The sequence below is a fragment of the Aedes albopictus genome, chromosome 3 (assembly GCF_035046485.1).
Source record: "Aedes albopictus strain Foshan chromosome 3, AalbF5, whole genome shotgun sequence".
NCBI lineage: Eukaryota > Metazoa > Arthropoda > Insecta > Diptera > Culicidae > Aedes > Aedes albopictus.
Genome location: NC_085138.1, coordinates 415,493,631 through 415,565,719, shown reverse-complemented (window position 1 = coordinate 415,565,719; position 72,089 = coordinate 415,493,631). Strand labels below are relative to the sequence as shown.

Here is a 72,089-nt window from a genome sequence, read left to right as displayed (position 1 = left end):
TTGCCATTAAGCTCTACCCGGGATGGGCCCCTAATCTGGTTCTAATCTTCTGATCTTCTGATTTTCTGTTATACTGATTTTCTGGTGTTCTGGTCTTTGGTTTTCTGGTCTTCTGATCTTCTAATCTTATGGTCTTCTAGTTTTCTGGTTTTTTGGTCTTCTGATGTCCCGGTCTTCTGGTGTTCTGGTCTTCTGATCTTCTGATCTCATGCTCTTCTGGTCTTTTTGTTTTCTGTAGTCATGTTGTCCTCTCATCTTGTTATCTTTTCGTCGTGTTTTCTAATCTTGTTGTTTTGTTGTCTTATTGGTCTTCTGGTCTTCTAGTTTTGAGGCTTTCTAGCTTTCTAGTCTTTTGATCTTCTGGTCTTCTGGTTTTCAGGTGTTCTGATCATCTGATCTTCTGGTTTTCTGATCTTGTGATCTTCAGATCTGCTGGTCTTCTAGACTTCTGATCTGCTCATCTTCTGAACTTTTGGTCTTCTGGTTTTCTGGTCTTGTGGTCTTTTGATCTTCTGGTCTTAAGGTCTTCTGGTTTTCTGATCTTCTGGTTTTCTAGTTTTCTGATCTTCTGGTCTTCTGACCTTTTGGTTTTCTGGTCTCCTGGTCTTTTGGTCTTCTGATCTTCTGGTCTTCTAATCATCTGGTTTTCTGGTGATCTGGTTTTCTGGTTATTGATCTTCTGATCTTATAGCCTTTTGCTTTTTGATCTTCTGATCTTCTGGTTTTCTGATCTTCTGGTCTTCTTATTATCTGACCTTCTGGTCTTCTGGTTTTTGATCTTCTGATCTTCTGGTTTTCTGGTCTCCTGGTCTTTTGGTCTTCTGATCTTCTGGTCTTCTAATCATCTGGTTTTCTGGTGATCTGGTTTTCTGGTTATTGATCTTCTGATCTTATAGCCTTTTGCTTTTTGATCTTCTGATCTTCTGGTTTTCTGATCTTCTGGTCTTCTTATTATCTGACCTTCTGGTCTTCTGGTTTTTGATCTTCTGATCTTCTGGTTTTCTGGCTTTCTGGTTTTCTGGTCTTTTAATCTTCTGGTCGTTCTATTGATTTTCTGGTGTTCTGGTCTCTGGTGTTCTGGTCTTCTGATCTTCTGGTCTTCTGGTTGTCTGGTCTTCTGGTTTTCTGGTCTTTTGGTCTTTTGATGTCCTGGTCTTCTGGTGTTCTGGTCTTCTGATCTTCTGATCGTATGCTCTTCTGGTCTTTTGGTCTTCTGTAGTCATGTTGTCCTCTTATCTTGTTATGTTTTTGTCGTGTTTTCTAATCTTGTTGTTTTGTTGTCTTATTGGTCTTCTGGTCTTCCGGTATTCTAGTCTTCTAGTTTTGAGGCTTTCTGGTCTTCTTATCATCTGATCTTCTGGTTTTCTGATCTTGTGATCTTTGGATCTACTGGTCTTCTAGTTTTCTGATCTGCTCATCTTCTGTTCTTCTGGTTTTCTGGTCTTGGGGTCTTTTGATCTTCTGGTCTTAAGGTCATCTGATTTTCTGATCTTCTGGTCTTCTAGATCCTGGTCTTCTGGTCTTCTGTTCTTCTGATCTTTTGGTTTTCTGGTTTCCTGGTCTTCTGGTCTTCTGATCTTCTGGTCTTCTAATCATCTGATTTTCTGGTTTCCTTGTTATTTGATCTTCTGATCTTCTAGTCTTCTGGTTTTCTGATCTTTAGGTTTTCTGGTCTTCTGATCTTCTGGTCTTCTGGTTGTCTAATCTTCTGGTTTTCTGATCTTCTGGTCTTCTTATCATCTGACCTTCTGGTCTTCTGGTTTTTGATCTTCTGGTTTTCTGGCTTTCTGGTTTTCTGGTCTTCTAATCTTCTGGTCTTCTGATTTTTTGTTCTTCTGATTTTCTGGTGTTCTGGTCTCTGGTTTTCTAGTCTTCTGATCTTCTGGTCTTCTAATCTTCAGGTCTTCTTGTTTTCTGGTCTTTTGGTCTTCTGATGTCCTGGTCTTCTGGTGTTCTGGTATTCTGATCTTCTGATATCATGCTCTTCTGGTCTTTTGGTCTTCTGTAGTCATGTTGTCCTCTTATCTTGTTATCTTTTTGTCGTGTTTTTTAATCTTGTTGTTTTGTTGTCTTATTGGTCTTCTGGTCTTCCATTATTCTGGTCTTCTAGTTTTGAGGCTTTCTGGTTTCTGGTCTTTTGATCTTCAGGTCTCCTCGTTTTCAGATGTTCTGATCATCTGATCTTCTGGTTTTCTGATGTTGCGATCTTCCCAAACAACACACATGGTAACAAAACAGTAACAGCAGCGTATGTTAGGGTTGCACAGAAGTCACTGTGCCTTACTGAGTAACCCTTACATACACTGCCGTCACTGTTTTGTAACCATGTGTTGCTTGGGTTCAGATCTGCTGGTCTTCTAGCCTTCTCATCTGCTCATCTTGTGATCTTCTGGTCTTTTGATCTTCTAATTTTCTGGTCTTCTGTTCTTCTGCCCTTTTGGTTTTCTGGTTTTCAGGTCTTCTGATCTTCTGGTCTTCTAATCATCTGGTTTTCTAGTGTTCTGGTTTTCTGGTTATTTGATCTTCTGATCTTCTAATCTTCTGGTTTTCTGATATTTTTATCTTCTGATCCTTTGGTCTTCTGGTCTTCTGATCTTCTAGTCTTTTGGTCGTCTAATCTTCTGGTTTTCTGATTTTCTGGTCTTCTTATCATCTGACCTTCTGGTCTTCTGGTTTTCTGGTTTTCTGGTCTTCTAATCTTCTAGTCTTCTGATTTTCTAGTCTTCCGATTTTCTGGTGTTCTGGTCTCTGTTTTTTTGGTCTTCTGATCTTCTGGTCTTCTAATCTTCTGGTTTTCTGTTCTTTGTGTCTTCTGATGTCCTGGACTTCCGGTGTTCTAGTCTTCTGATCTTTTGATCTCATGCTCTTCTGGTCTTTTGGTCTTCTGTAGTCATGTTGTTCTCTTATCTTGTTATCTTATTTTCGTGTTTTCTAATCTTGTTGTTTTTTGTCCTATTGGTCTTCTGGTCTTCCGGTATTCTGGTCTTCTAGTTTTGAGACTTTCTGGTTTTCTGGTCTTTTGATCTTCTGATCATCTGATCTTCTGGTTTTCTGATCTGCTGGTCTTCTAGCCTTCTGATCTGCTCATCTTCTGATCTTCTGATCTTCTAGCCTTCTGATCTTCTTATCTTCTGTTCTTCTGGTTTTCTGGTTTCCTGATCTTCTAATCGTCTAGTCTTCTAATCTTCTAATCTTATGGTCTTCTAGTCTACTGGTCTACTGATCTTGTGGTCTTCTAGTATTCTTATCTTCTGGTCTTCTCGTATTCTAATCTCCTGATCTTGTGGTCTTCTGGTTTTCAGGTCTTCTGATCTTCTGGTGTTCTGGTCTTCTGGATTTTTAGATTTCTGGTCTTCTAAGCTAGTGGTGTTCTGGTCTTCTGGTTTTCTGGTCTTCTGCTCTTTGGTCTTCTAATCTTGTTATCTTCTGGTCTTCTAGCCTTCTGATCTTCTGATCTTATGGTTTTCTGGTTTCCTGATCTATCAATGATCGTCTGGTCTTCTAATCTTCTAATCTTATGGTCTTCTAGTCTACTGGTCTTCAGATCTAGTGGTTTTCTAGTAATCTTATCTTCTGGTCTTCTGGTATTCTAATCTTCACAATTTTCTGGTTTTATGTAGTCCTCTTATCTTGTTATCTTTTTGTCGTATTTCTAGTCTTGTTGTTTCGTTGTCTAATTGTCTTCTGATATTCTGGTCATCTGGTCTTCTGGTCTGTAGACCTTCTGGTCTTCGTTGCCTTCTTGTGTTTCTGTCTCCTGATCTTTTTGCCTTCTTGTCGTCTAGTCTTCATGTTTTCCTTTTCTTGTCTTCTTATCTGATAGTTTTCTGGTTCTCTCATAAGTCTTCTTCTAGTCAGCTTTTAGTTATTTTTTGTGATATTCTTAGACAGTTTTGATTGTCTTGTGGTTATCTTCACATTAACTTCAAAATATGTTCATGGTAATTATCTTAATCATCAGACTATAACATTGGCAATCATCATATTATCACATTTATCATATCAGACAATCTATCTCAGATAGATCAGTGTCTATTCAAACTTACCTGATAGATGAACAACGGCAGCTCCGGGTAGTCATCCTTCACTTGTTTGACAATATCCAAGTACGCCATGCCCGGTTTGACCATCAACATGTCAGCGCCCTCTTCGACGTCTCGTTTCTATAAAACGGGAGATGAATGACCAGAAACAAAGCAACCCATTAGACCAACCATGCAACGACACATTATCGACACCAACGGCGGAAAAAGTGCAACAAAGAATGCATCGTATCGGATGCTGAATAAATGAAGCGCTCTCGAGAAGTTTTCCCCCATGCTTCCCCAGAGGAATGTGACAAAAACAAAGAGTTTCTTCATCTGGTCGAGCGGAGGAGACATTGGCATTTGACTCGTTCCGCCGACCGCGTTCGCGTCGGTGCATGTTTTTGATAGCTCTGTACTGTACATAATGCAAAAAAACATAATTCGAGTCACGTGGCTCTTTGCATCGAATGCACTTCCAGAATCAAAACAGAACTCCAAAAACATATCTTCTGAGACTGCGCATTGCTTGAATTACTACACTATTAGAATAGACTGTGAATGAAAGGTCGAAAAACCAGAGGTCGAAGCTCACAACTTTGATTTTTTCGAGAGGTCAAAATCCATAAGGTCGATAACATTTTGCACTGTTTCGACCTTATGTCATTCCTTGTAACCATCTTTGAACTTTTCGACCTTTCATATTTTCGACGTTTTAGTTTCCAACTTTTTGTAGTAGAGGGTCTTACAACAGATACCTGGACAAACAGCGTACTACCATTCCAGGCGTTCGATTTGAATAGGTCCTAAGTTTGAAGCGATTCCTATGTAGATTCGACCCATTCAAATCGATCGCCATATTTGACCAAATGTTTCTCGACTGTTTGTCTAAAACCGTTGCAGATTTCTACGTACCGCCGCTCGTTTGGCAATCCCCTTCGAACCGGGAGGCAACTGGTAGCACTTCCGATCGCCGAAAGCCGGTGCCGATTTGGCCGCATCCCGGAACGGTCCATAGAATCCGGAAGCGAACTTCACCGAGTACGACAGCACCGAAACGGTGTTCTCCATTTTGTTCTCTCGCAAGATTTTCTTAATCGCCCAAATACGATTGTCCATCATGTCCGATGGGGCCACAATGTGCGCTCCGGCCTTCGCGTAGGCTAGGGAGATTTCCGCAATCCGTTGGATGCTGGGTTCGTTGTCGATGACTCCGTCGTCGGTAAGGACTCCGCAATGGCCGTGGCTGGTGTACGGGCAGAGACAGACATCGCACGCGATCAACAGGTCTGGGAACCATTGCCGCAGTAGGGGAAGGGCTTTGACCACGGGGTTTTCAGCAGAATCAGCACCACTGCCAGTGGTGTCTTTGGGGAGCTTGTCAACGACTCCGAACAGTAGAATCGATGCCAGACCTTTTTCTACCAATGGCGTTACGTGTTTCTTCAGGGTATTGATGCCGTACCTGGCTACGCCAGGCATACTCGGAATCTCCTGAACCGCTTCATCGTCTTCTCTAGATAGAAAAATTGAAATTTAGTTTCATTTAAATTTTCCGTGCAGCTACGACGAAATGCACTGAAAGAAATCTGTCGCTGCCTCCTCCGTGAATACTCACACCAAAAACAACGGGTACATAAGATTGTGTGCAGCGATGTCTACATCCTGGCACTGGAGTTTCCTCAACGTTGGATGGAAGATACTGCTGTGTAGTTTCGTTAGAGACGACATCTCCAGAGGGAATGATTGTTAATTTCACAGAGTCACTTGCACTGACAGATTGGTCACCAATCACACTGCCTCGCTAATCAAAGCTGATATCAAAGAACAAAACACCGCTCACGGAGACGAACCGATATCGTTGCACGTACTTGTCGAGACGATGATTGTGTAATTTTCGTTACCGGCACGGAACGTTCATTTACGTGCGTACTTCTTGTTCGACTGGCTATCTCTTTTCGATGACCAGCAGGCGAATGATGGCGAGATGGAGAATGTGAAAGTTGTCAGTCGTTCTTCAATCGATGCGATTGTATTGCGTTCACTGGAAACGGGAGTTTATTTTGTTATGCAAATTTCTTCACAGTCAGATATTGCACCGAAGAGTATGTTATGTGCTATCACAGTAGGCACTGATATCAATTCACTAATCACAGACAAGAAAACATGCTTCTCGTGTATCGAAGTAAACAAGGGACTGAGTGATGATCTGCCTGTAGTAGGCCATGCGTTACAATGTGTGGTGGAGATACTTTTAGTCAACATACAATAATGTTCGGATGTAGTTGTATAAGGGTTTGTGGAAACGTTTCAATTATATGTTGTTTGGTTTGTTGTATGCAATTCATAGACAAAGCCGAGGGGTCCAAACGTGTGGATTTTTTGATACTCAATGTGAAAGTGTGATCACGCCATTTTCTGATTTGGAAATTATTCCTCTTCGACGATAATATCAAATATGTTTTTAGAAGATTTTTAAAGTCAAAGTTGCATTCACATGCAAACAACACCACCATGATCGTAGCCAGAGGGGTAGTGGAGGTCATGCCCTCTCCCCTGGTCACCTTAATTTTGTTTAAAATTTTACCCAAATCAAGATTATCAATAATTCAGAATTCTCAAAAAAAATCTCTCGAGAAATAAACTATTCTAAAATTTGGGATTTTATCCATCGTTATTAAACTTTTTTCCGATACCCACAAAAAAATTTGTCAAGTATTTCTCTACATACACCCTTTCAATCTTATCATAGAATTTTACGAAATAATAAGCAAAAAACTGATATATCTTCATGAATTCCTCAGGAAAATCTTCTGAAATTCTTCCAGAAACTCTTTAAGAACTTCACGAATTGCTCAAGGAATTTTTCCTTTGTGAATACCTCCATGGACGTCTTGCGGGGTTCCGAGAGTGAGTGATCCAGGGCTTATTCCAAGAAATACTTCAAAAATTCCCCACACTTTTTCTTTCAGAAATTTTTACAAATACATCACATACACATAAGGATGCACCAAAGAATTCCTCCAGGTATTTTACCATAGTTTCCTGCCGTGGCTTCATCATGGATAGAGATTCCCTCAAGAATTCCTCTAAGGATTTTACCACGAATTCCTCCGTGAATTTTTCCTGGAATAACTTGAAAGGTTCATCCAGTGATTGTTTCAGTGTTTTTTTTTGAGGATTGCTGCATGATTTTCTCCAAGGATTTTCAAAGAAGTTTTACAATAGATATTTCTTCAAGTGTTCCTTCAGAGATTTTTTTTCCGGGGATTTTTCCATATCGGCACCAACATTTCAAAAGGGCGTAACTGCATTTGGAAGTAATACCTTCTTTCAAAGCTGTAGGTCGTACTGCCTCCCTTACACTCAAACCACCGTGGTTGTCGGAAAGAGAGGAGTTTTTCCCATCTGGTACTTGTTGTGAAAAACATGGAAATCATAACACATGATCCACAGTTTTAAAAGAAGGTGATGATTCCAAAAGCAGTTACGCCCTTTTGAAATGTTGGTGTCGATATATTCTTTCAAGAAATCCGAAAGATTTTTCCGATAATTCCATCTGGGATTCTTCCAGGAGTTCCTTCAAAATTCGTCTATAAATTACTGCAAACATGGGTACTATTGGATTTTTTCAGGATTTTCTACAGAAATACGTCAAGGAATTCGTTTAGAAAGCTCTCCTGAGATTTCCTGTGAAATTTCTCATGGGAATGCTTCCGGGATTCCGGGGTTTCTTCAGGTATTTTTTCAAAACTTCCTCCAGGGATTCACTTGGTATTTTTTCTGGAATACTTCCCGGAACCACTCCAAGGATTCTTTAAAAACAATCTTCCAAGGTTTCTTCCAGGAACTCTTCGCGGGATTCTACACCGATTCCTTCAGTACATCCTCCTGAGATTTGTTCAGAAAATCCTCCTGGGATACTTTCAAGAATTCCTCCTGTGATTTTTGAAGGGATCTTCTAAACAATCCTCCAGGAATTCCTCTAGAGATTTGTCCAGAAGTTCCTCTAGATATTCCTCCAGGATTTGGTCTTGGTATTCCTCCAACAACAAGGGTCCCTCCTGGAATTACTCCGGGTTTTTTTTCCTGGTAATAACCCCAGGAATTCCTCCAGGGGTTCTCCTAGGAATTCCTCCAGCGATTCCTCCATAAATTCCTCCATGAATTCCACTAGAGATTGTTCCAGAATTTTCTCAAAAGATTCCTCCAGGAGTTCCTCTAGAGTTTCCTCCAGGAATTCCTACAGGAATGTCTCCAGGAACTTCTCTATGGATTCCTCCACGAAGTGCTCCACTCAACAAACATTTTTGCTTTACAAGAGTGGAAACAACCACTTTTTAGTAAACTTTAGCTTAAGAAACTATTATTTAGCAAGTTCTGTTACTTGGGCAGGGTCTCTAGCAGGAATTCCTACAGGAATTCTTCCAGGCATTCCTCCAAACATTATTCGAGGCATTCCTACAGAGATTCTTCCAGTAATCACTCAAGGGAACCCTCTAGGGATTTCTCTGGGGATTTCTCCAGGAATTCCTTCAGGTATTCCTCCTGAAATTCCTCCAAGGATTTCTGTTGGGATTCCTCTAAGGATTCCACCAGGAAAACGTCCAGAAATTTCTCCAAGGGTTCCTCCAGGTATTCCTTCATGCATTCCTCCGGAGTTTTCTTCGTGAATTCCTCCAGGAATTCCTCCAGAGCTTTCTCTAGCCTACCAGGAATTCGTCCAGGAATTCCTCCAGGGCTGCCTTCAGGGAATCCTGTAGAAATTCTTAATAAAATTTCTCCAGATATTTCTCCAGGTGTTTTTTTTGTTTTTATTTACGTGTATTTTAACTTAGAGCTAATTCTACACTTCGGTTCTCCAGGTGTTCCTCTAGCCATTCCACTAAGCATTTCTGCAGGAATTCCTTCAAAAAATCTACTAGGTATTTCTCCAAGCATTCCTTCACGAATTCCGCCTGAGATTCTTCCAGGAATTGTATCTGTATTTTCCCCAGAAATTTCTTCAGTAATTTTTCCAGAGATTCCTTCAGGAACTGCTTCAGGAATTCCTCCAAGAATTTATCCAGGAATTCCTGTAGGCATTCCTAAAGGTATTCCTCTGGGGATACCTCCAGGAATTGCTTCAGGGATTTCTAGAAGAATTTATCCAGGAATTCTTCCAGGAATTGCTCCAGCAATTTCATTAGGAAATCCTTCAGAAATTTTTGAAAAAAAATCTTCAGAAATTTCTTTAGGAATTGCTGTAGGTATTCCTTCACGGAAATTAAGGGAATCTTCCAGATATTTTTCCACAAATTCCTTCAAGGATTCCTTTAGGGACTCCTCCAGAAATCCTGGCAGGAATTTCTTCAGGAGTTCCTTCCAGGGATTCCCCCAGTAGTTCCTCCAGGTATTTGCCATGATAATTCTCAGGAATTTCACCAGGAATTCCCCCTAGAATTCTTCCAAGATTTCCTCCAGGGATTTTTCCAGGATTTTTGTTTCAGGAATTCCTTCAGAAATCTCTCCAGAAAATTTTCCAGGTCTACAGGAATCCCTCCAGAAATTCATCCAAAAATTTCTTCTCCATATATTCCTCCAGAGATTCCTCTAGCGATGTCTCCAAGGATACCTCTAGATATTTCTCCAGGAGTTCTTCCAGGAAATCCTCCAGGCATTGCTCCAATAATCCTTTTAGGCATTCTTTCAGGAATTTCACCGGAATTTCTGCAGTAATGTTTCAAATAAGGGTTGCTTCAGTTATTACTCCAGAGATTCCTCCAAAAATTTCCTACAGTAATTCCACAGGCAATTTCTCCAAGAATTTATCCAGGGATTTCTGCAGAAATTCCACTAAAGTTCCCTCCAGGAATTCTTTCAGAGATTGCCCCAAGAATTGATCCAGGTATTTCTCCACAGATATCTCTAGGAATTGCTTCAGGAAAAATCAGGAAACGCTCCAAATATTGCTTCAGAAATTCCTCCAGGGATTCCTCCACGGATTCCTTCAGGGGTTCCTCCTGGAATTCCTCCCGGAATTCCTCCAGGGTTCTCTCCAGGAATTCCTTCAGATATTCCTTCAAAAATTCGTTCAGGAATTCCTCCATGTCTTCCTCTAGGGATTTTTTCCAGGAATCCCTTCTGGGATTTTTCTTGGAATCTCTTCGGGGAATGCTCCGGGAATTCTTCCAGGGATTGTTCCAGGAATTCCTCTATTGATTCTTTCAGGAATACCTTTCGAGATCCCTTCAAAAATTTATTCAGGGATTTGTTCAAGAATTTAAAAAATCCCGAAAAAGAAATTTTCCAGGGATGCCTCCAAGAACACTTGAATGCTGTTTTTTTAATTATTTCAAGAATTTCTTGGGCAATTTCTCCTGCGATTTGTTTTGGGAATTCTTTAAGATAATTTAAGAAGAATGCATACAAGAGCCAGGAGAAGTCATCCAAGAATTCTTTCACAATTTTCTCCGAAAACCCCTTTAGAAGTTCATCCACGGATTTGGTCGAGAATTTATCCACGAGTGCCTTCAAGAATACTCCCTGCAGTTCCTGCAAAAGATTTCCTTCAGAAATTCGTCCTTCGATTCTTTCAGGAATATATCTTGAGATATTTTTGTCTTCTTCAAGTAATTATCCGTAGATTTCTTCAGGATCTCCTCCGGAGATTCCTTTAGATTCCTCTAGAAGTTTTTCCAGGGATGTCTTGAAGGTGTTCATTTAGAATGTCTATCAGGAATTCTTCCAAATAATTGCCTAGGGATCTTTTAAAATATGTTCCGACAATTCGTCTCGGAATTCCTTCAGGTGAGTTCAAGTTTTGTTTTCCAAGGATTTGAGAGTTCTCCGGAAATACTTCCAGGAAATTCTTCAAGAATTTTTCTAGGGACTCTTCAGGATTTCTTACTAGGATACCTTGAAGATTTCCTCCAAAGATAGTTTCAAGGCTCTTACGGGATTACCTCCAAGAATTATTTTAAGGATCGTTCCGGGAATACGTCAGTTGATATTCCTTTAGGATTATTCTCTGGGGAGAATATAAGCAGTATATGAGTATATAAAAATATCTTCAAGAAAATTCCGGCACACTAGTCGAATCCTGCAGCCGAACGCATGAACTTCTTTTATCCTGCATACTTCATCACCATTATCATAATCATCATCATCCTTCATCCTACACCCTTCTTTCTTCATCTTACATTCTTGATCCCTCATCCAGGCACACTTCATCCTACATCGTTCATCCTTCACATTTCATCCTGCAACTTTCATCATCCTTCATCTTCCATACTTCAATCTTCATCATCATCGCCATCATTCTACATCTTTTATCCTTCATCTTACATCCTATATCCTTCATACTTCATTCAACAGCTTTCATCCTTCATCCTTCTTTCTTCATCCCACATCTTTCTTCCTTCATCCTACATTTTTTATCCTTCATTCACATCATCGCCATCATTCTACACCCTTTATCCTTTATCTTACATCATATATCCTTCAAACTTAATCTAATATCTTTCTTTTATCTTTCATTCTACATTCTATATCCTTCTTTCTTCTTCCTGCATCCTACATTCTTTATCCTTGAACATCATTATCATTACTATCATTCTTCATCCTTAATCCTTTATCCTTCATCTTACATCCTATGTTCTACATACTTTATCCAATATCTTTCCTGTTTTTCATCCTACATCCTATATTCTTCTTTCTTCATCCTACATCCTTCATCTGTTGGAAGTTAGGTAGCGTTGAACGCTCGGATAGCGTCGAACCTTCAGGTACGTGAACGGCGGCAGTATTGTTTTGGTAGGTACAATTGTTGGAGAGATGGCAGAGGTATATTATTATGGAAGAAGATTGTTGAATTGTATATACCAGAATGGAATAAAGAGTGTGACGGTTGCAGATTGAGGTATCAGTCGGCAGCTGTCTAGTTTGATGGAAGATGTCTCGCGTTCTATTTTCATTGTAATTTAGAAACAGGCATCGACGGAGCTAGCCTCGCTATGGCCTGCGTGGCCATGGTGGACTAGCCTCCAACATCATCATCATCATCATCATCATCGTCATTCTACATCCTTTATCCTTCATCTTCCTTCCTACAACCTTCACTCTACATATCATCATAAACATCCTTCAACCAATTTTACTTGACTGTTACAGCTTACCCTCTCGGAGGAATCCGCTGTTAGCTTACACTCTCGGGGGAATTCGCTGTTGGCTTACCCTCTCGGGGGAATTCGCTGTTAGCTTACCCTCTGGGGGGAATTCGCTGTAAGCTTACCCTCTCGAGGGAATTCGCTTTACTGTTGCAGCTTACCCTCTCGGGGGAATTCGCTTCACTGTTGAAGCTTACCCTCTCGGGGGAATTCTCTTTACTGTTGCAGTATACCCCCTCGTGGGGATTCGTCTTACTGTTGCAGCTTATCCTCTCGGGGGAATTCGTTTTTCTGTTGCCAATTATTTCAATTCTGCCGCTCTTCTTCGGTAATTACAACAAATAAAGCCTTTAATCAAACTACATACACATATACACAAGTTCACAAAAAATATCAATGGAGGACCTTTTCTATGTGTTGCTTATACATAGAATGTACCAACTCCACTCCATCCTGTTACAACAAGCCATTCGGTATTACACCTACAAACCACCGGAAACTAACACAATGCTCCAATACAAACGGACACTTTATCCCGCTTCCAGTCGCCGCTACTTCTCCATCACGAGGCCACAAAACCACACCTACCGGCTGTGCCATTGTAGTGTCCGGAGGGACACTTCCGAGCACACCAGCCGAATCCTGCAGTCGAACGCACGCTCACCAGGAGGAGCGAGACCTTCTCGCGCACAAATTGCTTTACAAGACTGACGTTTCATTTCATGTTGATCATTTGTTTTGTTTTTGCGGTGGTGTATCACCGCAACTGATGCTATATGCCCTATTAATCGTTTTCTCTCTATCTCTCTCAACCCCTACAGGATGCTAGAAGGAATTCCTGTAGGAACTCTTGATGAAACTCCCGGAATGATTCCTGAAGGATCTCCTTAAGCGATCCTTACAGAATGTCAAGAGAAATCTCTTTTTGGATTTCTAGAGGAATTTCTAAAGGATCTCTTGGAGGAATCTCTGAGGAAACTCCTGGACTAGTTTCTAAAGAAAATCCTGTGGGAATTCCAGAAGGATCTTCAGGAGGAATTCCTGAATCTGTAGAAACTCTCAGACTAATCTCTGGATGTTTTTCTGATGTATCTCTAGGAGGCATCTCTGAATTCCCCTAAAAAAATTCGGAAAGAACTCCTGGTGTTTTCCCTGCAGGCATTCATTAGAAATATGAGAAATATTAATTCATTCTTTTCTGTCCAGAAGTTTCTTCAGAGATTCTTTCAGAAAAATTCAGTGATGTTTCCAGGAGATCAACCAGGGATTCTTCCAGAAAATTCATCAGGATTTACAGATGAGAAAATCGATAAAGAGAAGCTATTATGATAGTGATAGTGAGATTTGTTTTTATTTCCATTTTATGTAAACTTAATTTTGTTTGTGCACTGATCACCGGCGTAAAAAGTGAAAACCAGCGGCGTGACAAACAGCGACGTATGGCGCACACTGGGGCAGAACGCAGTTATGGACAGACAAAACCTCTAGTGCTTTGGATGTCCATCCTAGAGGTTTGGTGTCTTCAGAGAAGAGTCTTGTAAGAATTTTGACTAAAAGCTGGTGACTCAATAATTGATCTAGATAAGTTGCAACTGGGGTCTCCAGTTAGTCTAGTGGTTAAGGCTATGGATCGCCAATCCGGAGACGGCGGGTTCGATTCCCGTTCCGGTCGGGAAAATTTTCTCGACTCCCTGGGCATAGTGTATCATTGTACTTGCCTCACAATATACAAATTCATGCAATGGCAGGCAAAGTAAGCCCTTCAATTAATAACTGTGGAAGTGCTCAAAGAACACTAAGTTGAAGCGAGGCAGGCCAAGTCCCAGTGAGGACGTCGAGCCATAAAGAAGAAGAAGAAGAAGAAAGAAGTTGCAACTGATCTAGATCAGTTTGAGCTTTTTATAGAAGCGTCATAGAAGAAAACTTTCTTCCTCAAAGTTGTTCATTCTGATATTTTTGACATTTCTTCCGAAGACACTTATACTCTATAATACACAGGAAAGGCACAGTGGGCTACTTTACTGAAAAAGACGAAAAAAATCGATTTTGATCAATATTTTGAAGTATTGCTGTGTGCATTCAGAATGCAAATATCAAATGCGGTAGCACCAAAAGCGGTAAGATTTTATAACAAGTAACCCGATTTCAGTGGGAGCTTTCGAATCCTAGGTTGGCGGTGATATTGGCTATGGTTGCTACGTTGCCTTTGGTAACATGTGTTACCGCGTTTGAAGCGCATTTGGGCACCGTTTGCATCTTGAACGCACACAGCAATAAAAGAAATCAGAAAAAAATTCGAACGTTAGGTTAGCAAAAATATATAAGAAAAAGATTATTCCATAACAAAAACTTACATAATCACGGAAATTTTAGGTTTTTCTTATTTAAATAACAAAAAAAAGGTGATTTACAATTTATTTGATAACTCATGAAGCAGCAGGCGGAGGCAGCTAATTTTTTGGCCAAAACATGTCCATACCACTAGCATCGATACAGTGGGCAAATAAAAGTGGGGTAACTCGGGGCTTCTGCTATATACTAGTATGAAACCATCCCGAAAAGAAAAGAAAATTAGCAATAGAAGCCAATTTTTTGAAAACCTTACATGATGTAAAACAATTTTCCGATCGTTTTTTAATGCAGCATGCCTGGAGAATTTTTGTGATGATGCACATTTATAGTAAAATTGGTTTGGCGCTTTTCAGGTCAATATGTTCCTTATGAATGTATATCTAGATTTTTATTGGGAGGGACCTCATGTAATAATATTGTTGTATCTATATACTCATATAATAGCGGAAGGTGGTGAAACTAATTTTATGTGTTCGACTATCTTAGAACATATGCCTGATAAACGTTGCGAGAGAGCAATGGAACATATCGAGATTTTTTACTGCAGTTCATAGATTGAAATTATCGTAAAATATATTATATACTGATTATTCATTTGATTTGACCTATGTTTATGAATGCTCAATAACCAAATCTGATATGTGTTAAATCAGTAATACTGTTGAAGCGCACATACAATTATTTGGTATTTATTCTTTTGTCAAGACGTAGGGTCCAATCAATAATAATAACATATCTAGATACACATTCACATGGCATATACTGGCCAGAGCCGCACTAAATATGTATTTATTGTATTCATGTTTCATCACAGTAGGGTCTGTATTTATTGTATTCATGTTTCATCACATTTGGGCAGGGGACCTATTTTGAGCACTTGCTGCTATAGCTCAGTCAATTTCAATCCGATTGACTTTAATTTTTGCTTTACTATTACTTTAGAGCTTTTAGTAGAACTTGTTACTTCAAACTCTAGTTTAATTTAAAAACGCTTCACTAATACTTCACTTTTGCAAAAGAAAATAAAAAATGAATAACTCTTTAAAAGAAAAACTAGAAACGACGGGCAAATTCCTTTTAATTCTACTACTGTGCTTATCTTCGGACAAGACCCGAAGATAAGCACAGTAGTAGAATTAAAAGGAATTTGCCCGTCCTTTCTAGTTTTTCTTTAAAAGAGTTATTCATTTTTTATTTTCTTTTGCAAAAGTGAAGTATTAGTGAAGCGTTTTTAAATTAAACTAGAGTCTGATTTAATTTTTGATCATGAATAGATACTGTACGCATCTGATCGTGTCCCAAAACTCAACTCAATCGGTTAAAAATGAGTTATGGCAGCAAGTGCCCAAAATAGGTCCCCCTGCCCAAATGGTCCAAGACCCTAATTACCCAGACATGTTACATTAAAAAACAATCGAAAAATTGCTTTACATTATGTTTGGAGTTCAAAAAATTGATCCTAATGGTCAATTTCCATTTATTTTCGTGATGATTTCATACTTATATATAGCAAAAGCCCCGAGTTACCCCACTTTTCTTTCCTCACTGTATCGATGCTAGTGGTATTGACATGTTTTGGCCAAAAAATTAGCTGCCTTCGCCTGCTGCTTCATGAGTTATCAAATATATTGTTAATCACCTTTTATTGTTATTTCAACAAGAAACACCTCCAATTTCCGTGATTATGTAAGTTTTTGTTATGGAATAATCTTTTTCTTATATATTTTTGCTAACCTAACGTTCGAAATTTTTTTCTGATTTCTTTTACTTCAAAATTTTGATCAAAATCGATTTTTTCGACTTTTTCCAGTAAAGTAGCCCACTGTGCCTTTCGTGTGCATTATAGAGTATAAGTGTCTTCGGAAGAAATGTCAAAAATATCAAAATGAACAACTTTGCAGAAGAAAGTTTTCTTCTATGACGCTTCTATAAAAAGCTAAAACTGATCTAGATCAGTTACAACTTATCTAGATCAATTATTGAGTCACCAGCTTTTAGTCAAAACTCCTACAAGACACTTCTCTGAAGACACCAAATCTCTAGGATGCACATCCAGAGCACTAGAGGTTTTGCCTGTCCATAACTGCGTTCTGCCCCAGTGTGTGGCGCAATAACTGCATATCCATTTTTTTGTTGTAAACATATAGACTTTTGGTAAAACTGGAATGTGATACTATTCTCAACAAACATGCACCCGTCTTTTGTACATTTTCCATGTAATTACGATAATATGTTTATTTCCAACGAATTGTACAGCAAAAGCCTTAGAAGACTTCAAGTTTAACATTGAGGACTGTGGTCACCTTTTGGTAAAATACTTTTCTTATTCTCCCTACTGAAATTATACGGATAAATGGACGTAAATTCGTAGAAAAATTATTATCACACAAATTGTTAAAATAAAAATATTAAATGTATATTAAAACAAAATGATGAATAAGCTATTCTGAAACAATGGAAAGAACCTACGGTTTTCGATTGCAAGCTACACCAGGTGTAGAAATCTTCAAACTTACATTAGCACAAAGAAATATCTTACTGGAACTAGTAACCTTGCACCCAGACGAAATCGATCTAGTAGACTGAGGCCTAATCGAACTAAATTCTAATGCGTTCGCGTGACAACACGTCAACAACTGACTACTTTGATTGGCTTCACAGTTTTAGTTTTCTTTGTTCGCTAAATTTAATACGGATTGAATATTGGCTCCCGGCGCAATGATTTTGCAGATCACAGCATAAATCCTATAGAAAACACCTTTTTGTTTGTTTCGTTCTACGAAAAATGGCGGCTATTCTGCTTGATGATCCCCCATGGTTGTTGTGTGATTTGGCTTGTTCGGTTTAACACTATCCTAGCAACAACAAAATATGGCTGAGATTACGTAATATCTTGTGCTTCTGGGTCACATGCTGCTCCTCAATGGCACGCCGCATGCTGTTGATGAAGATTATGGTGATGGACCACCACCGTCGAGGTCGATGGTTCCGATCCGTCGTAGTTGAGCTCGTTCGACCCGAAGTGCTGGTGATGCTCCAAGCTGGACGAAGTCGATGGATTCACTGAATCTATACATGGGGGAAGGTGCGAAACGAAACGAAATTCGATGATGAAGAAAGGGTACATGGTAACGGAAGAACAAACGAACGCAAACACTACAAATCTACGAAGATCAGGAACAGAGAGTTTGGTAATTGGAGCAACTCTTTTTGGGACGCTGTGGAAAAGTGCGATGAGGAAAATAAAATTTTAGTAATGATGGAACAAAAAATGAAAACAGAAAATTAATGTAAAACTTAGAAACGATCGTCACATACAGAGGAAGGACAGGGTGCTGAGTGACTCATGGCACAGGATTCGGCTAGAATGTACAACAAAGATACGTGCGAATGTTATTAGTTAATCCACAAAGTCTAACGGTTAACGATCAAGGGACAATGGAAATTCGTACACCCACAACTACAAACAAATTTCCATTGTCCCCACTGATGATCTCTATGAGAACTATTGAAAAACTCCAAAAACAACACCCATCACCCCACAACTAACCTTCCTGTAGGCAGCGAGCCGTACAGATGACATTCGTCCGTCGAGCCTGAACGTTCTCCATGTTGACCTTCATCGAGAGGTGCCCGAAGAAGAAATACCCCAACGCCATCCCACCGACCACAGCCACAAACAGGTACCCATTGTAGAGCATCACCGTCAGCATCAGTGCATAGCCGAGCATGTTGTGGAACAGGAACACGGTGGCCTCGGCGAAGAAGGCACAGAACCGACGGGACAGCGGCCGCAGCACCCCGGGAGCCGCTTCCAGCGAGAGCAGTGTGGCGCTTTCACTCGGTGGGCAGGAAACGGAGCGTTTTCGCTCCCGGGCAGCACGAGCGCGTACTTTGGCACCGTGGACCTGGAAGAAATTGAAAATTCTTTAGGACAAAACTTTGAATTTTATTTTTTTTGGGGATAGGTATTTGAAAATTTTCAAATAAATGAAGTGTTCTTCATAGACAGTATTGTTTTGAATTTACAAGCAAAAACGACTGTAAATTCCAAGCTGCGATGTAATGCAGATATGAATGAATCCACCCTAACTTCGAGCTTGAGTTTTGAACTTCATTACTTACAAATACACATAAACTTCAATAAAAAATCACTGAAAGTTGGGGAATTGTGGAAAAATAAATAATTTTCAAATAAAACAAATTAAAATAAAATAATGAAATGAGGGTTAGGAACTACTGTAGCTTCCATTAATCTTCGAAAGCTACCAACTTGTAGCTCTCCTAGACTCGGCAGAACCTTGCGGGCGAACGATAGATTCATGGAATTCGGGCAACTTTCTCAGCGAAAACAGCACACTCGCAATCATACATGATTTTGCACTACATTAAAAAGTTTATTGGGCACCTTTTACAACTTGCCTTACAACACGCCGGCAACACGTCGGCTGTTCGAGCCCGTATGAAGTTGATCATTAATATTAACTTCGTTTTACGATCAGCCTAGATAGCCGTGTAGTATCTGTAGCGGTTGTCTCAATTGGCTAAGTTCCGGTGGTAAGAGTCCACTAAACAGGTGACCCCTAATTCATGGTGTGATGCTTCTATATGCTTACCGTGCCTAGGAATGAATGGTTAAGGGGGTTCAATAAAAACCTAACCATTAACGTAGCCTGTGGAGTACCAGGGCGCCCTCCACAGTATGTAGCCCTTACTGCGCTAACCGGAGCAATAGCGCAGTGGACCTTGTGTTTCTCCGAGAGAATCAGCTGCCCTTCTTTAGTTTCAAACTTGAGGCTAACTAATGGCGGGATTATGAAGATGTTATTCTGTGTATCCTTGCTTTTGTCGTTTTTTAATAGATACCGATCTGTAGGCGAATTCCGGCGCACTTTTTCTTCGAAGAGAAGAAATTTTTCTTGCTGGTAGGCAATGGAAGAAAATTTCTTCTCTTCGAAGAAAAAGTGCGCTGGAATTCGGCCACTGGTTTTATTGCTGCTGTTCTTTGCTGTGCTTTTATTGTGAAGAGTTTAATCTTGCCTAGTTTGGGTAGTGGCTATGGTAAGGATAGCTAAAATCAATCTTCAGCACAAAAGAACAGCAACGATCATTCTTTGCAGACTTATGCAAAATGGTAGAGCCCAAGTGGCCTTAGTCCAGGAACCTTACTGTCGTAAGGGTAATTTCTAGGAAACCTTGTGAACCCGGTGTTTGCTGCTTTCAGTAAAATGAAATGGCAAACTCGCGTGTCATACCTCGAACCTGTGTTCTTGTCAACAACGCAATCGTTGCTACACTCGTCTCTGAATCAACTACCAGAGATGTACATAATATACATATTATGTGCTGTCACAATTGATGTATCCGTTGGAAACCTCAACAGGAAATACGTCTATTGTTCGGTTTATTTACCGCATGATGAACCATCCCTTATGCCCTTACGGATGCTTTCAAACATGTCATCGCATACTGCACTTCAAAGGCCTTCCGCTAATTGTTGGCAGTGATGCTAATGCTCACCATATCATCTGGGGCAGCTCAGATATTAACTTGAGAGGTTCCAGTTTGATGGAGTACTTAAGTAGTACAGATCTTGGATTACTTAACATAGGCAACCGCCCAACCTTCATGGTATCCGGTAGAGAGGAAGTGTTAGATATAACGCTTTGCTCTAGTAGAATAGTCACGAGTTGACCAATTGGCATGTGTCGGACGAAAAATCTTTATCTGACCATCGCTACATTTTTATTGAACATGTGAATGTTACTTCGCAAACTTTGCGTTTCAGGAATCCCCGGTCAACTAACTGGGATCTGTTTACTGATTTGGTTGCGGCCAAATTCCTTGTATACTCTCCATCAATTGACACTCCAAGTGAGTTTGATGATGCCGCTGATACAAAAACGACTTTCATCATGGAAGCTTTGAAGAAGCTCGCCCTGCGAATAAATTCACACATTGTTTACTCTCGGAATCATGAGTGAGCCTTGTGTTGGCTTTACACTCGCGAATTGCTTCATGATGAAAGTAATTCCATCACTGACACGGGGTCATGGTATATCTTCAATGGTTTCCAATTGGATTCACCAAATGCTCAAAAACCGACATCTCTTCTCGACATTGCTTCAAGCAGCGATTAGGAAATTGAGTGTTTGTGGATGCCCCCAAGGAGGAGTCTTGTCACCGCAGTTGTGGAATCTCGTAGCAGATACGACATTGAGGCAACTTAATATTTAATAGCGGTTTTCTTACATATGGTTTTGCCGATGACTATCTAACATTGTTAGTTGGTATGTGCATCAGCCAGCACCCTTTTCGATCTGATGCAAAACGCTCTTCAGGTAGTTCAGGACTGGTGTCGCCAATATTGCCTTTCGGTAAATCCGAGTAAAACATCTATTGTTCTGTTCAGGGAAAAGCGAAACCGTAATGGTGTTCGACCTTTGCGTCTCTTTGATTCTGAAATCGATGTGACTGAACAGGTAAAGTACGTTGGAGTTATTCTTGATTCCAAGCTTTCCTGGACACCTCATGTTGAGTTCAGAACCAAGAAATCTTGTACCCAAGTAACCACGCTGTTGAAGCTGTGCGTATTGCATTAATAACGCACATATATGTATTGACATGCATTACTCTATATAAACCATTAAAGTTGAATTAAGGTGGGAAGTGGCGCCACTATTATTAAATTACGATTATACCAGTATAATCGTAAGTCAGCAATAGTGGCGCTACTTGCCACTTTAATTCAACTTTAATGGGTAATATAGGGCAGTGCATGCCAATATATGCGCTTTATATATGCAATACTTGCTTCAACAGCATGGTTTCTTGGGTATGGCCTTCAGGCAATGCCGGCGTACATTTGGTACAACTTGGGGTCTAAAATCCAAGTATATCAAATGCATTTACACAACTTTTGTTCGACCAATATTGGCTTATGAATGTCTTGTGTGGTGGCAGAAGGGCGAAGTGAGAACGATCCAATCAAAATTAGGTCATCTCCAAAGGATGTGCTTAACGGTGATGTCTGGAGCGTTCTCTTCAACTCCCACGGCAGCGCTCGAAGTTCTCTTTGACGTTGCCCCTCTACACATTCATCTCAAACAAGAAGCACTTCTTACACTTACCGTCTATGGGTACTCGGTTTACTAGAGGAAACTCCTGTGAACCGCAGTTCAACACACACCTCGTTGTTTTCACTTTTGGTAAATTGGGACAAAGTTGTCCTTGCTCCTTGTAAGTGATCTTACAATTGCTTGTAATTTTCCATATAGGACATTTTCCACGAAATTCCCTTCCCGGAAAGAGTGGACCTCTGGTTATCTGGAGAGAAGTATTTTAGACGGCATCGTATGTTACACTGATGGCTCCCTTCTCGAAGGTCGAGCAGGTGCTGGTGTTTATTCTCGTGAGCTAAGTCTGCATCAGTCTTATTCACTTCGTAGACACTACGATGTGCGGAGTGCAATCAGCACTTCAGCAACACGTAATGGGCAAAGTAATACAGGGTGATTGTTTTCGGACTTTACAAAATTTTAGAACAGCTAAGTCTTCAAAAGTTATGAAAAAATGCCCAAGGAACAAAGGGTCGGAAATCACTGCTAAGTGAGTTATTCACATTTTATTTTTTTTAAATTAGCTTATTTTTGAAACCCAATATCTCAGGAATTAATGGTCGTACATTAAGCATTAATGCTCGAAACGAAAGCTAATGAACTCATCTTTCTAAGCTTTACTGGTGGGGATTTGATAAAAACTATTTAAAAGATTTAATTTTAACAAAGTTTGCAAAAGGTGTTTTAAAAATCAGTCATTTTCAAGGTTTTTTTTGAATTTTTTTTAATGAATAAATAACTTCTGTTAAATAAGTTCTTCTATAAAACATGCACGAACTTGTTCTCTAAAAATGTTTCTTTGACAGTAAAACTATCTTTTGTAGATTACCCAAAAAATGACTTTAAAAATAACACTTCAAATTGCATAAACTTCATGCCAAAACAATGGTGATCACCCTATCAGTTCGCGCGTTCGTTAGTTGTTGCTCCACAGCATGAGGACGACGGCAGCTGCTGGTGCTGTCCTTGCGAACAGAAAACGACTTCGCTCTTTGACGCGTCGCATCTCCGCCTGCGGAAGCATTCGAGGCGGAGTTTGGTATTTCTAAATCGTATGAGCATACTAAGTGCGACGTGCATTAAACTTATTTCTCGACGGAGCAAAAGCACCGATGAAAGTTTATTTACAAGAGCATACATTTAAATCCCTCGCACTCGTAATGATTCCTAAGTTTTCTTTATTCTCCCCAATATCTCCTAAAAACACCAAATTTTCTTAAAAAATCCCCAATGTTCCTTAAAAATCCCCAATTTCTCCTCAAATGCCCAACATCATCTCAAATCCTCAACCTTTCCTAAAATGTCCAACTTCTCCTAATATGTTCAACTTGCTACTTAGATTTCCCTAGGCATCACTTTCCTAGAATCACCTAATGATTTCTTAGTTTTCTTTATCCTCCCTAATGTCTCCTAAACCCACAATGTTCCTTAAAAATCTACAAATTCTCTTAAAATGCCCAACTTTTACCTAAATCCCCAACTGCTTCTAAAATCCCCAATTTCTAAAAAAAAGCCCAACTTGCTGCTTAGATTTTCCAAAGGCATCATTCTCCTCGAAGACCCTAATGAATTCTATGTTTCCTTTATCCTCCCTAATATCTCTTAAAAATCCCCAATTTCTCCTAAAATGCTCAACTTCTTCTCAAATCCTCAAGCTTTCCTAAAATGCCCAACTTCTCCTAAAATATTAAACTTGCTGCTTAGATTTCACAAAGACATTATTTTCCTCGAAGACCCTAATGAGTCCTAAGTTTCCTTTATCCTCCCCAATATCTCCCAAAATGCCCCAATGTTCCATGAAAATCCCCAATTTCTCCTCAAATGCCCAAAATCATCTCAAATCCTCAACCTTTCCTAAAATGTCCAATTTCTCCAAAAATGTCCAACTTGCTGCTTGGATTTCCCGGAGGCATAATTTTCATCGAAGACCCTAATAAGTCCTAAGTTTTCTTTAATCTCCCCAATATCTCCTAGGAACCCCCAACGTTCCTTAAAATTCCCCAAATACTCTTAAAATGCCCAACTTTCTCTCAAAGCCCCAACTTCTCCTAAAATCTCCAACTTCTAAAAAATGTCCAACTTGCTGCTTAGATTTCCCAAAGGCATAGTTTTACTTGAAGACCCCCCTGATTCCTAAGTTTCCTTTATCCTCCCCAATATATCCTACAAATCCCCCACGTTCCCTTTAAAAGCTGAGAAACAGGCTCTGTCCCAGTGGAGGTGCTATGCCAGATAGAAGAAGAATGCACTTACATCGTCAAATAAAAAATATCTTCTAAATTGCCGCACGCATAGACCCCCATCTGAACAGCACCGCAGCAGAGCTACGAGTGCGAGGGATTTAAATGTATGCTCTTGTAAATAAACTTTCATCGGTGCTTTTGCTCCGTCGAAAAATAAGTTTAGTGCACGTCGCACTTAGTATGCTCACACGATTTAGAAATACCAAACTCTGCCTCGAATGCTTCCGCAGCCGGAGATGCGACGCGACAAAGAGCGAACTCGTTTTCTGTTCGCAAGGACAGCACCAGCAGCTGCCGTCGTCCCTCACAGTAAAACCGCTCAGCACTAAAATGTGTAAGCCCTACTCATAAGTGCATAATTTTCAGACCACACAAAAATGTGTTACTGTTACACATTCTCAAAAGCAGCTCGTACACTCGTCTAGATGCAAAATGTCGATCTTTTTTTTGTTCTCCAAGGTCACTAGTAAACCTAGCTAGATTGCTGTACAAAAGTTTTTGCGAATTTAACGATTTTGCGGACACAGGAGCTAATTTTGTGAATGTGCATGGTGTTACCGACAGGTAACATTTTGTGTTATTATGGGTGCGAGTGTGTAGGGAAGATTTTGTAAGCTAGGTCAACTCAACGGTTAATTTAAATCTTGCTGTGGGTGGCTGACATAACAAAAACGCACCGCTCGCGGGTGAGCGATCTTCGCGGGCGAAAAGCCATGAGAGTCACCTGCAGCACCAGGAAAAAGGAAAACGCAGGTTTCCATGGGTGACCGATCGCTAGTGGGCGACCGAGAATACGAGTGGGCGACGAGTAGCGGGCAGTTAGTTGGCAACACGCAAAGCGAGACAACCGTCCATCAAACCAAAGCATTCTTTTTGCGAAAGTTATTTTCTGTTCAGCCGCCATTGATCGGAACGTTGATCGCTCTGGGTCACCACGAGGAGAAAGCTGCTTCAACGAGTCTTCGTTTGTTTGGTGGGAATTATCACCAGGGATCTTTCTGGCCAGCCCCGGGAGCACCGGCGGCCACGTTTGCAAGCCAACAACATCTGGTTACAACACCTGAAGAGACCTCGTTATCCCAGAAGCGGTTTAGTGACCAGGATAGCCGCGGTCACCAACGCTCTTTGTAAAATCTCGTTGCGGACACGCCGCTCGGCTCTGCGCCGACCCTCGCCTCGACCGACGGCGCTTTTCTCTGCGGCAACCGTCGACCTTCGTCGTGGCCAACGCTGCAGCTCGCAGCACGTTGCGTCGGCCAAAGTTCATCTTCATCGCGGTCACCACCGCCGTTTTTCTCTGTGGCCACTTCGGCTGGTTACCACGGCCCCCGCTGCTCTGCACTGCTTCTTGTGGTGGGCCACTACAAACTTCGCCACCGCCAGGTCACCTTCCTCGGCGCTTTCCTCGGCGGTCAACCCCGACGCTGCACTTCGAGTCGGCCCAGCCGATGTTCGCCGCTGCCGCCGCCGCTTTTCCCTGCGGTCACAGCCCGTTGTCGTCGATTCTCGCCGTGGGTGACGTCGTCCCTCTTGGTGGCCAACGCCGCCCTTCGCTGCAACCAACGCCGCGGTTCCCGGCGGTCACCGTCACTCCACACAGCTCGTCACCGCGGTTGACGCCGCTCCTCGCTGCAACCAACGCTACCCTGTACCAGTCCAGACGGGTTAGCCACCCCCACATGTAAGTCGTTGAATAAATGTATTTTTGCACCGTATGTTTCCAGTTTTAGGACCTCGCATTCCGAAGGCTTCCCCACGCCAAACGCCCTGAGACCCGGGACCAAAAGAGGTCGTGTTTGCCCACTCCAATCGCCTGCCGCGGCTCAGACCAGCAGACGGGAGCTTGTGCCTGGTCCCCTCAGGAACAGAGCGGTCCCGGGGCCAAAAAATTAGAGTCTTATAATGGGTTACACATTTTTGGTGTTGTCTGGAAATTATGCACTTTAGTGCTGAGCGGCGTTAGCGTGCTCATGCTGTGGAGCAACAACCAGGGAGGGTGCAGGCACGTCAAACTCGAACAAACTACGCCTACCTAACATGCATCGAGCGGGCCTTCCCAAACAACACAATGCGATTTCGCGGGCCACCCCCATCGACAAAACAAACCGATTTCCAAGCAGGATTCGACTAGACTTCTGGTCGCGTTGCCAGTCACACTAACACACTCGCAAAAGATGAGCAGTAGGCCTACCTTGCCGCATGCGGATCCCCTGGCAACAACAAACGAACGCGCGAACTAATAGGGTGATGACCATTGTTTTGGCATGAAGTTTATGCAATTTGGAGTGTTATCTTTAAATTCATTTTTTGGGTACTCTACAAAAGATAAAGTTTTACTGTCAAAGAAACATTTTTAGAGAACAAGTTCGTGCATGTTTTGTAGAAGAATTTTTTTAACAGAAGTTATTTATTCATTTAAAAATTTTCAAAAAAACCTTGAAAATGACTGATTTTTAAGACACTTTTTGCAAACTTTGTTAAATTTGAACCTTTGTAATAGTTTTATCAAATCCACGCCAGTAAAGTTAAGAAAGATGAGTTCATTAGCTTTCGTTTCGAGCATTAATGCTTAATGTACGACCTTTCATTCCTTTTTCCTTCCTTTTCTCTCAGGTAGATGATGAAATAGGCTATTATTTTGGCGATGGCACAAATGTACCAACTGGAGGATAACGTGTCTCTGGAGCCGGCCTCCTGATACCTGATACCTGTGTAATATGATTATGGTGAACGGAACATCACATATGCTGGAATTTGGTAAGTATTCATCATACATAATTTTTGTCTGGCCTTCCCTTATTTAAATAACCAACAATCCGTTTCAGGCTGTCCGCTGTTTTCATGATTCAATGGATGGAAACTCGCGTCGCGTTCAAGCTACGGATCAATGCCGAGAAGAAAATAGTGAAGTGGATATAATCTATATATATATAAATGAGTTTGAAGTCCCTTTGGGGCAACAAAACTCAAGAACGGATAAACCGATGAGCATGACTCTTGCGTGGTTCGATTCGTATTTGTGGTGGCTGTGTTTATATGTACAGAAAGTTACGAAAATCAACTAGAAAAGTAGCAACATTGATAAAGTACTGATTTTCCATTAGCTAGGAAGGAAATCAACACGACCGAAATTAAATCAATCTAGAGTGCGGTGCTATTTTGAGCTCAACAATTGTCAAACCACCACAAGACGGCAAAACAAAGTTTGCCGGGACAGCTAGTTTGCTTATAAAAATGAACAAATTTATTAAAAAAATTCATAAATAAAAATTCAATGAGCCTTCGCCTGTATTTTTCATTCTTAAAAGTACCGAATCTGTAAAACATCCAAATGAAAACAATAAATTGCCGAAATCCTACGGTAATTCTTCAACTCACATTACCGGAGAAATTCGGTAATTTGTGACAGCCTTTCGAAAACATCATTTACCGGATGTTCGGTAGTCGTTTGGTTTCCCGAACGTTCAGCAGTTGAGAATTCGGTAAAAATTACCGTATACTGTAGAAAAATCTAAGTGTGCAGACAATGGAATTAATCAAGCAAATGATTAGAAACCAGTACCAAAAATAGTATTATAAATATTTCATTGACATTGTCAATGGTGATTACGTCAACTATGCGATTATGGGCAGAATAGCAATAAAATCTCATTGAATGTGCCCGTACTGTCTAGGCTATAGCTTTTTTCGCAAGTGTCTGATTACGTTACGGTCTTCGACAAAGTTTGCGGCATATCCCAGGCTATAGTTCTATAGGATTGATAATGTGTTTTAAGAAAAATTTGAACCCCTCAATAGAAAATTGCAAAAATCGATGTTTTCCCATATAAACTCCCATACAAACTTCAAACGAGTTTAGCACCGGCCTAATGTTAACGGATTTAGCTGAAAATTTGACCACAGCATCGTGGCGTCATATAGAACGAAATGAGAAGGGGGCCCATCGAACTTTTTGACATGTGGTTTTGCCATACAAGCTTGAGCCACCCTAATGCAGAACCAATCTTACTTAAATTTAGCATAGCTGTTCTGGACGGATACATTTTTATTTTTCTTTAAAAACTTTGGCCCACCCTATTGTAAATGCAATATTAGCAGATCAAGGGACTGTTACACGTGTAGAGTTGACTTGATGCTTTGATCTTCAGGGTAGTTTGGCTGACCCATAATACCACAAACTTGTTATCATGTGATTATTCGTTAGAGGGTCACACATACATTTTCCGAAGATCAATTGCATTATTTTTATGACGGGTAGTCCTATACAGTGGTGGAATTACTCTCATCATGAAGCAATTCGCGAGTGTAAAGCCAACACAAGGCTTACTCACGATTCCGAGAGTAAACAGTGTGTGAGTTTATTCGCACCCGCCTGCTTCGTGAGTAAGAAGCAAAACAAAAACGGAAACACTCATGAGTTTTTATTCGTGAAGAAATAGTGGAGGTGCGGGAAGTGCATTTTATTGTGGTTATAATAGCAAATTTAGTGATTATCCAATATAAGCTAATGCTTTATTGTTCCTGAAAAGCAGCACTGCCAGTCGTTAAAATGCGTTGTTCGTCAAAATGCAAAAAAAAGTGCTTGTGCAAAAAAAAAAGAGTTTGTGTCTGCTCAGCTGCAATCTTCATCATTTTCCATCTCTGGTCCTATATTGCTGATAATCCGACCAAACACTCAGTAATGACACTTTGATTTTCGAAAGGTTAATGACCGCAGTGCACATTATTTTATCATTTTGCTTGAGTGCCGAACAATAATGAATCATATTCGACGGGCTTCCGTCATTCAATTCAAGCAAATCACACAACAATGGACATTTTTGGAAAGGAAAACTCACACAACATTATGAATCTTACAGTCGGTCTCCCATAAGACGCAGCCACCCACTTTTCGCCCACTAGGAAAATTTCTTCGCTTTAACTAACTTTAAGCTAACTTAATTTGATCAGAAACAGTTTTATGAAAGTACGATCATACTAACCTTGAGTCCCTCGTACACGATCGACAGCACCGTAAGGGTCACGCAGAGGGCCACCATCGCACCGGTCGTGCTCACCGTGAGACCCTGGAAGAACACATCGCCCACGTCGGCACCCCACCAGAACGACATGTGCATGTGCATTTTTGAAGGGGGTTTTCACGGTCGGACCAGCTGTTGTGTACTTTCCACCAGCAAGTTGATTTGGTGATTGGTCACCTCGATGAGTACAAGGGTACCGCCGCGCTGCGCTGAGCCGTGATTTGATCAACTGGAACTGAAATATGGAAACAAGAGGCATGAGAGACAGAGTAAGCGCAGAGCGGCGATAAAAGGTGTAACAACAACAAATCGCGGCTAATTGTGCAAACAAGGCAGGCGAACAAGCTGTGCTCCGCGAGGAACATACGAGTCTGGATGGAGATCTGGAGTACAGTAGGCGGCGGCTGAAGTAATTGTGCGCTGGGTGGATGAATGATGATGATAAGTGAACTTCTTTTGTTGACCGGGAAGCGAAGCGATAGTCTTCGCCATGTATTTGTGTTTCCTATGCGTGCTCTATCATAGGGCCTTTTTGATAAGAAGTAACGCACTGGAATCTTATCATTAGAAGCGCAAGCAACAGACATATGGTCGGTGTGACATAGTTTGATAAAGAGATTGTAAGAGAATTGACAGTCCACTTCGAACGAGTAGGCGTCAAAAATCGATTGCACGAATTGAGAAGCGAAAACCGCTGAACCAAAACGACCTTCCCAAATGCGCTTTCTTCGTCGCAATTGAACAAGGCGAACAACTCGCTAAACTATTTCGATCAACGAACATGCGAAAAAGTACGAAAAACCCAATGACACAGATGTCGTACCACAAGAGAAGAGAGCGACGGCCGCCAGGTATAGCAAAGGTGTGCGAGGCAAGTGAGTTGTAAACAATTCAGGTTCCAGCAGCAGTAGCAGCGCCTGCACTGGGTAGCTAATCTACCATGCTTAAGCGCCGTCACGGCACTAGTTTATGTAATGTTTGTCTAAAGAGTTTACCAACAGAAGCGAAAACATTGCCCCAATCTGTATGGCCTCCTGTGTGCACGACCAGCTTCGATTTGGAAGCAAAATCAAGAATCGATTAAATAACAAAGCAGGCGAACGAAGGTGCTTACCTATCAAGCAATCCCAGTAGGTCGTTCTTTCGAGAGGTTTGCCCCTTATGGCGGTGCCTATAATCACCCAAATGCACTGCTCGTTTTGTTCTAGAGTCGTGACGGAGCTGCACAGATCGAGATAATCGCACAAAATACACTCACAGACGCTTTGGATAAGCGCAATTTGTTCGTCGTTGACAACTAAGTGACGGACAGAACGCCCTGTTCAACTCATTTGCAGCTCATCATTATTTTCAACTTGCAAGCTGACTGTATTTGACCAAGACACATAGAATCTACACGCGCCCGAAGACCGTCGACTGTCCGTCGTACCGCGACGTCGACAGGCAAGTTCTATACTGAATCCATTCACTCCGTGTAGACCTGATTCAGCATCGATCTCGCTCGTGCGAGTTGTGCATGGAAAAAGGGGGTTTCCACATTTAAAGCGTCTCGATTCGGAGGGCACCCGTGGGGTGGCGGGACGAAGAACAAGTTTACCTTGAGGGTTTGACACATAGGTTGTTTTGGGTGGTGGAATTCGCTGGTATATGTGTGTTTGGGCCCATATAGCCGAGGCGGTAAACGCACGGGTATTCAGCATGACCATGCTGAGGGTGACGGGTTCGATTCCCGGTCGGTCCAGGATCTTTTCGTAAAGGAAATTTCCTTGACTTCCTTGGGCATAGAGTATCTTCGTGCCTGCCACACGATATACGCATGCAAAATGGTCATTGGCAGAGGAAGCTCTCAGTTAATAACTGTGGAAGTGCTCATAGAACACTAAGCTGAGAAGCAGGCTTTGTCCCGATGAGGACGTTACGCCAAGAAGAGAGAAGAGAGAGAGATGTGTGTTGGTATCTCGTACAAAGTTGGTTGAGGGAAATGTTTCACCAATCACCTGGGAAAACTTGTATGAAAGATGACTGACAAATGAGTCAAATCCACAGTTAATTGCACAAATTTATATCCATTGTATTGTATTCTATACCTGACGGTTTACATTGAGATGTACTGAAATTGTTTGTATGATGTTTATCAAATCGTGTTTGCATTAAAAAGCACGTGCGCAAAGCCAACATTCTTACAGTTTGAATGTTCAAAAATGGCGACACTTGCATCTTGCACGCGTGCTAGATGCAAGTTCCAACTCAACTCGCTTCGTATCCATTTGGCGCTGCGATCGCTGTTCCCTGCGACCGGCTGTCAAACAGCAGCATTTGTTGTTATTTACATCTGGACGTATCTACAAGAGGCGCATCGCTTGAAACCGGTAGCAGTGAATCTAGTGCTGTATTTTTCTGTAAAACTCAATAAAAATGACCTCGTCGGCCACACCGATGGCCGCGGTGGACCTGCTGCAGCAGGCACTAAACTCGAACATCATTCCGAATCAGGAGTACCTGCTGCAGGGCTCGATTCTGGATTCGGCTGCGGAGCATTTGCTGCACCGGTAAGTTATCATGCAACAAACTTTGCTTGTTTAGGTTTCGCTTTTTCACTAGTGAATTGATTTCAGGCTGCGTGGATTGTGTGATAACGTTGATACTGGACCAGAAGCGTTTGCCGACTACGAGATGTGTCTTAGCTTGAAGGTTCCGAATGAGAAGGTAAGTATTGACTTAAAAGACTAAGCTTCGTAACAGTATACAAATAAGTAAAATATTTGCTAGTATAACAAATTGTAATTTTAAATATGTCATCCATTCACTTTTCAAAACAATATTCAAAACAATTTTGGACTGGCCCCGTATAGTCAATTTCTACTTTGGTGCGGGTTTTCTTCAAAATCAAGCTGAAAGTGTCTTGGCACGTATTTCTCACGGTCGGTTCAGACCAGGATACTTTCCTGTCTAAAACAAAGTTGTTAAGCATAGCTTTCTATAAAGTACTTCTGAGCTACCTAGCGACAGACAGAAAGCTAAAACTCTGTCATTTTTGCACAAACATTGTTTTGTATTCTCATATAAATTTCAAACTAGTCAAGCAGGACTTAGTGCTGAAAATGTCATTTGGACAAATCTAATTTCAACTACCTATAACTGCCGTGAATCGCAAGTCAGTCCCATATGTAAAAAGTAGGCATTGAGGCATTGAGAAAATGGCCTCTGAAGTTTTTAAATTCGATTTCTATGTGAAACTCTAAAAAATCGCCATAAATTGAAAACTTCTGCGATCATCATGAAACTTTCACATATTGTTTAAAACGTCAAAACGTAACAGTGAAAAATATAAAACTGGCCAAAATAATGTTAGGTTTTGTACTAGAGAGTGCACAAGTTCGTAATGGGACTGACTTGCGATTACATTTCATTATGGGACAATCTGACTTGGTGTTGTTTTTCAATTTTACTGAATATACTATATATTTTTTTGCACGCAGCTGAAAGATCATCCGAAGAAAGCTCGAAAACGGCCATTAACTCATTTTTGCCCAAAATGCAGATGGGACTGACTTGCGATTCACGGCAGTAGCTCATTTTAGAAGCTGAACATGAGAATATGGTATATGAAAAAAATGTGCGGCTAGACCAGTTCTACAAGATAGCCACGAAAAACCGCTCTTTTTCGAATATTTGAAGTAAATGTAACTACCTTCGAAAAATGCCAATTGATGTTCACCATGAATATCAATTGGCATTTTTCGAAGGAAGTCCGTGACATTTACCTTAAATATTCGAAAAAGAGTGGTTTTTTGTGACTTTCTTGCAGAACTGGTCTGACTGCACAAGTTTTTAATGTTCTTAGGTTCAGCTTCTAAAAGGAGCTGTAGGTATATGGTTGAAATGAGATTTGACATCTGCTTTTTTTTCAAGAAATTTTCTGCGGCTTCTTGCGACAGTTTCTTTATGAATTCTTTTATCTATTTATTTTGAAATCAAACTTGCTGAAAAATAAAAAAATAGGAATTATAATATCAAATATTTTGAAAATGGAATTTCCGAATCAATTAGCAATGGAATTCGCAAAAGGTTTTGCGAAGGAAAACATGAAGAAATTCCTAAGGAAATTCCCGTAAAAAAAGTTCCCAGTAACCAAAGAAGTCTCTTAAACATTTGCCGGGGAAATTTTCAAAGGAATTGCTGATGGAACTTCTAGACATTTTCCAAGCAAATTACATCGGAATTGTCGAAGGCGCTATGAAAGAAACTGCTACAAGAATTCCTCAAATCATTCCTGGAAAAAATATCGCAGAAATTAACTGTAGAATTCTCATGGACATTAAAGAAGGTATTCCCAAAATGATTGCCGAAAGTTACTTCTAAGAAATTTTCGAACAAATTCTTAAAACAGGTATTCTTCGATATAACGTACCCTCAATATAGCGAATTCGATATAACGTACATTTTGCTTCGATGCAACCACAGACAAACAGACGTAACAGTCTTCGAAAGGGCTTGGCACATGCATTTAAGGTGAAACATCAAAAAATCCCATTGCAGTTTTGCATACAAACTTTAGAGGCACAAATCTGACGAACGAAGCGTCGAATAAAGCCGCACTTGATTATCCTGGCTTTGCTCACTTGCAAAAAGAGGCAGCTTTTCCAAATCGACCGCATTTGTTTACGATTTTTTTAGATTTGTGCTCTTGAAAACGTGAGTAGGTGTCCCAGTCGGCCATTGCGGCAGCCATGTTGGTACTCTTTGAAGTTTCTCCTTAACGATTAATTCAAATTTCAAATTCAATTTCCACTAAGTCTGTTCTTTCCAGTAACATTGTTATTTGGCGACTGAATTGTTAAATTTTTCATTATTTACCTTCTTTTCTTCAAAGGCTGTTTATGTGGTATGTAGTTTTTAATAATCAAATTGATAACTCTATAGGAGATTTGCCCTTCTTTTGATAATAGGCTGTTCTTGCAAGTTTATTGTTAAAAATGTTGGCTAGTGACCAAACTGCTAACTTGTCTGAGATTTTTCATTCTGTCAATAAAGGCCTGTTCTTTAGAGTAACAATGTTGGTGAGTTTTTTGGTTGCCAGGCTGCTGACGTTAGAGATTTATCCATCTTTAAAACTAGGGCTGTTCATTCAAGTTGCACTGGAGTTATCTATTGGCGGTCTTATTGCTAACTCGGTGGGAGATATATTCTTCAGATTTTTTGAGGTCTATTCTATTATCTTATTGATCTAACATCTATTCAGCCCAATGATTGTTAGGCCCAACGTCCATTCAGTGTAATCTCCTTCGGCCTAATGACCCAGAATCATAATTCAGGTACTGAATCTGCTTATCAGTTTCCACACTTTCACCTTTATCTATTGAAAGCTTTGAAATTATGCCAAAATGATGCTATTTGTAAACAGTGTGACCGCGTAACCCTTAAGCATAGTAACACTCCTTAGTGATAACTTTACCAGATTTCTCTTTTATTTTTTTGTATGTTCTAACTAACTCAAACTGCTGTAATAGATATTAGAAAAAATCTCATTTTTGTATCACAGGTTTTTCCATCTTTCAAACAAACGCTGTTTTTAACAGATATGTTGTTATGTTCAATACAAAACTTTCCCTTCTTCTGGTCAAAACTGTTCTTGCATAAATTATATGCATTATACTTATTTTGGCATAACTGCTAAATTAATATAATTAGAGAATTTCCCTTCTTTCATACATAGGCTGTTCTTTCAAAGTAAACTGCTACAAAAATGAATTTTTGATATGAAGTATTCCATTTTTCATCTGTTGATTTGATTTTTTTTATCTGTATTAACAAGATTTTTAGCCCTAGGCTAGTTCATCTCGAGACCCACGCTTTACTTCCCTTCCGAAGGAAGAACTCATATTTAGCGAGTTTGTCGGGAGTGGGATTCGATCTCAGGTCCTCGGCGTGATAGTCTAGAATTTTAACCGTCACCCCAGGTCCGCTCTACGATTTGAATTTTGAACCTCATCATGATGTTGTCTCTCGATAAGTTGAATTGTTTGCTCTTATTAAGGTGAAACATCAAAAAATCCCATTGCAATTTTGCATACAAACTTTAGAGTCACAAATCTGACGAACGAAGCACTGAACAAAGCCACACTTGGTTATCCTGGCTTTGTTCACTTGCAAAAAGAGGCAGCTTTTCCAAATCGAGTGCATTTGTTTACGATTTTTTAAGATTTGTGCTCTTGAAAACGTGAGTAGGGGTTCAAGTCGGCCATTGTGGCAGCCATATTGATATTCTTTGAAGTTTCTCCCTAACGACTTTCCGCGAAACGGTACATTCCGCTCCGCCAAATAGTTTTCGGCGAAACGGTGCTTTCCGCGAAATGGTTCATTCCGCCAAATGTCATTCCGTGAAATGTTACACCGCGAAAAGGAATTCCGCGAAATGGTTTTCGGCGAAATGTTATACAAACGTCTGTGATACAACGTACAACATTGAAAAATCTATTTAATAAGGCCGATGCAAATATTATTTTTCTTTTATGTCCGAGACCTCCCATCGGGTACGAGGGGTGGCGGACAAAAATAAATAAGGAACAAACAAAAAAAAAAAAAACTATTCGACTATTGAAAAGTAGTTGCTTGTAAACATTTTTTCAATTTAAAATGGAATCGTGGGACGCCATGTTTTTTTTTCGCCTCTTAAATATTTTGGGATTTTTGAAGGGGGGGGGGGGGGGGTGTGACATAAAACAAATTATACATTTGCATCGGTCTAACTCCCAGATAAACTACGAAATCACTCAAATCAATGTTTTGGCGCAGCATCAACCTTTTTACCCAGAATTAGCGCACATTGGGAAAAAATGTGTACGTTATATCGAAGCAAAATGTGTGTCGTATCGTTGCATCAATAACGAAATTAGTTTTTCGTCAAAACTCAAGTTTTACGTTATTAGTTTTTTTTTGAATTTCTCCGAAATCATTATTGGGGTTAATTTCACATCGAATCCATCAACACTAGCATAAAAAATATAAAAATTTTCACTGCTTCGGTTAACACTTCGGTATAACGTACAAAGAGAATTTGTTTTTTGTACGTTTTATCGAAGAGTACCTGTACGTACAATAGATAAAGAATATTTACCGAAGAATTCCCAAGAATTGCTAAAACGATTGACAAAAACTAACCACTACCACACCCCAATACTGGACCAATTTCAGTAGAGATACTGGGCTGGTTTCATGAGAAATCTTGGACGGATTTCAGGAGGAATCCCAGATGGATTCCAAGAGAAATCCTAGACAGATTTTTGAAGGAATCCTGGACGGATTTCAGGAGAAATCTTCGAAATGGATTTCAAGCGATATCATGGTTGAATTTCAGTAGAATTCCTGGGATGATTCAAGAAGAAACCTTGGACGGATTTCAGGGTTTCAGGAAATTCTAGAGAGAATCTAGAGAAATTCTGCATTTATTTCAAGACAAATCCTGGATGGACATCAGGAGAAATCCTGAATGAATTTCGGTAGAAATCTTGGGTGGATTCAATTAGTAATCGTGGGTGGATTCAAGGAGAAATCCTGGACGAACTTCATGAGAAATCCTGGATGGATTCCAAGAGATATCCTACGCGGATTTCAGAAAAAATCTTGGACGGATTACAATAGGAATTCTGGGCAGATTCTTGGATAAATAGCAAGGTGGTGTTAAAAGGTACAAAACTGATTACAGCCGTTCGAAGTTAAGAATACTGTTCACACTGTATCCCATACAAACTTTAAATGCGATGCGCAAAATGTAGACATAACCGATTGTGCCCAAATTTTGCACAGTTATTTGGGTCCTGAAATGGGACCCGAAAAACTTTGATCTAATGGGTATCAAATTTTACATTTTTCCATATAATGGATGACCCACTCTACTTATAAGAGTTCAAACTTTGAAAGCTTTCCAAATATCAACTATGGCCAGATAAGAAACTTTTCTTTCCTTAATGGGATACTGCGTTGTTTTGTTTTTGTATAGGATTTTGACATTTCTTGGCCTTGTTGTTTACAAAATTCCATTAAGTGTGAAAGAGAAGAAGAGAATTGCATGCAGTGCCCTATTGGTACATTTACTCAATGTGTTCTACACATGTACAAAGCTAACATCGATGTGAATTAAGGTGGCCCACACTTATATGAAAAACATAAATTTCGATAAATGCCAAGTCTTACCTCCTAAATCAGTTATTTTGGACTCCCAGAAACTACGTTCAAAATTTGAGCAAAATCGGTTGAGCCTAAGGGGGAGCTCAAAACGCTTGAAGTTTGTATGGGAAAACTTGGCCAAATGTAGCATAGCATAGCATAGCATGAATACTTGCACAAATCTTGGATGGAGTTGCAAAGTTGAATTTCCATTGACATTGCTGATGTCGCTACTATCTACAATGTCATAGATTCACTCAGCTCCACACACCTGGCCAAGTCCTTGCAAGCATTTATGAATCCCTTCATCAACTTAGAAAGAGCCCAGAACTGAAGCATCTTCCAATAGATGAAAGGATGTTGAAAATAGCGAATTTTCAACTTATATGCAGTTATAAAGTAAATATACTGAAGTAGAATTATTTATAAATAAATGAATAATACTAGAAAGATCTCACCAATTGTTGTGGAGTTTTTGTGGTTCAATGCTGATCATCTAATTGTCTTGCTTAATGTTCTTCTCTGTAAAGAACAACACAATACTCAGCAAAGAACAACACAATACTGAACACTAAACACCCGCGCATCTATTGTTTTGATTTTCACTCGAGACAATAGCGAACGCGATCGATTATGCTGCCATACCCACCCCTACAGGAGTGATGCATGCACAGCCAAGAACAACACAATACTGAACAATGAAAACCCGCGCATCTATTGTTTTGATTTTCACTCGATACAATAGCGAACGCGATCGATTATGCTGCCATACTCACCCCTACAGGAGTGATGCATGCACAGCAAAGAACAACACAATACTCATGGGAAAACTTGGCCAAATGTATGCAGACATTTTAAGTTTTCGAATTTTACCACTAGGTGGCGCTGAAAGCGTTCAATAATCAAACCCTTTTTGTATTATTGTAGATGACTATATGGCAAACAACTTTGTCGAAGACCGCAAAGTGATCTAACGTCTGTGAAAAAAGTTATACCCTAGGTAAAGTGAGGATAAACTTTATTGTTGTTTTTCCAATACATGTAAAGGAATAATATCAATAATGAAATCTCAATACTTTGCCTCACTTTGCCTAGGGTATAACTTTTTTCCACAGCCGCCGGATCACTTCGCGGTCTTCGACAAAGTTGTTTGGCATATAGTCACCTACAATAATACAAAAGGGTTTATTTATTGAATGTTTACAGCGCCACCTAGCGGCAAAATTCGAAAACTTAAAATTTCTGCATACATTTGGCCAAGTTTTCCCATACAAACTTCAAGCGCTTTGAGCGCCCCCATAGGCTCAACCGATTTTGCTCAAATTTTGAACGTAGCTTCTGGAAGTCCAAACAACTGATTTAGGAGGTAAGACGTGACATTTTTCGAAATTTTTGTTTTTCATATAAGTTTGGGCCAGCCTAGAATATTGCCAATTATAGTTATTCATGTAACGAGTTGCAAAAAGTTGATTTTTTTTCAGCACGAGTCGTACATTTATCCAACGAGGCTTGCCGAGTTGAATAAATACGAAGAGTGCTGAAAAAATCCAGAATTGCATAATAGTTATCCATACAAAATATACCCATATTACATGGTATTAGGGCCTAAAACTCCCTTGTACAACCGCCATTTTGAGTTTTGAGCCGCCATCTTGGATTTCAAATCACCATCTTAAATTTTGGGTCGACTTCGTGAAATTTCCGATCTCCAGTGGGCGCAGTATCATAACGTCCGAGGCCATAAAGTCCCAGGACTTTATGGCGCATTTTTCCGGGGCATAACGTCCGAACTTGCAGATACGCCACGAAGTCCAAGGAAAGAAGGCACATAGGATATTATGACGCATCCAAACTTTTGGACGCTATTTCGCAAAAAAACGCGACTTAATGTCCGGGACTGTATGGCCTCGGACGTTGTGACCCGGCCCCTCTCCAGTGTTGATTTCCGCACAAAATTCGCCAACCATGCTAAAGGTTACAAAAATAGCCGCAGTTTGATGTGTGATGATGTGAAAGGGCTTGGTTAAGTTTTATATACGACCAGCTCTACCCGAGCAGGAACGAATAACTGACACATAACTCCAGCATACCAATGGCAGGTATCATAACAAGACAAGGTATTGGTCGGTTATCCCGGTATTGGAAATAACCAATTTTGGTATTTGTAGTAATAGAGACAGAGAAGAGAATGATTGAAGCGAAAAATATGCGCCTTCTGATTGGCCGACTCAGTGGAAAGCTAGAATGAACAATAAAAGCGATCATACAAAAAGAGCTGCGCATCGTGGATACAAGTCAGTTGATAGACGATAGTGGATACGAACGGACGCACCAAAAGGCAACAGCAATGGCATTTGCAGTACACAGCAGTCCACCACAGAGAGGTTTTAAAGAGTTTCCTCTCTGCGGTCGGTGTTGTGGCTGTAAGGATAGCCGCAACGGTCACGACAGTATTGTGTAGGTATTGAGTCGTCAACAAAAATACCTTAACGAGTTATTGGTTTGGTATTGAGGACTGCTTGAGGTATTATGCAATTATGGAAAAATCTCCATTTGTATGGGAAAATCGTCGGTTATTGTTGAGGTATTACAATACCTGATGTCGTTATTCACGTAGTATTCGTAGAATACACATTAGTTATTATTTTAGGTATTTTACCTCTTATGCAGGGCTTCTTAATACCTCATTCAGGTTGTAGGTATTAGGTTTTGCATACCTGAGTTTGGTATTCTTCAGCTATTTTCTCCTGCTCGGGTACCGGTGCTGGTCCGAATCACTGAAATGGCCATAACTCCGGAATGCCTTGACCAATCCGAATCCATTTTTAATAGCAAACAATGCGGTAAAATTATGGTTTGATTCAAGCTATAATCCGAAAAATCGGCCAGCGGGAATTGCCTACAAAGTGAGTGTACTTTTTGTACACAGACATACATACACACTAGGGTGGCCCACACTTATATGAAAAACAAAAATTTCTAAAAATGCCAAGTCTTACCTCCTAAATCAGTTGTTTTGGACTCCCAGAAGCTATGTTCAAAATTTGAGCGAAATCGGTTGAGCCTAAGGGGGCGCTCAAAACGCTTGAAGTTTGTATGGGGAAACTTGGCCAAATGTATGCAGAAATTTTAAGTTTTCGAATTTTGCCGCTAGGTGGCGCTGAAAGTGTTCAATAATCAAACCCTTCGGTATTATTGTAGGTGACTATATGCCAAACAACTTTGTCGAAGACCGCGAAGTGATTCGACGGCTGTAAAAAAAGTTATACCCTAGGCAAAGTGAGGCAAAGTACTGAGATTTCAGTATTGATATTATTCCTTTACATGTATTGGAAAAATAACAAAAAAGTTTATCCTTACTTTACCTAGGGTATAACTTTTTTCACAGACGTTGGATCACTTTGCGGTCTTCGACAAAGTTGTTTGGCATATAATCACCTACAATAATACCAAAGAGTTTAGTTATTGAACGCTTACAGCGCCACCTAGCGGCAAAATTCGAAAACTTAAAATTTCTGCATACATTTGGCCAAGTTTTCCCATACAAACTTCAAGCGTTTTGAGCGCCCCCTTAGGCTCAACTGATTTCGCTCAAATTTTGAACATAGCTTCTGGGAGTCCAAAACAACTGATTCAGGAGGTAAGACTTGGCATTTTTAGAAATTTTTGTTTTTCATATAAGTGTGGGCCACCTTAATACACACACATACATACACACAGACATCATCTCAATTCGTCGAACTGAGTTGATTGGTATATGTGACTTGATCCTCCGAGCCTTCTATTGAAAATTCGTTTTTTGAGTGAACATATAGCCTTTCAGTTCACTTAGGTGAACAGATAAACGATAACATCTACTGGGATTCGGTATGTCGATTTCTTGATATGCTTACTCAGCTAAGTGAGAATCACAATGTTGGAAATGCTTTGGCATGCATGCACGCAACAGAAACACGTGTTCAATGAACAAAATGAGATTTGAATTCCAACGAGAAATTCACATGGTCGTGTGGGAATTGAACCTACAACTCCCAATTCGTCAGGCGGGCGCTTATTTCTTCTGAGCTATGAAGCCACTTGACCATCTCCGTTCCCTGGAGACATAGAACTCAGGGAAGTAAGTTGATTGACAACTGGGAACAATTACTTTCTATTCTATTTTAGAACCAGTAGAAAGACGTAACTGCCATATAAAGATTTTTTTTTGCAAAATTGGTTTTATTGCCGTTTTATCATGCTTAAAGCAAGTCAGTATGTGATTCAAAGATAAAGGATGTTATATTCAACATGCTAGATGGAAAAAAAAAACATTTCGAAAAAATCATTATTCTGTTCTCACCATTATGAAACACTTCTAGCCTACTCTAGCCTCTACTCTCGTTTGTTTTTGTTGTTGTTTTGTTTGGTGTGCGGAAACCGGCTAAAAATTGAACACTTCCTGGGCGATTATTTTGTTTAACCCTTCAGGAAGCGCGATGTTGTAAAAATTACAACATTACCAAAAAACCTCGCTCGTCATACAGCGCGAGCGCGGTGCAGTTTCGGTTGCTTGATGGCGCGCGTCCTGAAAGGTTAAATATGAGGATAATTCAACCTATGACTCAAGAAATATCGATAATTATCGAAAACACTGATCATTAGCATCAAAATGAAGACAAAAAATACTGATGTTTGTGCTACTGTTGATATTTATAACCCTTTCGGGACGGAGCGCAAAAAAGAGAAATCTCCATACAAATTGCTCTCCAGAACTCTTAGATTTCGCAACAAAACAACAATTATTTATCCTCATTTGAAAGAACTACTCCTTATCTTTCGATTTCTAGCTTTGAATAGGTAGATAAATTGGAAATAAAAAATATGCGACAAATAAAACTTTTTAATATTTTACGGTTTTTGTCCACTTTTTGTTTACCTTGTTGTGGTAAACCCACAGGCAACATAAACAAATGTTTGTTTACACACAAACAAGTAATGGCTGAATTATTGAAAAAGTTGACAAAGTCTAAATATATGAAAAAAAAACGAAACTGTTACCGCTCAACAGCACAATTGTGCTGGTTCGTCACCAAAGGGATAAACATATTAAACACGCGCTGGTGGGCATGTTTGAGTGGGCGAAAAGGGGGGGGGGGGATCTTACACCACTGATAGAACTGAACTCGATTCCATGGTGCGCATGGTTTTGCTTCTTTTCACACAATCGAGTTCAGTTCTTCGCCTTCAGGGGACGAAGATGGCTTCGTAGCTTGGAAGAAAGGAGCGTCCGTCTAGCGAACTGGAAGTTCTGGGTTCGATTCCTACCGGAGCATGTGGATTTCTTTTTGCAATTCAAATTTCAATTTGTTCATCAAACACGTACTACTGTTGTGTACACGAATATCGAAGCATTTCTAACACTGGGATTTGGTAATTTTACAGATTTCCGGTAAAAACATGACCGAACCCACAACAGTTGAGATTTTGATAAAAAAATACTGATCATTTTAGGACCTTGAAGTTTTTCAAAAAATTGTACGACTATTGTTTCTAATTCATTCTCGCTTCCAGTTATGAAAAAAAGATTCGATAAAGTTCAGAGAATACTGGAAAGAAATGAACCATCCCAAATCAAATATCGTATGAAATAATTATTAGAGTGGGCCACTGTTTATATGGAAAAATGAAAAATTCAATGGTATTCCATCCCAATCCCATCAGATCAAAGCTTTTTTGATCCCATTTCAAAACCCAAATAAGTGTGCAAAATTTGGGCACGATCAGTTATGTCTACGTTTTGCGCATCGCGTTTGAAGTTTGTATGGGATTTTACATGGGAAAACACACTTTTTGCATTTCTCTGATGACAAGCTCAAATTTTTGTATAACCATGTAACCGATAAAGTGAAAACATAGCCTAGGGTGTCCTGAAAAACTTTGTCGAAGACCGCGAAGGGATCTGATGTTTATGAAAAAAGTTATAGCGGCATTGCTTGCCGAAACAGCATGATTTTGTTGTTACATATTGTTATTCCTTTACATGTTAATACATAAACACATGCATGCGGTTCGTTGGTAATAACTATTTTCACAAGCATCGGATCGCTTTCCGGTCTTTAACAAAGTTTTTCAGAACATCCTAGACAAACTTTTTCAACCTATGAAAAAAATGCAAAAAAGTATGTTTTCCCATACAAATTCCAATTGGGCAGCCTATTTATTGCACCCATAATCAAATAGAAACGCACCATAGAAAATCAAAAAGCGCACCATAAACAATGAGCATATGTTCCATAAAAATGTGCAATGTTACCCATAAATAATTGAAAACGTTCCATACATTATAAAAAATGTACCGGTAAAACATAAAATTTTCACATTAAAAGTGAAATTTTGCACCAATAAATAATACTGAAATGCTCCATAATAAAATACAAATGTTCCCTAGAATGTTCCTTAGAAAAATGCAAATGCTCCATAAAAAATTAAAAATGTACCCATAGAAAATGGAACATTGCTCCATAGAAAAATTAAATTGCTCCATAAAAAAATGAAATTGCACTATAGAAAATAGATGAATTCTCCATAAGTGTTATCAAACTGCACCATGAAAAATATGAATTGCTCCATGAAAAATTGAAAATCCTCCATTGATAGCATAGTCTCATAATTTAATTCGACATGGCTGAATTGCTTTACTTTGCACTGCTTTAGTGGTGCAAATGTTTAAAGTTAAGGAGAATTTTCATTTTTTTTATGGAGAAAAATCTATTTTATGTGGTGCAGTTTGATAATACTTATGGATCTTTTGTCTATTTTCTATGGTGCAACCTCAATTTTTCATGGTGCATTTTATTTTTTCTATGGAGCATTCTATGGGTACAATTTTCATTTTTATGGAGCATTTGAATTTTTCTATGGAGCATTTGTATTTTATTATGGAGCATTTCAGTATTATTTATTGGTGCAAAATTTCACTTTGAATGAGAAAATTTTAAGTTTTACCGGTACATTTTTTATAATGTATAGAACGTTTTCAATTATTTATGGGTAACATTGCACATTTTCATGGAAAATATGTTCATTTTTTATGGAGCGCTTTTTGATTTGCTATGGAGCGTTTGCAATTAGTTATGGTTGCAATAACCTTTTGCCATTCCAATTGCAATGCGCAAAGTGTAGACGCAACCGATCGTGCTCAAATTTTGCACAGATACTCAGGACCCGAAACGGAACCAAAAAAGCGTTGATCTGAGAAAACGGTTTCGATGACCCACGCTAATAATTATACATACGTGAAACCCATGGCATCTTTTAATTCCCTTACAGACTCCCGTTATGACCGTACGGGTACGCAAAGCTCAGGACACAGACGCTCCCTACCAGTTGCGATACATTGGCCAACCAGAGTTGGGCGACCGCAACCGTCCAACGTTGGTCCGTAGCAGTTTGGACATTGCCTGCACTCCACATGTGGTAGAATTCCTTACCGAGATGGGTTTCCGTGTCGACTTTGAGTACATCACTAAAGGTATGTTCAGAATCTTCACGATCATAGCTGCATAAATGACATAAATGGTTTCAGGTTACATGTTCCGCAAGGGTCGGATGAAGGTTACCGTGTCGAAGATCTTCAAGGTGAACAGTTCGGAACCGATCTCGCAGAGCTACCTGGTCGAACTGTCCGTGCTGGCCCCGACCGGTCAGGACGTCATCGCCGACGATATGCGAATCTTTGCCGAACAACTCAAACCGCTGGTCCAGTTGGAGAAGATCGACTACAAACGATTTGCACAGATGCCGTGAATCATTTCTTTTTTCATTAATTTTGTAACGTCTAGGATGCCGTTTAAGAAGACATTAAAGAGTAATTAGCCGAAACACGAGCAATAGTGTGTTGGATTTCTGGGTTTTCCGAGAAAAATATCACAGCCAACAAGCGCAGACTAATCGGAAACTGTACCATCTCCACTAATCGTTCTTAGTCAGGTCATAGCGCAATTCTCAGAGATGAAAGGAAATTTCCCCACTGCCTGCGACAGCCGCATGCGTTGAACTTGAGTGACTTGATGATGAGCGCGGGTGACGTCCGAAAGAAAAATTTACGAGGAATGTGACTCATGGCGACGCGACGCGATGGACGCAAAGAGATGCCGTAATGTCTCCCCGCTTGCGCGACGTTGATATGCTTGAAAACCCTTGTGGTAGCTGGTAGGTAGGTAGGTAAGTATTGCAGAAAACAAAACACTTTTGATGCGATTGATGCGCTTTGTAGTGCGCAAAAATGCTGTTATTGTTGTCGGTCGCATGCTTTTAACGGGCTGTTTCACGGCCTGTTAAATGTGGGGTGAAAATTGTGCATTTACATTCTTTTTGATTGGTTTTATTATTTTGTGAATATTTTCACGCTAGCAATACGGTTGCTTTGCATTGGAATGAGTTGCAGTAGAACAAATATTATTTTTGCAGTAGTAAATGTCAGCTACTCGGAATTAGGCCCCGCCGTTTAATTGGCCTGGGAGTTGTTTGTTTTTTCATGATAACAAACCCTAGTCCTTTAAGCTTTTGCCACCTTTCGGGTGCTAGGTTCGCCGTAGAGTACAGCGAGCTTGTGCTCCATTCTTCTCGCAACACACCGTTCTTCTGCACACCGTCAAAAATGGTTCTAAGCACCCGACGCTCGAACACATGTCTCGTTCCCGTAGGAAACCAAGGAGAACCAACGATTTTATCAGCGTCTTGTACATAGTGCATTTCGTGCAAGGGTGAATCTTTTTTGATCGCAGGTTCATGTGGAGCCCATAGCAAGCCTAACTTCTACTGATGATGCGCCTTCGTATTTCACTGCTAACGTTATAGTCTGCCGTTGTAAAGATCTGAGTTATCCGAAGTCCTCCACCGCCTCGATAATGTCTTCATCTATCGTAACATCGCTGCCTAGGCTTGGTCTTTCGTTGCATATATCAGAAGCGCGTCAAGGGATCTTCAGGTACGTTTGAGGAGTCTTTTAAAGGCGTTCCAAGAGGTACTAGAGACATTTTAAATTGATAGCAGAGATTTCAAGGGCATTTCAATGAAATAATGGAGGTTTCATGGGCGTTTCAAGGGATTTCATGTTTTATTTTTCTGGAGGGCTCTCAGAAGTTTCAAGGTGTTCAGAGTAACTATTGGGATTTTATAAGCATTTGCCCTGAAATGCTCTGAGATCCCCTAAAACGCCGTTGAGACGTGAAACGTTCCTGAGATCTCTGAAGCGCCCCTGAGACCCTTGGGCCCACCTAACACGCCCCGGACGGCCCTCGAGCCCCCTGAAACTCCCTGAGATCTCCTGAAACCCACTAAGATTCCCTGAAACCCTCTAAAATGCCAATGAGACCTTTGAACTTTTGACCTTTGAACACCCCTGAGACCATCTGAACTGCCGTAGTTATGTAAAGTGACGTAAGCGCCACAATAATACTGTGGCATGTCTGGAGGATGCAAGATCTAGTGGTAAAATAGCATATATGGAAGAAAACATAGCGAACGAAATCCTCTTGGGCCTCTTGAAACACCCCTGACACCTCCAGGTACTCCTGAAATTCCCCTGAAATGCCCCTGAGCTAGGATGGCATTGCGCACAGAAAATGCGCACAGTGCGGCTCATTTTTATATTAAAACCGCTCACTCTTGCTCATTGAGGAGCATGCCACCCCTGCTTTGGAGACCCCCAAAACTCCCCTCAGACCCACTGGAATGTCCTTGAAATCCCCTGAAGCTTATAAGAGACGCCCTGAAAGCTCATGAGACCCCCCTATGGATTATTTCCTATATTTTATGGATCGTTCTTCAATTTTCTATGAACATTTTTATATTTTATTAATCGTTTTCTTATTTAGGATCGTTTTCTATTTATATTGTTGATTTAATTGTACTGAAGATTGTTTCAGCCAATTCATGGAGCTGTTTAAGAAATTCTGGATTGTTTTTATTGCTACATTTTACGAAAAGAAGAGACCATTCGACAATATTTCAAGGATCCAAATGACTGCTTTATGGTTTTCTGGTATGCTTCTATGGAATATCGTAAAGTTATCAATGGATTATTTGGCAACTTTTCATGGATCGTTAAATGGCTCCCCTGAGATTCCTTGGATCCCCTTCAGGCCTGCTTAAACGTTCCTGAGATCTTCCTAAAACCCCCTTGGATTTCCTAAAACGCCCCTAACAACTTCAAGCAGGCTTCACAGAAATTCCCTTGCGAGGGAATGAGGGGCCGATTTCAGCGCTTTTCTGATGAGTGGTAACAAAACTCAGAAATCACAACGCAAGTTCATCCAACGCTTATAATTGCTTGTTGTGCTTCTCACACTCTAAAAGTACTCGCGAGGTCCACTCCCATACAAATAAAAACTCATGAAGCTCAAAACACACTCCTCTACCCGAAATTATCATCGATTGTTCTTTTTTCGTTCCCTTCTTCTTCGCTCGGTTTTTATCACCTTACGAAGCTCGTTAGCTCCCTCGTGACGAGGCAGATGCAACATACCACTCCGCCGGGGCCCGTGGCGCGGTGGCTACACGTTTGCTTCATAAGTAAGTGGTCATGGGTTTAAACCCAGCCCCGGCACTTTCGTCAGTTGCTCTTTCCCCCTGAGAGCAGCTGACACTGACCCTCTTCTGAGCATATGGCTCAAATGAACCCGGATACTTGGACATCGGCGAACGGCAACCCATAATGGACCCCCAATCGGACTGGAAACAGGAACAACCAACAGCCACACATCAACATCCTCGAGCTCATCATTCTACCATGATATGGTAGAAAGTAAAAGCAGCGCAACGGCCACCAGTTCGATGTAGTACACGCAAAACAAGAAAAGCTACCAAAAATTGAGATATGCCTTTTCTACCAATTTATGTATTAAAAACGTACAGAAAATGTGATAAATCATAATCCATTCGTTGTATTAAGATGCGCTACACGGTTCCATAGCTTCCATACCACTACACATAAACACCTCCATTCAAACCCGAGAAGTTGAACCGGGTTGCGTCTAAAAATAACTTTCGCTTCGCTGCTGAGCTTCGCGTCCTTTTGTCTACATGGAATTTTCCACTTGCAAACAGCAACCTGCTGGATGCGGGCTTTTCAGTGCACAATGGGTCTAGAGTCGTATTTACGAAGACAAAAATGTTTCTACCAAGTTCTGTCATTTCTTTTTTTTTTTTTTTTTTTTTTTCTTTGCTGTCTTTTCTGGCTAAGACCATGGGTGGTCCATCTTGCCGTTCTTTTTTTCATTATTGTGAAATGATTACGGTCAATCAAGTGTGGCTTATCCAAAAATCTGCTGATTAATTATTCTCTATACAATATCAGAATGTTTTACAAAGTCGTAGCAAATTTACAAAAATAAAACATTCGATTGATTTGTCTTTATTAAAAAGAATTTGTTACGATGTTACCGTACGGTAACTTTGTATATTGTGTGGGGTTGTAGGGAAAGTTTTTGTGAAGCTAGTTTAACGTCCTATTTAAATGCACTGTGATTGAGTGTGTCGATATAAAGCAAAAGCTGTGTGTTAAGTGGGTTACCAACTCGCCCACCCGTGTGAAGTAAGCACCGATGAGGGCGGAAATGAGAAGCGAAATGGGATGATGAGAGAAAGAGCAGCAAAAGTGGTGCGAGTTGGTGGGAGTAAAATATTCGGGACCAGTAAGGAAGATGACATTCGATACGAAGGACGTATAGACCTTCACGCGGAGTCTGGACATGTGCCGCAACTCAAGATTAATCTACAAACAATAGTGAGACTTCCAAAAGTTTTGTTACAAAAGTTCAAGTTCGATGACGTTGAGCGCGAGTGATTATCTGAATTGCGGAACCTCACGACCCCCCCCCCCTCCGTGGGCGATATCAAGGAAGATCCGTTGGCAGTGCAGACGGCGCGGATGTTTCGTCAGACCTGCGTGCTGGTCCGTATTCAACTTGCACTTGTTCCACCACGACCGCCATCTTGATTACCGCAACGAAAACCACCCTAACATAACAATAATAGGGAATAGGGTCAACAATTGAAAATAAACTTTCTAAAACACAATATGTGTCTAAAAACTTAAAGCTGAAGCTTAAACAGTTTTGTCTTCGCAAATACTGCTCTGGACCCATTGTGCAGTGTGGCGGCTGTATCACTTCCATCACCAAGCTACGTTTGTGTTGATGATGATGGCTTTCAGCCTCTTGTCTATCCATGTGCAGTTATAGCCGTGCTGGTTAGAGCGCAGGATACCGTGTATCATCATGATAGTGTCTCGGTTCGATTCCCGCCGCCGCCCGTATTTCTTTTTAAACATGTATTGGTATTTGATGCCGCCTCTGCTGCCATGATCAGTCTAAAAATAGAACAAATAATGAGAAACCAGTGCGACAGAGCACACGCACACATGCGAAATTTTCCTTTTCCAGATTCTAGGAAGCCAATACAATTTTTGGTATACTGCCACCAACCAATTTTTGTATTTGCAAGGCCCTAATACAGTGGTGCTCATCCTGCGGCCCGCGGGCCGCATGCGGCCCTCCAAGCCTTAAGATGCGGCCCGCGGAGTACTTTAAGACGAATCGAAATTTTTGAACGATTATTTGAAATAACTCGTAAAATTTATTAAGAAATCAAACAAAAAAAAGCTGATCAATTTTCATAGTGTTGAACACAAATTAAATGATAAATAAACAAAAAAAAAAAAACAATCCGTTCTGGTAAGATTTGAAATCGCAACTCAAAAATATTTCGGCATTTCAGCTAAGTCACGAAGCCAGCTTATAGTTATTTATAAGTGGTACGAATCAAATAAAAGTTTGTTAAAAATGTAATCTAGAATGGCACAAATTTCTCAAATGGAGGAGAACGTGCCTCTAGAGCCGACCTACTGATACCTGACCTGTGCCCTTTTGGAGAAACTTTTGGATACATTTTTGGAGAAAGTCCAGGAAACATTATTGGAGAAAAATTTATGCAACTCTTAGCGAAATATATGGAGAAACTCAAATTATCCTGGAGAAAATAAACCTGAAGAAACTCAATGAGAAAGTTGTGGCGATACTGCATGGAAATTATATGAGCATTTCCTAGAAAAATGAGCCGGTGCCACTCTAACAGAAATTTCTTAAACAACTTTAGAATAAATTCCTCGAAGAACAAAAAAATAATGTTTGCATCAAGGCACAAAAGATGCCTAGAACGCCTGAGGAAAATTTGAATAATAAATTTGAAGCAACTTATGCAGCAGCTTTAGAAGTATTTCACCAACTTTAGAAGATACTTATGGAAAGGATTTACTAAAATCTTCAAGAAACTCCTGGAAAATTTTCGGAAAATTCCGGAAGCTATTCTAGGAGAAATTCTTGGAAACGATTAATGAGGAATTCCTGAAGTAACTCCAGGGCAGTTGCAAAGGCAAATCTAAGAGGAGTTCTTGAAGGTGTTCCAAGAGAATTCTAGAAAACTAAACAAACTTCAAGAAATTTCTCGAAATCCTCCTGGAGCAACTCCACAAGAAATTTCAGGAGAAAATCCAGCAAACCTTGTTGGAGCGATTCAAAAGAAATTCATGTAAAAGCTGCTTGACAAGTTCCTGAAGTGGCTTCAAGAAGGCAATTCTAGGGGCAACTGCAAAATTGTTTGTTCGAATATCAATTTGAAGCTCAATTGTTTTTCTCAACCAAATTTATGAATCTAAATTGAACAGTTCAGATTTTTAATAAATATGCTTTAGAATTGTTCTTTTTGTTGTTTTTGTGCATCGATGGTTTATGCGGCCCGCAGGTCGATCCCGAATTGCAAATTTGGCCCGCGGTATCCTCCAGCCTGAGCACCACTGCCCTAATACAATATTTGTATATGTTTCATACCCAATTGTATTAGAATCTGCCAATCTCAGGTTGCGTGTACAATTAGAAATAGAATACATTTAGGTTCTGTACAAAGTGTATGTACACCCCAAGCAGCACCTGCAACATCATCCAAAATGTGGTTTTCTATGCTTTGGTCTAAAAGAGTTGCAATAAAAGCGCATGCAACTTCCATCTTGTCAGTTGAGTTGCATTTAAACTCCGAATATCGTTAAGTTGCATCTTTGTTTCATAGGAATTACAAATAACATCGTATTTAACATCAATTTATGGAGGCGGAGCTTACATATTCCTATCAAATGGCAATACAGTCAGCTTGCATTAAATGTGCTATGTAACACACATGAAACATCTTACTCTGGTTTGTTTGTTCAGATTAGGTTCCAAATGTGTTGCGGAAAACTTGCGCGTCTTTTCATTTTGACAGCTTTCTAACTTGTGGCAAAGACGGTACAATGAAGTAACGCGTAACTTCAGTAGCTTTTATGGTGCATTGAGCAGCAAATCTTTCACAGAGCTTCTGGTGTAGTGTGTAAGGTGAGTGGTTATTACTCCTGGTGTCCATGGTTCGAGTCTGAATATTTTTTTTCATTTTTTATCATTCCCCCTAGCTCAAGTTGCACAACGATTTAAAATTTGCGCTTTTTGCGTTTCAAAGAAGAAGCAATTGTGTTCTGCTGTCCTTAATTTGAACAGTGAATAAATTGCACTGATGTTGCTGGTACTGGCTTTGAAACAAGTCGTGTTGCTTGGGACAGCTTCCAATACACGCAAAACAAGAAAAGCTACCAAAAATTGCGATATGCCTTTTCTACCAATTTATGTATTAAAAACGTACAGAAAATGTGATAAATCATAATCCATTCGTTGTATTAAGATGCGCTACACGGTTCCATAGCTTCCATACCACTACACACAAACACCTCCATTCAAACCCGAGAAGTTGAACCGGGTTGCGTCTAAAAATAACTTTCGCTTCGCTGCTGAGCTTCGCGTCCTATTGTCTACATGGAATTTTCCACTTGCAAACAGCAACCTGCTGGATGCGGGCTTTTCAGTGCACAATGAGTCTAGAGTCGTATTTACGAAGACAAAAATGTTTCTGCCAAGTTCTGTCATTTCTTTTTTTTTCATTATTGTGAAATGATTACGGTCAATCAAGTGTGGCTTATCCAAAAATCTGCTGATTAATTATTCTCTATACAATATCAGAATGTTTTACAAAGTCATAGCAAATTTACAAAAATAAAACATTCGATTGATTTGATTGATTTGTCTTTATTAAAAAGACTTTCAGCCCTTGGATAAAACATTCGAATCATTAGAACTTTTCGAAAAGTTTTCAATAAATTGCAACTTTTTTGCCTTTGGTCACATTTTAGTCGAGTCCAACGATACATGAAGACCAATACATTAGTCACAAACTTTCAAAATTTAATTTAATTCGGTTCGCTTAGTCCTAAGTGTAGGAAGTAATATAAGTACAGTAATTTGATAAACGGAAGTCAAAAACTAAATATAGATAGAAGGGCTCTAATTTCGTGTAAAGTTGAATAATCAATCAAGCCCAAATTTGCTCCAATTAAATCAAACTCGTTGAGGAACAAGTAATCAAAATTTGAATAGTTTTGGTGGACTTTATAAAAGGATACAACTTGCATAAAATGTTTTAGGCAATTTTTAAAAGTTAGCATGCTTTTGTATATACCACTAGGCGGTGCTAGAGGTCAAGCAAATTTTAAATTTAATATATCTCAGAATTCTGGTCACTTCAAAGTTGGTGTCTTTGACAATGTTGTTTTGTAGGTCAAGGGCTTACAGTTAATGGTCCACTTGTTTCGAAATTTTGCCACAAGGAAGCGCAAGTTACACATTTGCAAAATTATGGAAATGAATGTTTTTTTTTTTTCGTAAAGCAATCAAAAAGCTGTAATTTAGTTTTCTTTGAACATATTTAAGTCAAGTCAAAGGTTTTTCAAAGAGCTATATATTAGTCATAAATGTGCAAAATTTCATTTCATTCGGTTCACCTAATCCAGAGATATAGCAGTTTAACGAAGAACACTCAAATTTGAAACATTTTACTAAAGTCGCTCCAACTTCATGTAAAACTATCCAATCGAGCTCAAATTTGTACCATTTATAGCTAATTAGTTGTGCAACTAGCAGATAAAATTTGAGAATATTCCCTACACATTATAGAAAGTTACAGGTTGCTGAATATTTTCGAGATAATAAGTAAAAGATACATGCTTCTACTAATTTGCAACTAGCGCCGTCTACTGGCAGAATCCTGAACCAATCAGCTAATCAACTGAAACGCCTTAATAAACCAAACAACATTGCCGAAGAGACCAACTTTCTAAGTAATCAGAGTTCTGAGATATATGGAATATAATAATTAATTTATCGTCAGCGCTACCTAGTGGTGGAATTTTAAATCAAACGGCCCATCACCAGTAAAACCTTGGCTGGCCTAACAACTTTGCCAAGTATACCGAATATTTAAGTAATCATGGTGCTAAGATGTACGGTATGGAAATTTCGTTAGTGCTACGTCTTGCTGTCTGTGATATCTGTCATACCAGAGACAAACAGATGTAACACTGATGAAATGTTTATACCAAATATCTCATCATCCTGATTACTTAGAGAGTTGGTGTCTTCGGCAATATTATTTGGCTGGTCAAGAACTAACAAATAATGAGCCGTTTGATTCAAAATTCCACCACAAGGCAGCGCTAGTGAGCAAACAAATATTATATTCCATATATCTCAGGACTCAGACCACTTAGAAAGTTGATGTCTTCGGCGATGTTGTTAGGTTGGTTACGGCCGCTCAGTTGATTAGCTGATTGGTTCAAGGTTCTGTCAGTAGGCGGCTCTAGTTACGAATTAATTGAAGCATGCAACTTTAATTTATTATTTCAAATATATTCAGCAAGCTGTAACTTTTTCAATAATGCACCAAATATTCTAATTTTTTTCCTGCCAGTTGCACAACTAGTAAGCTATAAACGGTATAAATTTGGGCTCGATTGGATAACTTTACTTAAAATTGGAGCAACTCTAATAAAGTAGTTCATATTTGAGTGTTCTTCGTTTAATTGCTATATCTCTGGATCAAGGGGACCGAATGAAATGCGACATTGCACAATTATGACTAATACATAGCTCTTTGAAAAACCTTTGACTTGACTTAGACACGTTCAAAGAAAACAAACTTACAGCTTGTTGATTACTTCACAAAAAAATATCAATCATTTGAATGATTTTGCAAATGTGTAACTAGCGCCACCTAGTGGACCATTAACTGTAAGCCCTTGATTCACTTAACAACGTTGTCGAAGACACCAACTTTCTAAGTGGTGAGAGTCCTGAGATACATCAAATTTAAAATTTGCCGTTTATTGGTGGAATATCTAATTAAACGATCCATCACCATCCATCATGGTATCGCAAATAAAATTATTAGAAAGCAGATTTTTGAATCAGTTTAACCAGACGAACCACCCTAACATAACAATAATAGGGAATAGGGTCAACAATTGAAAATAAACTTTCTAAAACACAATATGTGTCTAAAAACTTAAAGCTGAAGCTAAAACAGTTTTGTCTTCGCAAATACGGCTCTGGACTGGACCCATTGTGCAGTGTGTCGGCTGTATCACTTCCATCACCAAGCCACGTTTGTGTTGATCATGATGGCTTTCAGCCTCTTGTCTATTCATGTGCAGTTATAGCCGTGCTGGTTAGAGCGCAGGATACCGTGTATCACCATGATAGTGTCTCGGTTCGATTCCCGCCGCCGCCCGTATTTCTTTTTAAACATGTATTGGTATTTGATGCCGCCACTGCTACCATGATCAGTCTAAAAATAGAACAAATAATGAGAAACCAGTGCGACAGAGCACACGCACACATGCGAAATTTTTCTTTTCCAGATTCTAGGAAGCCAATACAATTTTTGGTATACTGCCACCTACCAATTTTTGTATTTGCAAGGCCCTAATACAATATTTGTATATGTTTCATACCCAAATGTATTAGAATCTGCCAATCTCAGGTTGCGTGTAGGAATCGCTCACGCAGTGCCCTAGTGGACAATAGAGCTGTAAATTAGGTTATGTGATGTTTTTATTCTTCAAAAAAATAACATAGCATGTTGAAAAACTCTTTTGATTTTGAGTAGTATTGTCAAGCACGCCTCCCGGTACCCTTCTGAAGCCCCCTTGGACTTCCTGAAATGCCAATGAAACTCGTTGGAACTCCCTGCGACCGCCTGGAATATCCTTCAGACCCCAAAAAGACTTTGAGATGCACTGAGACCCATTGAGGCCCCCTGATACTTCCTGGATCCCCGTGAGACCTCCTGAGACGCTCCTGAGACCCCCTTGAAGCGCCCATAGAGCTCCAGGAATCCCATGAAGCCCCCTGAAATTCGCTTGAAATGACCCGAAGAAGCAGGCCCGTGTTGGGCGGGCGTTTGGCAACAAGCTTGACAGAGGTCCTTGTATGTAGATTGTAACTGATTGGTGATTTCGCGGAGCACGTGGCAGAGGTTTCTGATCCACGTGGAATGAAGACGACTTTGATTCTGAGAGTTTACAATAAAAACAAAATCTCAGATAGGTTTTGAAATTTCTTTTACTTTCTTCAATCAGTATACTAAGCACACTTCCAGCAGGCACCATTAAAAAGAAATATGAGAGCTTATGTGATAAAGAAAGTATTTGAACTCTTTTTCTTCCATCATCCAGTGCCTAACACCTTACTGCCACCCCCAAACACGATATTTTTATTGTTGGTCCATCGGCAAAGCTGTGGTACCGCGAAATCCTTCTTCGACAGGCCCTTCGCAGTTGCACTCAGTATTCTTGGAAGTAACAATTCCATTGCTGATTGGTTTTGTTTGATTTTTAATACGGTTTATAGCAACAATAGCCAAAACTCACAATATTCTGGCTGACTACTTTTATCAAAATCATTGATGAATGGTTTTGTAGCGTTCTTGAAGCTATCCATAAAACCAAAATTCATGCGTAAACAAAACCTTTCACCAGGGATAAGAACACTCACTTGTGAAGAGTTACACTCACTTGCTATTTTCTCGCAATCAAGAAATGATGTATCGACGACTTTTGCCTTTTAGTTTTGTCTAAAAGCTTTGCCGAATAGAGCACATGCATACCAAAGTCGTGACGAGTTGTAAAAGCGACTCTCCACGAGGTGAGTGTAATTAACATTCACTTCGTGTCGTCGCAGCTCCCTCATGACTTCGGTATGCGTGTGCGATAAATGTAAACGTCAACAAAGGTCCTCAATATGGCTTGATGCTGAGTTACTGAGTTACTGTGTTGTTTATATGAACGGAAGCTTCTATGCAAGCCCTACACCAATGAATCTGGCAAACTTAATCCACATGTATATGCTGAGCGAGCAGCTCTATGACACCAAGTCATAGCTCTTTTCTCTGCTCCTATGTAACCACTAACTGAATAACATCTTGAGAAGGCGCTTCTTCAGCCTTTTCACAGTTGTTAAATAATAGTTATACGGCATCCAAAAATTAATCGATTAAATATGATTATGTTATGGATACCGTGACGCAATACATGTGGAATTGGAATTATCGCTTTTAAAATTGAATAAATAACGTATTTACCGCTACTTGAAATCGAATTCCCGATCTCTGTATCCACTGGTCCCGATAATGTCCTTCCTGTCACACTGCTATATATAAAAAGCATAGAGAATAGCCCATTTTCATCTTGCTACAAAAGCTTGTGAAACGTCAAAACCGATAACGTTTACATTGAACAAGTTGTGTGGTTTCACCAACAGATTCTTCGTTAAGGTACATCGGGGCAAGCTGAAACATGAAGTTTTGAAATAGTTTTCAATACAATTTGGAAATTTTTCTTTCACTGAAAGATTGTTTGAATCAAAAACTATGTGTTATGGCATTGAAGCTGTTTACCATCATTGGATAACATCATGTTAACCCGCTGTTTCAACTTGCCCCGGTGTACCTTACAGCTTCTAGCTGAGAGAGTGTTCTATATAAAAGCAGCTGTTTTTTTGGCTGGGACTCTTATTCGATATGCACATTTTCCGGTAAATCTTCCGGAGTTGGATTAAAGTGCAATAAAAGCAACCCACATAATTTCACCCAAGAATTCACCGCACATAGATGGATAGCTGTAAAGTATTTGTGTACTAGCTATATATCCTGCTTAAAGTTTGTTTTGACAATAACCCAGGTAACCAATAAGCATTTAAAAAAGCTGCATTTCAGCTATAAAACTGCATTGTATCTGCGTGCTGCTGTATCATAGCAGTTCGACTGCTGAATTGCATTATATTAGCAATTTAAATGCTGCATAAAATATGACAGCTGTTATGTAGCATTTCAAATGCACGATATTTTTTGGTTAACAAGCATCTTAACAACTGCTACTTTGTTGCCATAAAACTGCTAAGAGAGATGAGCTATGCTAAAACTGCTACACATTTCAACTTTTCAATTCTTAAGCCACGACTATAGGAGCCATTACAGATGTCGTCCTATCATTTATTGGTAGCAACGAAGAAAATCAATGAGAGAACAAATGTTTTCCAAATAAATCCCATGGAATAAGAAACCAATTATGCCATCTTGTATTATGTAGATGGTTTAACTATCAGCACTTGTCCGAGCCGTTGTCCGGGCACAGCAAAATAACTACCGGTGTAGTACTCAAGCCTTTAATAGATCAAAAAACCAACGCACATTATCTGTTCATTTATAGCTCATCCAGTAGCGCGGTTCAGCATCATCATCAACCAGAGGATTTGTGGGATCGAATCCCAATTTCAACGGGATCAGCAAAAAACAACTGCACAAATAAACAACAGCGTCAAAAGATGCACAGGAAAATGTGAGTAAAAATAGAAAGGGAATAATATGAAGCGACTGAAATGCGCAGGGGAAAATATTTTTGTTTATGTTCGATTTTTTGGGGATAGGAAAGTGTCACGTCCTCGAGGGACGGATTCCTAACAGAGACCTAGGAGCCAGCAAGCTTGAGCTCGAGACCTTTAACGGTCGGGTCGGCTTCGTACGTTTGGCTAATCAAGAAATCAATCAAGGCATACACAAAGAACTATCATTAACTGTCTTTTATTCATGCTAAACTTACAATGGTTGGGTGTAGTGGTGTAGTTGGCCGGCCGGCAGTAGCTGCGGTAGGGGATGCGAGGAGTCTGTAGAACCGGGAGACAGGGTTCGACGGGCCTCATGGACACCAGTCGGAGGTCGACTTCCGGGTGTATCTGGTCGGTCGTCCGGGGATTCGCTTAAACTCTGGAAACTCGATGGGCACTGGACACCCCTTTGCCGTTGACTTGGCGGTAAACTAGGGTTGGGTCGCCCAGAATGTGGAAGGTTCACGTCCCTATTCGAGGTTAGCTTCGGGGACGAGTCCTACCGTCCCTAGGACCACTAGGAGCTGGTTTACGTGTCTCCTGGTGTCCAGTCGACTTTAGGTAAGCGCTATTGGGTCCTGATCCTTTCTGCTTATGCAAATACGGTATTTTCCACACTATAGCACTGAATGGATGTGCACTGATAATTTGTGCAGTAACTTTTTCAAAAGTATCACAGGGTTTAGCTCAACGTCTTAACGTGTTGACGAACGATGTGGAAAAGAGCTATCTACAATACCGAACCCAGTAGCTAAACCTTTTCCCTATCATACCTCCTTTTCCTTTCTCTATTCGTGGTCCTTTCTCCATCTCGCGACAAGACTCGTAAATTTTCCCCAGGCAGCATTTGAAGAGTGTATTGTGTAGTGTACCTAACTGTTTACAAATTATGTTCTTAACTTTAGATTTGAATTGACAGTTTTAATTTTATTATAAATTTATTTGGTGTGCATGCTTCTATTTATCTTTCTAGCTCAGATTTTATTAACGTTTATTGAAAATACAAATAACAGCAAAACAATACTAACAATAAAAATTAGGAACAAGCTATAATCTTCGTATCATTTATCTTTATGCATTTTTATACGGCAAACAATAAGGGATTTTATTCCACAATGGTAACAAAAGATAAGTATTTAATCAGCCTTATATTGGGCCAAAACCTGCATTTAATTAGCACTTATGGCGCATATACGGCATATTAGCATTTAATGACCTGCAGTAAAGGCGCATATAGTGCTAAATAAATGCTATTTTAACTGCTTATTGGTTACCTGGGAATGTTTACATCCGAAAAGCCTTTTATATTGATTGATGCACCACGCGAAAAGAAAAAGAAGTTTTGTCATCCATGTGGTGTGCCGTTTACATCCATCGACCAATCAGCGACGAGGATCTCATTGACGGCACACCGCTTGGATGTCAAAACTTCTTTTTCTTTTCGCTTGATGCATCAATCAATACCAACAGGTTCTTTATTGCAGCTTCTAGCCGCAATGATATAGCATAACGGCCTTTAAAGTGCTGCTGGTTTGTGGATTTGTCAGTATTACAAATTGTACTGTATAGGAGCAGCTGTTTTGTTAGTGGGGACTCCTATTCGATTTGTTCAACTGTTCACATCTTCTGGGAAATCTCTCGAACTTGGAATAGAATGCAGTTAAAGCAATTCCAGTGAAAAGTGATTGATTTATGAATACCGAGTTTGGGGTGATACACAAATTATGTCACGCAAATATCGACCTTTTTCAACCCATGTTTTATGTCACACTTTTAGTATGGGACCTCAATATATTTTGTAAGGGTCGTCACGCTCTGCAAAACCCCCCCTCCCCCTAAAAGCGTGACGTAATTTGTGTACGGCCCCTTAGTAGCTGTAGGGTGCTTGTTTTGCAGCCGTATATTAGCTTATAGTTTATGTTTGACTACTTCAATTCGATGGTTACACAACAGAAAACAAATTACTGAAGCTTGATGCGCTGAAAATGTTAGTTAGGAAGTCCTAAAGGATTTTTTTTTATTCTTCAACCACTTAACTAAATTTACAGATCTTTTGTCCACTAAGGCACTGCGTGAGCGATTCCAATTGGCACTAACACTTTGTACAGCGCCTAAATGCTTTCTATTCTAGTTAGAATTAGAAGTAGACTATATCGAACTGGGTTTCCGTTGCGCTGCTTTCACTTATCTACCCTGTACATGGGTAGAATGATGAGCACGAGGATGTTGATGTGTGGCTCTTGTTCCTTCTCCAGTCCGATTAGGGGCCCATTATGAGTTGCCGTTTAGCCGATATCCAAGTTTCCGGGTCCGTTAGAGCATATGCTCAGAAGAGGGTCAGTTGTCAGCCACTCTCGGGGTGAAGAGCAACTGACGAAAAATTGCAAGTGCCGGGGCTGGGATCGAACCCATGACCATCCACTTATGAAGTGAACGTGTGGCCACTACGCTACGGGCCCCGGCATACCAATAGGAATTCTACCAAAAAATTGTAAAGGGAGTTCTTCAGAATTTCCGCTGGGAAAGCCATAAGGGTTTCCTCCAACGAATGTTTTTGGACTTTTCCGAGGGTTTCTACAGGAATTTCACCTGGAATCTCCTTTGGAATATTTGTGTAGGGATTTCATCAGAAATTTGTATGGGAATTTCTCCATGAAGTTGCCTAAAAGTTTTCCAGGGAATCCTTGAGGAATCCCTCCAGCAGTTTCTTGAGGAGTTTACTCAGGGATACTATCAGGAATTGTTACAATAAATCCTCCAGGGACTCTTCCAAGCAACACACATGTCACAGAAGTGTTTCTTTTAACCAATTCTCCAGGGTGACCTGGCCATAGGGGCCTTTCCCATGATAGCCCCTAACTTCTGGTCACGGCCACAGAAGTCGTGTGGGGTGGGCTACATCCGCCTTTTTATCACCGGGTCGGCTATTCTCGAAAGGCTAATCTAGGGCTCAATGAAAAACTACTCACTAAATTGACTAAATTGTGTGTGTTGTGTGCAGTTTACGGTGGGCCGGCTCTTTGTCTTGCAATTCGGCAGTATCGGTTGGCGCGTAACATTAGATCATGGTAAGGTTTCGAACTCGTGTTATGAATCTGGCAGTAATTATCCTCTCATTAATAGGTTCCCACTTCATGAGCGTAGCATGGGTGTGAGCGCTAAGCGCTGGTTTCCTGGTGACGAGTAGCAGCGAACGGACTTCGCTCAGTCCTAAAATCTCAAGCTCAATCTTATACGGCTAGTTGTGCCAGTTAACTCTGCTGCTAGAGTTAATATATTTGAAGTTCCAATTCTCGTCCGTTGCTTCACGCTTCAGTTCGTAATCTTTCATTTTTGGTTTTTGTAACTTTTTTAGGGTTTATAGAAAAATAGGTTGCTGGCCTCAAGTCCCCTATCAACCGTAATAGGGCTTGCATGTTAGGTATAGCTTCCAATGGAGGATTATTTTACCCTTTACCGCTTGATATCAGAACAGACGCTGTTTGAGCCGCACGGCGAACAGACGCTCGGGAGGTACCTCCTCAATCTAGCTGAAGTCAGAAGGACAACAGTGCCCGACTGCACTACAAGCTAAGCACAAAACTCTTAGCTGGCGGTGTTTGTCATCGCTTGACCAGTGGAAGCATGAGGTAAGAACATACGAAGACCCCAGATATGCTGGACGCTCACCATTTTGCAGCCCCAAGGCAAGCATGTAAGTATGTACCTATTCAATAGGAAAATCTAGCACCTTGTTACTCTTATAATTACTTAAATGGTGTACATTTGGTCAGTTACGTCTTTTTCACAAATTATTACAGAAATATGCAGAATTGTACTTGCTGAACAACACAATTGTGTTGGATATCTAAGAAAGGAATTAGGCGCTGTCCATACATTACGTAGACTCATTTTCAGCCACCTTAATCTCCTTCCTCCTCGTAGACGGGCTCTGAAGAACAATTCCCCAAAACTCCTAATTCAATTTACCAAATCTTCCGTACAACTGAAATTGGAAACCTTTCGAACTTGCATAACCTACTTGCCTATTCGACGTATCGTCGTCGTGACATTTTAAATTTCAAGTCTGGCAAACACTCCACCTCATTCAACAACACCTCGCAGTTTCATTCCGGACAATTTCTTCCCAGGCCCCAACAACAGGTTCCGTGTTCGTTCAGTCCAGAACAGAACGACCATCGTCATCAGCCAGCCCGCACTCTCTGGTGGTAACCCGAGTAGACCTTGCGGATTGCCGAAGCCAATGTCAAGAGTAATTATCCAACCCCTTTCCCCAGCGCAGCGGTTAGTCCAGTCGTCGTCGCCGGTCAGTTAGTGCGGGTCTGGGCTGGGTTAGGCAGCAGCAGGTAGGTAAGCAAGCACCTACTGGTCGGTTAGTTGCGTTACTGCGCCGGCCAGCCAGCCAGTTAGCCGAACAAGAAGTGAAGTGCGGTTTTCGATTTCGACCTCCGAACTGCTTCGCTCTGATCAAGACGGAGACATTGACAGCTGCGGGAGTTTGCAAGTTGGTGCAAGTCTTGGGCGGATAGGTATCATTAATTGAATTATGCGGTTTGTTGAGACGGGAACCAACTGGATTTGAGAAAGGGCGCGTTACCTGGAAGGGTGGTCAAATTTTTACGGTTAAAACTTTAAAACCGGGAAGCGCACTGTACTCATCGTCACCACATGAACAATGGCAGCCGAAGACGGACGGTTCGGTTCTGTGTGGTATAGGGCTGGGATAATTGACTTTGTGGCAAACGTTGGCAATGACAGTTATTACTCGATTGAGAGTAGTAGTGGCGCATGTTGCCGGGGCACCTGTGGCTAACAGTAATTTAGGCATGATATTTTGAAGAGCTTCCTAATCCTGTTTTCGTGCACATTTTGAACCAATTTAAACTCATTCTTAAATTGTTACTCTTACTTCTATGTTCTGAGGAATATTTTTTTTTTAGTTAGGTATTCATTAGTTTCAATTTATTGATCATCTTCGCATTTTTATTTGAAAAAAGATCAATAATATGCCGCTATAACACTGATTTTGCGGTTGTAGTTTTACAGTGTCAGTGGTCTCGTCCACATTTGTCAGATATTATTAGTCTACCCGTAAAGTCTACTACGCCTGTAGCCATTCCTTTTTACCGTCAAGATTCATGGAATTTGTTGAAGAATTGGGTTGTTCAGTGAATAAAATATTGCTATTTTCTTCTTCGCGGAATGATCTTCTTTTAATTGAAATGCAATAACTTCTTTTTTTTAAGTGTTACCCTGGGGTATGGTACATTCATGGATTATTCTGGGCTTTCCAAACTATTCTGGAAGGTATATCTCTTTATTGTTGATATTTCTCGGTGAACGAATAAAACAATCTCGTTTTTTGCGTGACGTTTCGGCCTAATCACACTTCGGCCATCTTCAGACGCAATTTGATCGCCGCAGCTGATGCTACCTCTAGAGTTTTGAAAGAAGAAAAAGACATCTCTAATTTTTTGATATAATATATATAAATGCCTCAGCATTCAATTGATGCAAAAAATTTTAAAATCGGTGGTTGCCCTCATGGTGAAAAAACTGCTTTGGTATAAAAATCCAAGATGGCGACCAAAATCAATATGGCCGACCCAATTTTTTATTACTGTAAATAGTAGCTCTATCTTTCCTCTTTCCAACAACAATTCGTTTTGAGGTGGTTTTTGGAGAAACTTTCGAGTTATAACGGTTTAAATGAGCCTCCATTTGACCAAAATCGAGGGGTCTGCGAAAATTGTTGTGGCTCAAACTAACGGGGGGTCCATCAATTTGAGTAACCAAATGCATTTTTCTTACTTTTTTAGCGAGGGCTTTCAGAAAATCGGCACCTTAAACATTTCTGAAGACAAGGTGTAAATAGTGGGCCGGTCTCAGCGAGAATTACCCTATACGATATCCGGGTAGTACTAGGATTAGTTGCTGTAAGAAGCACAGCAGGAATTACTTGAGGAATCCAGCAGGAGTTCATGGAGGGTTTTTATGAGAAATCTATGGGGAAATCTTTGGATCACCGGAGGGAGTTTCTGGAAGAATGTAAGGAAATTTTTTTTAGGAATTCTTAAAAGGATTCTGGAATGAATCATGATAGAAAATTCAGCAGAAATCCTAGGGGGAATTGCTGAATGAAACTGTACAGGCATTTTAAAATAAACCCCATCAGGAGTGCCTGGATGAATCAATCCAAAAAGAAGTTCCTCGAAGAAATACCTGGAATAATTTCTAGAGAAGTCCCTGAAAGAACCGCTAGAGGTATATTGGAGAAATCCATAGAGAAGGCTCTGAAGGAACCGCGGGAGGAATTTCCGAAGGAATCTCAGGAAGATTTCCCAAAAGAGTTCCAGCAAGAATGCCAAGAAAAATCCCAATTGCTGGAAGAACCGCAGGAGGAGTTGTTTGAGGAATCTTTGGAGGAGAGCCAAGATGTGTCTCCGCAGGAATTCCATGAGGATATTTCTGGAGGAACCTCTGGATAAAATCTCTGTAAGAATTCATGGACGAGTGCTTGGAGAAATCTCTGGAAGAACAACCGTAGGAATTTCTGCAAGAACTCCAGGAAGTTTGCCCGGAAGGTCCCAGTAAGAAAGCCAGGAGATAGCTCTAGAAGAATCCCTAGGAGAATTTCTGAAGTAACGTAGTTAGAGTTTCTGTTAGAGTTTCCTAGCTAGAATAGATGCTGAAATTCCAGGAGGAAGGCCATGAGAAATTACTGGAGGAATCATCGGAGGAACTTCTGGAAGTATCTCACAAATATTGCAATGATTAATTCCAGCAAGAATTTCTGAAGGAATCCAATAAGAAATTTCTAGAGAAATCCCTAAAAGAACTCCTGAAGGTATTTCAGTAAAAGTTTCTGGAGGAGCCCTTGAATGAATGGTAGAACAACAGCTGCTATTGCTTGAGGGATCCCAGCAGGAATATCTTGATTAAATCTCTGAAGATGTTCCTGGAGGAATCACCGGAGGAACTTCTGGAATAATCCCAAGAAGATTGACTTGAATGATCCCATCGGAGAAATTTCTGGAGGAGTTCGTAGAATTCTGAGTGGTATCATAGAATAAATAGAATACATGGAGGAAGACATGAGTTCGCGAAGGAATCCCACGAGAAATTTCTGGAAGAACCGCTAGATGAAAACTTAAGAGGAAGTCCTGGATAAATCCTTCAAGAAATCACTGGAGAACCACTGAAGGGATTTCTGGAAAAATACTATGAAGATTTCCAGGAAGAATTTCAACAGGAATGCTAGAAGAAATCTCTAGAGGAATTCCTAGCAAAATTCCTAAAGGTAATATAGTTAGACTTTCTGGAGGAGTTCTAGGATAAATTGTTGAAAAAAAAAAAAAACCGCAGCAGGAGTTGCTGGAGGAATCTCAGCTAGAATTCCCAAAGGAAAGCCAAAAGGAGCTCCTAGAGGAACCCCATTAGAAATTTCTCGAGAAAACCCTGAAAATCTCTGAAGGAATTCCTGTAAAAATCACCGGAGTAACTTCTGGATGAATCCCAGAATGGTTGTCTTGAATAATACCACTAGAAATTCCTGAAAGAATCTCATTAACAATTTCTAAAGAAATTCCTGGAAGAATTTCGATCAGTATCATAGTAAGAATTTCTAGAGAAAGCCTAGGAGGAATCGCTAGATTGATCTCTGCAGAAATTACTAGTGAAACCCCATCAGAACTGCCTGGAAGAATCCTACGAGAAGTTCAATGAAAAAATAACTCGATAAATTTATAAAAGAATACCTTGATAAGTCCCTGAAAAATTGATAGAGGTATTCCTAGAGGAATTCTTGTATACAAATCGCAGGAGCAAATATTTCGGATAACGCAAAAACGGCTCAAAATAATGTATCTTGGAAAAATCACGAAATTTGAGGTGTCGCTTGACGGTATTTGTTTACTTCCAAAAAATGGATCCCGGAATCCCTGGAACCGGTTTGCCGGAAATCCGTAAATCGGGTCCAAAATGGCCAGAAGTATTTGGGACAGCGTAAAACTAGCTCAAAGGGGTGTATATCGAAAACCGCGATGTTTGAAATGTCGCATGAATTTAACTATTTTAAAATGTCCAAATGTATTCTAAGGGACCAATCGTCGTGATAATATGTTATACCTTTCAAAATCATGAAGTTTGATATGTCGCATGATGGTGTTTATTCATCTTAGAAAAATAGACCCCGGAATCTATTCCCGTGAAATCCGCGTATCGATTCCAAAATTGCCAAACGTATTTCGAATAAAGCAAAAACAGATCAGAATGATGCATCTTAAAAAATCACGAAGTTTGAGGATCATATTCAAAAATCCCGGATCCGGTTCCCCGGATCATCCGTAAAACTGGTTCCAAGGCACTTAGTGACCAGGATGGACTTTCAGACAAATTTTTCTATCATTCCAGTTCATTTAGATCTGAAAAATAAACTGGTCTCATATCGATTTATCTCATCCATTCGCTTTTTCCAAAATAACCAATTCCAATGACTCGTTTTGATTCCGGAATAACTCCGGAACCAGGTTACCAATTCCATCAATCCTTAACAAATCCCTGTATTAGAAGGGTCTTGTGTCAAAATTTGGTTGAGAAATATTGAAAAACAAAAAAGTTATAGCGTAACGGAAGGGTTAACTTCAATAAACAATTGGTGCGTTTGCTACACATCGTACTCCTGAAATTTGTCTAGGGTAAATATCGCATCCATCGTTGATTGCCCCTCATAAAAACCTGGTACTCGCCGAAGAAGAATTGCTCCAGAAAGGTCTCGTCTTCTGGGATCAACTGGGAAAAAGCCTGCTTCTCAGCTAAGTGTTCCATATATATGAGTAGAGTACTTGCACAATTTTTAGCTGAGAGCTTCTGCCTCTGATCATTTTGCATTCGTATCTAATGTATCCGCTTTTGGTTAAATCTATTGAGAGTGTATTCGAACAATCATTAATGATCATTAGCCGCTTGCGCGAAAACTCGCACTGTCAAACTAATAAAAGTAAATAAACCAGGCCAAGAGGCTCTCTTACTTTACAACAAACCAAACAGTTAAGACGTGCCTTGAGAAGTCCGAAGAAAACCCTTTTTTAAAAGTAATCCGTGAAAGTTTTAGGAAGTTCCGTGGAGTTTAGTGGTGGCCGAATCTAGAACAGTGAACCGGGGATATTTGTCCTGGACGACTAAATTGAAAAGTATCGTATATGTATCGTGAGCAGGCCTGCAAAATATCAGTCTCAATGTCTGTTTTCAGCCGAAAATGAATGACTGCGGCGGTCGTTTTCAGTTCCTCGATGTGAGAACTGACAGAGTCCGAGCGCTCCATTCGTGAGCGACCCAACAAGGTCAATTCCCAATCATCCACACACTACTTATGCTGAAAGGCCATTCGTCTCAAGCGGTTGCTTGTGAGAGTGAGTGCCCTATACGCTACCACGGGTGAAAACACTCAACTACAGAAAATTGAATGGAAATTTAGCCATGTCAGCTCTCGCATTCAGCACGCTGCGAGTGAGTGTGAGTACACGGAGACAAATTTCGTTCGATTGAAACAAAAATATTCATGTTTATTCGGTAAACTGATAAAATTTTTAAAACTAAAATTTTAATTTTTAAAACTAACTCTATTAGGCATATTGATTTCTACAATACCAATTGAGGAGCCCCCCGTTCCACAAACAAAACTCACAAGTTCCAGCTGCCAAACAAGATTTCCTCCTGCAAAAAAATCATGTTTAACCAGAAGTTTCCTCGAAATCCCGTTGTTTTCGGGAGTGTATGTTATCCACATGGTGTTGGCATTGGAAATGCCACGCGGGAGATGGTTTTTTTCAGCGAAGAAAATGAAATTTAATGGGAAAACAAATATTTCCGCCAACCTGCCGCAAAAAAAAAAAACAAAAATTTTTACATTTGTTTTTTACATAACCTGTCAGAAGATGCATGTTTGTTTCAAACATGGATTGCAATTGCTTCAAATGTGACGTTCGATTTAAGTACTTCAAACAGTTTTATTTTTGTTGCTTGAACAAATTGACAATTTATTTGAATTTACCTCAAATATTTTTGATTTTACCATACTTTTTCTGCGTGTACCTAGTTCATTTCGCTGATTGGAAAACAACAATGACAGGAAAACCAAAACAGAGAAAATTAAAAAAGAAGCAAAATATCGCTATCATAAAGGCCTGTCGAAAAATTGCAGCCCTGATGGAAAGCTCGATTCCCGGTCGGTCCAGGAATTTTCCGTAATGGGAATTGCGTCTCTGTCTCACAAATCGTGAGACAGGGACGCAATTTCCATTACGAAAAATTCCTGGACCGACCGGGAATCGAGCTTTCCATTCTGTAGAGTGGTCTTACCGAATATCCACCCATGCGCTTACAACTTCGGCTTTATGAAGTTTTAGTCGGGTTTCAATCTTGTTTGACCGCAATTTCTAAAAAGAGCACAAAAGATCTTTTTCTGTTGGAAACACAGCGAGCGTTCTTTCTTTTGTATATAGTCAATTGCACTCATTTAAGGACTGTATCGGAAATTAACTATATATGTTCAAAATATCCTAAAAAATAATTTATTCAAGTTATAAATAATTTTATTTTTGGAGGTACTATATAAATCTTCAGAAAAAGGAATGGCACTTTTACTTTTGTAAAAATAGTTATTTTACATGGTCATCAATCTCAAAGTTTAAACGCATGATCTTGAAATTTTGGACACCTCCTAAAAATTTGAAATTGCGGAAAAAATGGATTTTTTTTTATTTTTTTAAATATTTTAGCGCAAATATATTCTTTCCCAGATTGCTCATAATATAGGTAAAAAATTTTTTTCAAGAAAAAATTCGACTCCATTTTAGCGCAATTCTTAAAAATGAAAAAAAGGTCATTTTTCAGGGACCCTATTTTTTGATGCTCATTCAAAGCACGATTACGCAAATAAAAAATACATCAAATTGATGATTTATTTTTTTTTAATTGGAAATGTTTTTAAACTTAACGACGAGGTAGCTTTAGTAGAGAACGGAATTGTATAACCTTTGCAGATATTTAAAACAGACTGTCAAAGTTCCCCAAAAAATTAGTGTTTTCTTAGGATAGGTCATTTTTCAAATGTTGAGGGTTTTTCGATCATAAATATTTTTTTTAAGTTGGTGTTCGGTGATATGTTATGTGTACATAACTGCTAACAATAATTAATATTTTTTGGGTTTTTCGCCGTACAAGTTTTATTCGCTACAGGTTATTGAAACGCTGAAAAATCTTTAAAATACAACAATTTGTCCAAAACATTAATTTGTGAGATGTATTCATTCTACAATATTTTCAGTAATGTTAAACATTTTTCAAATTTGTTCAGGCTGTTCTAAACTTGACTGTATTGTGAAGATTTGATAGAAGAACCGAAATGATAAGACCAAACATGCTTCGAGATAGAGCATCCTGAATGTTTATAGTTAATTTCCGATACACTCCTTAGGTGCAGCAGTTGGAATGCTTTTCCTAGTGTTTGCCCAGGAGTATTCTATTTTTTCATGATCCATGAAAAGTGCAAAGCTCATTGAAGGGTGCCATGCCAGCAGCAGCGGTTGCTGATAAGATACGCCAACCCGACATGAAATCATCGCCCGGTGATTGAATGTTAGGTGAATACGTGCGAGGATCTTTACGACCTACTCTAGGTATACACTCTGTTCTAAGTAGGCACACGGGTCTTATCAGCCATCATTGTCAGTCATCCTTCCGTTATCATCAGCGTTAACATATCAGTCACTATTCGATCACAACTAGAACTTATATATTTATAAGCGGAATGGCTCACGCTCATATTTACCCTCGTTGCGTTGCTAGACATTGTGGAACCAGCCAGCAGCGCAGCGCGCCTACTATGCTGTTAATTTCCTCTGTATTTGTCACATAATCTACCACCAAAATCAACGAACCAGGCTCGAAACGATCTATCAAAATCACCGAAGAGATTATAGACCGCGGTGGTGGTAGGCCATGCGCGATGATATCAACGAAACGGGAGACTCCGATCACATTGCTGGCTGCGCGAATATCGCCTCGCTGTGGTGGCCGGCCGTCCCTCGATGTCACTGCAAGCGCACCCAAATCCATCATCACCACCCCAATCGCTCAGTAGTATCACAGCAGTGCCATGACGACGCTCCCCACACCGAATGGATATGATAGGGAGGAGATGGGATGACAATTTAATTCACGCATGTTTATTTACCAAACTCGCGAGGATTGTGTGCTGGTTGGTGGTGGCGCTGAACTGACGGCAGTGTATCATCATCGCCAGGGTCACATTACCGCTACCAACCTATCTCTGTGGCCTATGGCTGTCTGTGCTTTATCATGGCGCTCGAATGAGGCGGGACGACGGATTGTTTTCTGTTTTTGTAGACGATTCCCACACGAGAATGGAATGTTGATATGTTTTTATCACTTTGTCACATGCAAAACAACGACGGTGGGGAAACCGAACGAAGAATCGGGAAGAATCCAAATGTTGAGATCAACGAACAGTCGTGCGGTACGTGTTTGAATTTTCCGCTATGATTTCTAGTCGGATTGCTCGCGCGGTATAATACCAACTGCTCTACTAAAAGATAGATACCACACATTCTTACGTCATTAAAAGATAAAAATTGTAGTGCAAAAAATATGACTAGGTACACCAAGGTGAATATCGTGTTGTAACATGTTATTCAAGGTGTATGTATACTCGTGATTCATAATGAAACCTCTGTGAGTTTTATACATTTAACAGGAGTGCGATTTGCTATTATGGTCATTGGAAATTGACCCGTATTTATAGAACAAATACACCTCCAATTCTCTATTGAGTATACATTAAGGTGGCCCACACTTATATGAAAAACTAAAATTTCGAAAAATGCCAAGTCTTACCTCCAAAATCAGTTGTTTTAGACTCCTAGAAGCTACGTTCGAAATTTGAGCAAAATCAATTAAGCCTAAAGGGGCGCTCAAAACGCTTGAAGTTTGTTTGGGAATACTTGGCCAAATGTATGCAGAAATTTTAAGTTTTCGGATTTTGCCGCTAGGTGGCGCTGTAAGCGTTTAATAAATAAACCCTTTGGTATTATTGTAGGTGACTATATGCCATACAAGTTTGTCGAAGACCGCAAAGTGATCCAACGGCTGTGAAAAAAGTTATTCTCTAGGAAAAGTGAGGATAAACTTTATTGTTGTTTTTCCAATACATGTAAAGGAATAATATCAATAATAAAATCTCAATACTTTGCCTCGCGGGGTCACGTATGAATCTTCTAAGGCTTTTTGCAACATAAAATATTAATAAATGGAAAAATAAATCATATACACTATGTTTCATAACTATAGATCCAAATAATATTTTTGAATACTCGGATATGTGGAATGAATTCGAATCATATTGTTCTCCTGTTTAATTCACTAATTAGAGTAGACATGAGAAAAATAATAATTCGATATTACATGTGTTCTCTGAATCTGATAGTTAATTTTATATGAATTCCCTTGTTTCATAACAATAGATCCAAGCGAGAATTCATTCTAGGTAATTTAAGCTACACAAAACGTTCAACATATCAATAACACAGCGTAACAAAAATTGACTTTTGGTCTGTCTCAAGAGTAAACTTATGTATCTCCGACAGATTTTGGGCCGCTGAATCCGAATCCGTACTCAGAATTGCTCCAGCACGTCATAATATTGATCTATACCTCAATTTATAGGGCAAAATTTGAGATTTTGGGCTTTTTTGACTGCAAGCCATTAAGCATGGAAATATTTTTTAAGCAATTACAGGGGATAGACAAAATGATCGGGACAGGTAAAATTTTCACTTTTTAAAAAATGTTCAAACAGCTGTAACTTTTTGAAAAGTGCATCAAAAAATCTGAAATTTTTACTGTAAGTTGGTCAACTAGTTGTGTATCAATGACCAAAATTTGGGAAAGATCGGGCTATGCTACATGAAGTTAGAAAGATTCTAGAAAAAGTCAAAATTATCAGATAGCCAACTTTGAACTGTTATATCTCCGGATTCAATGAACCAAATGCAATGAAATTTTCAGCGATCATGACTTATATGATTAGCTTTGAAAAACATTTGACATAACCTAAAATTGTTAACACGGAAGAAAATTATAGCGCTTAGATTATTTTTCCGATA

At 39.9% G+C, this 72,089-nt stretch overlaps 3 protein-coding genes across 4 annotated transcripts in view; 1 reads left to right on the top strand and 2 right to left on the bottom strand.

Annotated features, from left to right (window-relative positions):
* Positions 1-6,250, bottom strand: part of LOC109403180 (delta-aminolevulinic acid dehydratase) — a 9,402-nt gene extending 3,152 nt beyond the window's left edge. The window contains exons 1-3 of the mRNA XM_029875536.2: positions 5,644-6,250; positions 4,941-5,541; positions 4,047-4,163 (exon numbers count right to left, since the gene is read on the bottom strand). Coding sequence (XP_029731396.2) covers positions 4,047-4,163; positions 4,941-5,541; positions 5,644-5,756 — 831 coding nt within the window. The 5' untranslated portion in view covers positions 5,757-6,250. The remainder of the gene's footprint in view (positions 1-4,046; positions 4,164-4,940; positions 5,542-5,643) is intronic.
* A 10,473-nt stretch (positions 6,251-16,723) lies between these two features.
* On the bottom strand, positions 16,724-30,389 carry LOC109403173 (uncharacterized). Of its 2 annotated transcripts, XM_020076452.3 has the most exons (5): positions 30,021-30,389; positions 28,868-29,141; positions 18,075-18,432; positions 17,843-17,886; positions 16,724-17,742 (listed from the first exon to the last, which is right to left on the bottom strand). In XM_020076452.3, exons 2-5 carry the CDS (start codon positions 29,006-29,008, stop codon positions 17,698-17,700), a joined length of 588 nt encoding a protein of 195 aa, XP_019932011.2. In that variant the 5' UTR covers positions 29,009-29,141; positions 30,021-30,389; the 3' UTR covers positions 16,724-17,697. The 2 variants fall into 2 exon arrangements, with proteins under 2 accessions (XP_019932011.2, XP_019531467.3); XM_019675922.4 differs by lacking the exon at positions 17,843-17,886 and having other exon boundaries at positions 16,724-17,593; positions 30,021-30,385.
* Positions 30,390-31,252: 863 nt separating this feature from the next.
* LOC109403155 (mediator of RNA polymerase II transcription subunit 18) lies at positions 31,253-44,937 on the top strand. The gene is made up of 4 exons (XM_019675896.4): positions 31,253-31,455; positions 31,522-31,612; positions 44,381-44,582; positions 44,637-44,937. The coding sequence occupies exons 1-4, from the start codon at positions 31,322-31,324 to the stop codon at positions 44,855-44,857; spliced, it is 648 nt and encodes a 215-aa protein (XP_019531441.2). The 5' UTR covers positions 31,253-31,321; the 3' UTR covers positions 44,858-44,937.
* Positions 44,938-72,089: the final 27,152 nt, after the last annotated feature.

Excerpts from the sequence above, each read along its gene's own strand:
- LOC109403155 (XM_019675896.4), top strand. The coding sequence starts at position 31,322 with ATGACCTCGTCGGCCACACCGATGGCCGCGGTGGACCTGCTGCAGCAG. Across the intron at positions 31,456-31,521 it reads GCGGAGCATTTGCTGCACCG|GCTGCGTGGATTGTGTGATA; the intron begins GTAAGTTATCAT and ends AATTGATTTCAG. Across the intron at positions 31,613-44,380 it reads TGAAGGTTCCGAATGAGAAG|ACTCCCGTTATGACCGTACG; the intron begins GTAAGTATTGAC and ends ATTCCCTTACAG.
- LOC109403173 (XM_019675922.4), bottom strand. The coding sequence starts at position 29,008 with ATGCACATGCACATGTCGTTCTGGTGGGGTGCCGACGTGGGCGATGTG. Across the intron at positions 18,433-28,867 it reads TCGTGTACGAGGGACTCAAG|GTCCACGGTGCCAAAGTACG; the intron begins GTTAGTATGATC and ends AATTTCTTCCAG. Across the intron at positions 17,594-18,074 it reads GGCTCGCTGCCTACAGGAAG|ATTCAGTGAATCCATCGACT; the intron begins GTTAGTTGTGGG and ends CCCCATGTATAG.